We start from the raw sequence: 72,089 nt of genomic DNA, 5'->3' as shown, positions 1-72,089 counted from the left end.
ATTATTTATGAATTTAATTTTATTAGTTTGTGGATTTAATAGCGAATTCGATTACTACGTGAAATAATTTTGCTAGCTTATGGATTATTAATAACAAGAGGTACATATATATTCTTACTTCTACTTTTAATATTATTAAAGAAATGTTAGAGAAGTTTGAATATCTTAAATATTCATCCATAATGAAGTAGGTTCTGAGAAATTTGGTTGTGTGCTGCAGAGCTATAGGGAAGAAACTTATTGTATGTTGTTTGAATTGCTTGTTTTGCTATTCACATGCAGATGGTTAGGTCACAATTATAGGGGAAATGCTGCCCTTTTTGATCTTGGATGATAAACAATTAGTTTTATATAGACATCCAACTTTATCACGTGCTTATTTAGTGTTATTTCTTTTCTTTTTCATAGACATAGGAGAATATATGGATAAATAGTAGATGTCAGCGAATAGCTTATCTGTGGAATGTAGGTACGGGGTCGATTTGTTCTTAAGGTTTTGTTCGGAAAATGTGAAAGACCCAAATTTTACTTTATATTTTTTGTAACTAACAAGTACGTCATATACAGAGGCACAAATTGATGAGTTGCGATAATAGTGGGTGACATATATGTTACCGATAATCCAAAGTTACCAACCCTGTTATTAGGTTTTCTTATTTTTTACCTCTTTCTTCATACACAATGCAATATTTGTTAATTTTGAATATGTCTAACAAATATTGTGTTTCTTGTATATGTCTAACCAATTTTTTTTCTTGCTTATTTTCATTTGATTAGTTATATCAATTTCAATTTAAATTAATATTAGATTGATTTCAATTTAATTAATTATTAAATTAATATTAAATATAAATTAATTTATTTTTTTTAAACCTCGGAGACTTTCAATGTCTCCCATTGGGAGACGAGAGACATATACCTACAAATACCACGCCTACAATGTCTCACCTATTGGGAGACATTGTAGACTTTCAATGTCTCCCAAATAAAGTCATAAAACACCTATTTTGTTGTAGTGGAGGATCGTTTATTGGTAACTTGTGCTTGGACCAAAGGTAAGAAAATTAAACTCAGTATGTGATGCATGTGATTAGGGCATGACATGAATATTGAATATGGAATTGATTAGAGTTGAGTCTCTGTAAATGTGCATGATCATAATTATGCTGGAGATTGTTGAGTAAGCATGTTGAATGCCCTATATTTGGATAGTTGACAAATGATATATGCCTGGTTGCATTGCTTACTTGTGAGTGGCACTGGCTCATTTGTTAAAAACGGGATTGGTGTTAGTACTAGTCATGAAGTCTTGACTTATTAGTCATGATCGGGAATAGTACTGAGCGCTGGTCGTATGGAACTGACCTATGAGTCAAGAAAGGCATTAGCGTATTGAACACAGAGCCGAAATGATTAGATCTAATCAACATGAGCATTAAATGCTTGATCGACTCTAAGGTCGAAGAAAACTAAAGTGCTTGTCTACTCTAAAGGTTAGTTACTTAGAGCCAGGACCAAAAGGCTTAGGTGACTGAAGTGTCACATGGCTTAGAGTGCAGAGTCCCAGAGTGTGACTCATTCTTCACCTATCCAGAGTGTGACTTGTTAGTCACCTAACCAGAGTGTGACTCATTAGTCAGTTATCCAGAGTGTGACTCATTAGTCACCTACCCAAAGATAGATTCATTAGTCATCTATTTAGGGAGCACATCCCAAGAGATAGACTCATTAGTCATCTATTCAGTGAGCAGATCCCCAGAGAAAGACTCATCAGTCATTTACTCAGGGCGCAGAACCCCATCATCTTTTATTTAGACTTCCCTGCATGCATGAATAGGGCTATTACTGCTAGGCATGCTTATTATGATTTAGTTACATGTTATTACCTGTTTATGAGAATGTTGAGATTTCTTGCTGAGCCTTGGCTCACGGGTGCTATGTGGAGAAGTTAAAGGCAAAAGAAAGGTTGACCATCCTTGAGTTGGAGAGCTTTGGTGACGATGTGTACATATTCAGCTGCTCGACCACCACGGCTGAGGGTTTAAAGAGGAACTAGGGTCAAACCCTATTTTGCCGCTTAGGTTGGATGGTTATAAATCTTTTATTGTAATTGACCTTTAAAGTATATTTTGGGATCCCAATGTATACTGTAAACGTTCTAGTGAAATGTTGTATCTATGACCAAAATTTTTAATCCTAAATAGTTAATCACATTTAGTTACACAATTATGGTCAAATGATTCGGTGAGAGAGTTTAGCACTGTTTAAAATGCACAACGTAACGTTCCCTAGTTAGTATAGCGTCACAACACTAAATGCCTAAAACTTCTTAACCCTAAGAGGAAGATCTTCAAGATCTAAGTATGGTCGATTGCCTAATCCTCGAGTTGTTGGGACTCGCACTAAAAGTTTCTCCCGAGGACTATGAGCCTAGGGGACAACACTAATTTCCTAAAATCGTACAAATACTATGAGAAGTTGACTCGGCCCACTAAGACTTGAGCACAATACCAAAGTCTCTAAGACTTGAGGCCCAAAAATTGTGTACGGGTTGAAGTTTTTGACTCTCGTGGTGTCATGTTAAGTTGAGTTGTGTTAAAACCAATCCAAATCAGTAAGACTAAATTGCATATCTTCTAAGTGTTAGTAAAGAGGCAATAATGGTAAGAAATGTAGTGTAAGTTGCACAAAGGTTAAAAGTATTTACAATTGTGCTCGGGGGCTCGAGCATTAAATTTTTTATACCCCAATGAACAAAAGGAACGGAAGCCTATTCAATTAAAGGAAAGGAAAACAAAATCACTTCAACCCTCGCCTAGAGGAACTTCCACTACCACCTCGATGATGGGATCCGTCTTGGGAGCCCGACCAGCCGTCGTAGCTTCCTTTTCCTGATCTGCTTCGGCCTCCTCATCTAGAAGGCGCTCTTGAGCATCATCTGCAATTTTTTATCCTCAAAAAATTACATGTCCCTATTAATGTGCCACACCACAAAAAAGGTGTCATCTGCCATCATGTCGAGGTCCTTCTCTAACTCCTCTACTTAGAGTAGGAGGTGTTCGTTCTCCTGAGCGAGACTCTCCACATGGGCAGCGGCTTGTGCGACTTCCTCTTTGGTTTTGGTAGCCTCCTATTGGACTCTATCCAGCTCTAAAGAACGAGCAGAAGACTCCTCACAGCTCAAGCAGAGTTTCTCTCGAATAGCTATGAGGACCATCGATAGCTTGTCGTTGGCCTCCTTCACAGTTCGAGTCCCACCAACGACATCTTTTAGCATCTTCCCAGAAGTGTCCTCGAATGTTGACAACTTTGACTACTTTGTGGCCATCTGGGTTTCCAACTCTAAGGAACTATCCTTGAAGTCCTCCATTTATTTCTAGAGCCGCGAGTGCTTCACCAACGAGACCGTAGTCTACTTGAGTTATGCCATCTCTTCCCGATGCTCCTTCAGCTTGAAGGACGTCATGGTAATGATGTCCCTGAGCCGTTCATTGAAGGCCACAGTCTGCAACAAAACCATACTTGTTAGCTTGATGAAGATCTTAGAGAAAACATAGCAAATGGGAGTTAAATATTTGAGACTTACGCTCAGGGAGATGCTGCGACTGGCAACTATCAGCGAGATCTCGTTGCGACTGCCACAACGAGCAAAGCAGCAGAAGGGAATGTCCCACAAGAAACCTACCAATCCTTGGAGCAGCACTGCAGCAAGTGGAGCAATCCTTTCTCTAATTTACCACGTGATTAGAGGCTCTAGATCCTCGCGGTTGGGAGGAGTGACATGACCCTGTGGTCCCGCAGGTACTCCACGAGGATGTTGAAATCCCTGTTGCCCTCATCAATACGGTTGTTGAAGTACTCAACCACCCATCTGTGCCTTTTGAAGTCCTATCCCCCGTGGTGCTCAGTAAAGACTACAAGGCCAGTTGTCCCGACCGGAGGACACTCAGGCACTTTAGAATGGATTTCCTTTCCCTTCCGTGAAGAACCTCATCTTGAAGAGGGGAGACCTCAAGAACATTGACCTCGTTGGTGGCCACTTGCTGTGAAGTAGTGGCCAGTATAGTAGCTGCTGGAGCTGTAGGAGCCAACAGGGCTGGAGACATAGCCGCCTAGGATGGTAGCCCCACGGCCAACGCCTCTAGAGTATCTATTTGAGAGGGTCCCAACACTCTCTAGCGCTTTCTCCTGCCAAGTTAGACACGCCCTTGCTTTATGCACAAAGACAGGAAAGACACTTTGTAAAGGCAAAAAACAAGCATGCAAGACATAAAAGAGGTTTCATCGGAAGGCCCACAACAATAAAGCTCCTCTAGGAGAAGAATGGAGTGGGAAAACTCACGGATGAGTTGACCCATCTCCTATTTCATGTTGGTGTCGTATTTACTAAACCATATCGTGTGCATGGACGTCACCTCATTTAGAAGCAAGAACCCTTGGGATTGTTTCCTCCTTATTTGATGGTAGAGAAATACTTCAATAAGGTCTTGATAGTCCTATTACTCCTCATTAGTCCAAGGATGCCCCAAGATCTGCCCACACTAGAGGGGTGATGGCGAGAATAAGGAGTGGTCGTAGTAAACAACGACTGGAGATTTTCCTTGAGGCATTGAGGATGATTCAATCCCAACCTCGAGCTCCTCGTCCTCTCTCGCATACGCAATGATTTTTATTGTGAGTACTTTCTCTATGTTCTCCTCGCAAAGACATTGTTCATACTCGTATTGAGCCTTTGCTACAATGTACTCTTTGTTGAGCCTCGTCACGTGAAGAAAATTCTTCGAGTCACGAAACCTGGTGAGGACCACTGGGCTTATCCTTTACCCTTCCCAAAGTAGGCCATACCACTAAATATGAGCCTCTTTAATGAGGAAACTGAGACTCATCTATTTGTCTAGGAGGGCATTCATTTTCTTGAACCTTTCTTTGTAGACGTCAATGAAAGGTGTGCAACGGAAGGGACCTGAAAAGAAATGGTTAAGACTAAGGAGCAACTATGAGTGGAGGACTAATAAACTAAATGACGCAAAGAGTAAAACTTACCAACCCTAGTGAAGTCCAGGAGAAGATTCGGGTTGGTCCACGTGGGCAAGCCACTTGCCCAGAAGAAGTGGTCCTTGTAGTCCATCGCATGGTTCTCAATATCGCATAGAGCCTTCTACGTCATCCCTTGTTACATATGCTTCATTAAACTATAGTACTCGTCTCACTCATCCTTCTTTGGGCATTGTTGAAAGTTTTAAATCACACAATATCTCAGGTTGAGAAGGAACGAGCCAGTTCTGCCTTTTGTACATAACAAATAACATGTCTAGCACCCGATATCCATTAGGAGATAGATGGAATGGCGCTATGCCAACATACTTCAAAAAGTCGACATAGTACTAGTGCATTGGCCAGGTTGCACTAGCTTGGAGATGAGATGCGCTCTAGGCCCCAAGGCCGTGGATACTCTAATGCACTCTCTTGCCCTCTCGAGACAGGCGCACCCACTTGTCACAGGTGTCCACTCCGTAGAGGTTTATAATCCTCTCAAGAGCTCTTTGATGTTTTAGCTTGATGGGGTCACCTCCGCCTCAAATACCTCGGCGGTGTAGGTTTTGTCCATTGGTATGGGACCCACATTCACTTTTTCCTCTAAGATGCCAAGTCGAAGGGGCCTCTCCGCCCGCGGGGCGTGGTCTTTCTTTACCACGAGAGCCTGACTAATCTCTGCTGCTTGTTTTCCCATCTCAGGTAGTCTTCCTGCTTCTCGGGCCATCTCTATTATCTCAGAGTCGAATGCGTATAATCCATTTTGGTGTAGTTGTTGTATCTCATCGGACATCAAAAACAAGAAACCAAGTAGTTAGCACCTTAACCCGAAGAAAGATAGGCCAAAAATTATAACCCCTAAGACTACTGCTTGGGAAGAGGAGAAGGAAGAAAACTTCTAAGCGACTGGAGTGTCCTCGGGGCCAAAGGATGGTTGCCAGAGAACACTACCGGAAAATATGAACATCATCAAAATCTAAGAATTTTCCAGAATCCAGTCGAGTGTCCATAAATGAAAAAGTTCGCACAGAGAGCGTAATGGGCCATTTTGATCGTTTTTAACATCAAAATGTGCCTAGAAAGGTCTAAAAGTGGTCAAAATGACCTCTGAAATGTTGATAAAACCCTCAACATAATTCCAAAATAGACTCAAAGACAAACAAGAAGTAAAGAAGTAAACACTTACTCGAGATGAAGCGCTTGTATGTGATGCATTGAATCCGGACATTAAAAGGTTTCTTGCTGTCTCACCAGAAGTAGGATGATTCTTACCAACCATCCAAAGAGTTGAGAACTCAGAAAATGGGGGAGATTTGGGAAGCTTTAAGAAGAAGAGAGGTTTTGAAGGGTCTTAGGTTTTGAATTTTGAATGCTAAAGTGATTACGGAGAGGCGGTTCTCGAGTTTTATACTCGAATAGCTTGGGATGGAAGCAACTCCACCACGACTGTTGACTATATACGACATAGGCACTCGAGAGTAATGCAATGGTTAGGATAAAAAATGTGTGGATCATGATCATTAGCATGGGAAAGGGACGCCTCAGTTATGGGGCAAATGGACACCTAGGGAACAGATTAGACGTTTTTGTTGTGGAGTGGACTCCTAAACAATGGCAAAGATTGATGGGCCCAGCAATAGGGAGTGGACACGTGGAAACACCTTGTCAATAGTGTGACGTCATGAAGAGCCCAAGCCTCTCCCCCTGAAGACCTTTCGAATTACTCCTCTCATATTAAGTCTCCACTGTCCGAAGATAAGCGAAGACTTGGGTGGGAAATGTTGTCTGTGTTTTCACCAGAGGACATGTGGTAGTTATTAGATGATTAATTAAGCTCCTTGAGTGCTAATGAGGTTTTATACAACTCGCTTAGAGCTCCTCGGAGTGTAAAGTTCTCCCCAATACTATGATTTGGCCTGACACTAATGTCCCCGAGGTCTGTCCTCGAGGTGCAAACATCTCTAAGCGAGGCCACTTCCTGTGGTCTGTTTCCAAGACATTGATGTCTCTATGTAAGGCCATGCCTCGAGGACCATTCAGATGGTCCTCTTGCCTTCTTCATTCACCAATCCCCAAGTATACGATTCTTATCCTTAGACCTAGAGTAGCTAGCAGGTGTCAATCGCTGCAACTCTGGCCCACTAGAAGATCGTCTAAAAACTTTTTGTGAGCCTTGAGTAGTGGTGTAACAATCAAAATTTTCCACAACATTGCCTGACATGGGCGAACGCGCAGCCGTATGCTGACACTGTCACATACTTGTTCCTCGTAAAGTTGGTGGGAAACTTTCTACAAATTGGCTCCGTGCAATCTGCCTAGGCCCATGTTCTTTAGTAGAATCCCTATGTCATTAATTAGCATTTTACTCCCTAAATAATAGGGAATGTTGTATTAATTTTTTATTAAGGACATTATTAACCCAAGCCACTGTAAATATTGTTGGGATATCTCCTTGTAAAGAGTTCAGAACTTTGGCTAGTTAAGCATTGTAAACTCAGAGCAATATATATGCTACCTAAGACGCCATTGACGCTTGTGCAAACAAGCTTCAAACTCACTAACACCAAAGACTTGTGGACTAGGCCTCTTTGATAACTTGAACAACGTAAAACCCCTGTGTTATTTTATTCTATTTTCTGTCAAGTTCTTATAATAAGTTGACAGCGAAAAAGACATTCAATCTACAACTCTGAAATGTTTAAGGTTGCAAATTCAAGATCTATTAAACGTCAAAAGACTAATTCTGAGAGTGAAACATATCTATGGAACTTGAGATTGGGGCGTATTAGTTTGGATAGGATAAACAGATTAGTAAAGGAAAGTCCTTTAAGATAATTAAATGTTTGTTCTCTACCAGTTTGTGAATCTTGTCTAGAAGGCAAGATCACTACAAGACCTTTCTCTGCTAAAGTTTCAAGAGCTCAAGAACTAATCCAAGGTGTATACACTGACGTGTGTGGTCCACTTAATGTACAAGATATGGTTACCAATATTTAATGCAAAAGAATTATGAAAAATAATTAGGTAAATCACTAAAAGTTCTTCGATCTAAACGAAAAGGAGAGTACTTGGATTATGAATTCAAGGACCATTTGCATGTCCATGGAATTCAATCCCAAGTCACTGCACCTGGAACGCCACAGCAAAATAGTGTTTCATAAATAAGGAACATGCCTTTATTGGATATGGTAAGATCAATGATGAGCTATTCATCATTGCCACTGTCAATTTGGGGCTATGCAGTTCAATGTGCAATACACATTGAATGTTGTTCCATCCATGTCAATCTAGAAGACATTGCTAGAACTATGGAATGGTACTAAACTTAGTTTACACCATTTTCGTATTTAGGGGTGTCTAGCACACGTGCCAAAAGAAAAGACTAAAAAGTTGGACTCACGCACTAAATTGTACATCATTGTAGGGTATTCCAAAAAACTCGAGGTAGTATATTTTATAGTCCAAAACAAAACAAAACATTTGTATCAACAAATGCTACTTTTCTTGAATATGACTATATTAAGGGTTTTTTTAGCTGCAGTCCTACTTCTTTAACTTTGTATCATTTAGGCCCCTAAATTCTATTTTAATTTCATTTAAAATACATAAAAAATACAAAATAAATGGTGAATCATTCTTAAAATATTTGGACATTTAATTTATGACAATAACAAACATGACAGGAGACAAAAATATTTTTGTGGCATTTTTTAAAAATATTTAATATTTTTATAAATTAAATTAATGTTTCGTTGAAAAAATATTCTTACCTACATTGTTGTTTTATAATTAATATTAATAACTATATTATCTCAATTATCTCTATATTATCAATTTTTATTATTGATAGACAATGTTTTATGAAATAAATAATAAGATGAATTTTTTCATATAATTATTGTTTATTATTATTTTTTGAATAATATTATATGAATATTAGAAAATTCACAAAAACGTTATTGTGACTACAATCTTGTATTGGTACGAGAGGATTAAAATTGTAGGGAATAAATTTAAATAGTTCGCAATATAACAAATTTATATGGAATCTTGTATTACGAATACATGTAATCTATATCTGGATTATTGATGTAGTAGGACATCTTAGTGGATGCACTTTGTATAATGTGGTTATACATGAACTGGACCCGGTATGTTATTAATACTTAATTAAATACCATTTGTTTTATAAGTATTAAATAAACATATCAATAAGATGATCATATACAAATTGATCTGGATCATAAAGTTATTATAAACTCCCGTTTATGTCATTTGAGTCCTTTGATTAACTCTTTATGGTTTGTGAAAATGATCAGGCTCAAATTTTTTGTTTTAGGGGCTCATTGATGTAAATCGTTGGGGACATAATATACATAAATGGAATCTATACCTTTTCAAAAGGGATTGAATAAAGGTTCTCTTAAGTGTTAGCCTTTGGAACTAAAAGGTTATTGAACTCAAATTTATAAAACAGTTTATGAATTAACCTTCACTTGTAATGTTATTGGTATTCAAGAAAAAAAGGAATAATTAAAGAGGTAAAATGATATGTTAACCCTACATTAATTGTGAATCATTCATAGACGATTGACTTGTATGTAGTGATTAAATCAATTGACCCTTTTATCTTTAAAAAGTACTAAAAAAATAAATGTCTATAGTTGGAAGAGTGCAGTCTCCATATTTTTATTGGACTAATATTTAGGCTAATAAATTAAGGTTATTATATCAAAGTGATTTAATTGATGATCTAAATTTATTGGAGCATGAAATTATAGGTCCATAGGTCCATGAGATTGCTCTATCAACACTATTCAAGATTACAGTTGAACCTGGGAAAAATTAGGTAAAGAATATATTTGGAAGAAATTTGTTTTTCAAGATCAAATATTTCATTGAGATAAATTCATTAATCAACATATTTATTTTCAAAAAAAATTCTTAGACTTGAAAAATATTCCAAGATCTCATGTGTTAAGAATATCTTGTGAATCACAAAATTCCCACCATTACTCTACGTGTCCACACGCGTCTTGAGGTGTAAAGATACATCTTTGAAGAACTTGGTCTGAGTATTTTGGAGGTTGTTGATGTGTGTCGTATGTTGTATCAAATTTAAATATATTTTATGGACACTTATACTAGCTACTTCAGTACAACGGTAAATATAGGCCGAACCCACAAGAAAAATGATCAAATTATTATTCAAAATAAAAACTAAACATAAATTAGATAGTGGTTTTAATATTAAAAGCTTAAAACCTAAAATGAAATAATTATAAAAGATTAAATAACTAAGGATAAAACGATATTAAAGAAACAGTCAAGAATTACTCTCTACCTTCGACAATCAATCTATCCACAATCACAAATAATATTCCATATTCCAAATTAAACTACTAACCCCGCAGATAACACTTAAGCATTCAATTATCCTAGTTTTCCTATAATTAATTAAAGCTAAGCGCTCTCAATTAATCCTTTTTACCCAGCAATAAACCCATTAAGCATTCGATCTATTTAACCTAGTTAAAGCATTACACTCTATGGAAACAAGTTAATCTAGGCAACAAATTCAGTAAGCATGCAATTCATTTAACCTAGGTTCTGTTTTTCCTTACAAGCAAGCTACCTGTCACAATATCCTAATTTCAATTTATCACTCTACTTAGAATCTTAAACTAATAGGCGAATAGAAATCCTTAGATGATAGTTATATAATGCAAAACCCTAATTAGTTGACGACCTAATAAGATCTCAATATTCATAACATTAAATTAGAAAAATAGAAGCAACTTAATATAAGGAAAAAAAAGGAATAATTTTTTTTATTGCATTCAAGATCTCATGTCTAGGGTATTGGAATAACCCCTCAACTACAAAGAAAACTAATCCATAATCACATTCAAATTCACAAACTTAAATATTCATTGAAAATAAGAGTTTTGAGAATAAAGAAAAACTAGATTGAATATTGCAGATGATTATGTCTTTTTTCTCCTCCTCTGCTGCTCTAGCCTCTAAAATTTGCAATCCAAGGCTATATTAAAAGTTGACCCTAATCCTTTTTATGTCCCGTTAAAAATTACATTTAAAATTCAAAATTTAAGAAAAATATATCGCAGGCTGCGGCCAGTGATTGCTGGTGGCCGCAGCCACGAGATGTTTCTAGGAATACTATGCTCAGCGACCGCGGCAAGGAGATTATGGTGGTCGAGACCACTAGCCATGACCAGTGAATCCTGGTGGTCACAACCACAACCCAAATTTTGTTCTTGTGCTTTTTCTTCATAATCTTCAACTTTAAGGTTGAACCTTGGGTTTAGGGAATTTTAAAACACTTCGAAATTGTCCCAAACTTCATTTTTCTAGTCCTATCATTGTACATCAATTCCTAACCACAAAAATACATTAAATTAATCAATAATACCTAATAAAATATTTTATGGCTTAAAAATCAAAGACTCGTAAAACAAAGCTAAAAACACCTAAAAAAACACTTAAAATTAACATTACCTAAATGCGAAAGGATAATAAATATAATATCGAAAATGCGTTTATCAGCTGGTTTGACTTGGATGTTCACAGGAGATACAAAAATAAAGCGAAGAATTTTGATAGTTCTATAACTGTTAAATTCCTTATCCTTTTTTTATGTCTTTGATTAATGTACGCATATTAATGGATCTGATTAGTTATAGATTGTTTAAATAATTGTTTTTAAATCCTTGGGCACACCACCCTGTGTATTCCACTGCGTATATGGTAAACCAATTACCAACAATTTGTTCTTAAAAGATCTTTGTTTTGTTTGTAGAAAGATAGAGAATAATGAGAAGAGTTGGCACTAAGAATTCAGCCCAGGGTCAATCTCAAGAAAGTGTAAGTTTTGATCTACTTATTTCATGGTTTTCATCCTTGAACTTGTTCTCAAAGGATCCAGTATTTGATGGTGTAGAATTTAGAAGCCAAGAGAAGAAGGGGAACACTGGAGAGGTAAACCATCAAAAGGGTCAGAAAAGGTACTACATTTCTTTTCAGCAGTTGATGTTAGCTTATAAGGTTATGGATTTCTTTGATATTGAAGTTGTTCAGTTGACGATATTTTATTTGAAAGGTTAGATTTAAGATTGATGGTTGTAAACAGTAAAAATTAATGAATCTTTGAACATTGATGATAGAGTGTGGTTGACCGTGGTGTTGTGATATGGACTTGCATAAGGGGATGGATCGTGGTATTCCAGGCACCCCTACTGTGAATGTGTGAGTGTGAGTGTTAGGGCATAAGGGGACGCTAAACCCTTTATAGCTTCGGTTCATGCATGGGCGGTTTTGTAACCACTGCCAAAGGTGTTTATCATTATGGTGGTGGAGGTGGTGACCATGGTGACAACGTGGTGGTGATGATGATGATGATGATGATTGTAATGGCCCGAATTTTGCTAATAGGGATTAGGGCCTTGATTAGTGTGCCTGGAGGGCAATAAATGAACTATTATGTTAATATATGAATTAATAGGAATATGTGATAATGATGCAAGTTTAGTTGAGTTAAATGTGCATGTGGGCCCCGACTGGTTATTAGGGGTACAAATGTGATAAATGCTATATATATATGTATGTTTGTGCAGCACGATCCGAGACGGTCCTAGGGAGCTGTTGGCCAGAAAGTCACAACGGGGTTGAGAATCCAACTCTGGGCGAGTCGAGGGGTAATTTGGGCATTAGTTATTATACGGGGTTATCGGGTTAAGAAAATAAATATTTGGAGATATATTTGAGGAGAGAATGTCTAGGAGGGAATATTGGGGAAATTTACCATTTTTCCCTCGGGGACGTTTTAGTACCCCGAGCCTTGAGGTAACCACATAGACTAAGTTAAATAAAAAAAAGGAGGAATCATTTAGAAGCTTAAGAAACCGACACTTACTTTCCTTCCAGCTGAGGATAGTTCTTATCTTTTTCTCTCTTTCACTCTCTAAGACAAACTCAAGGAAAGTTCGGGTGGAATTAGTCAAGAATTGAGGATTTTGGGCTGTTAGAGTTAAGGAGCTAAAGCTGGGCACTTGAGGAAGCAGTTCTGAGATTCAATCCAGCAAAGGTATGTGCCAATCATGTTAAATTGTGTCAATTTATTAGCTGGTTTAAGGTTGAATATCTGAGTTTGCATGTTGGCTGAGGTTGTAGTTTGTTCTTGATGGTTTGGTTGAATTTTGAGCTAGACTCTGTTGGGTTTTGAAGCTGATTCTGTGTTAGAAATTATTATGATGATAAATTGGAACTGTTAGTTTAGTTTTTGGGAGGTTTGGTTTGAAGAAAACGCAAGAAAAAGGGTGAAGAAATCTGGCTTGGGAGGAGAGGGTCGCGGCCCTAGGATGGGTATTCTGCGGCCCGTGTGCGCGCGCGGCCATGGGAGGCCGAGTTGCTTGAGGCGCACCGCGACGCTTGGTGATGCGCGCTGCGGCCCGTGTGTGCTCCAGGGACATGCTTGCCTCTGTTTCGAGGCTAGCCGCAGCGCTTGAGGGTAGGGCCGCGACTCTTAGTGCCAGTTCGTGTTTTTAAGGGTGTTTAGGTTTGGGAACTCAATGGCTAAGGCTCGGGATGTATTTTATCACCCGAATTGATAGAATTCAAGGTCCCGGAGGTTAGAGATATAGCTCAAAGTTATTGAATGGATTAGAACTTAATGGATGGATATTGTTAATGTGTTGTGACTAGGGTTGCGGCAAGGCTCAAGTTGGAGGAATGTGCTCGGGGCATCGGTGCTCGGAAAGCTCGAGACTCAGGTAAGAAAACCCTTGTTCCCATAGAGCTTGTATGTAGGGCTGAGCCCAACGTGTTTTGAATTGCAGGGCGTAGCCCTTTGATTGTATTTGCTAATTTTTTGTACTTGTTTATTATGCTATGAGTGCAATTATGTGAATGATTGGCAAGAGCCGGGAACGGTGTAGGCCGAGGTCGGCAGGGGCCGGGAACGGCAAAGGGCCGAGAATGGCGTTAGGCACGTTGATTGCAAGGACGAGTACAGCAAGGGGCCAGGAGCAGCGTTGAGTACGTGGAGTGAGAGTTGCCAGGGCGAGTCCCTTAAGGATACCTGGGATATCCTCACGGTGTGGACCGCGAACCCAGGGCTGGGTAAAGCGCCTGCGACGGCTAGGCCGTATGTGTTTACCCTATTGATGGCCAGTTTATATATTTGGTGTATGTTTTGCATATGTTATCTGTTATGGGTTTTCTTGCTGAGCTTTGGCTCACAGATTCTCTGTGGTGTAGGTAAGGGCAAGGAGAAAGCCAACCAACCATGCGTGTACATGTTTGGCCAGCCTGGCTGCCACAGCCAGTGGATTTTGGGAGATGTTTGCAAATAAACCTAGATTTTGTCGTTTAGTCGACTTGGTTTCATTAATATGTTGTAAATGTTTCTAAACTGTATTTTGGGATCCCAGGTGTTAAACTTTTATGATTTTCAATGAAATGGAATTGTTTCTAAAGTTTTTCCTCTGTTTATGGCTTAATTACACTATTTGACCTAAAACCTCAATTAGCGAGTTGAATGCACATCTTAAACTCACTTAGTAATGGCTCTAAGGAAGTAGGGTGTCACAACTTGGTATCAGAGCGAGCCAAGGTTATTGGTTCTAGAGATTGACCGAACATGTACACTCATTGTCAGTGACAAGCTCGACTTAGGGTTGGTTGGTGTGATTGACTAATATGTTTGAATATGTGTTTGAATGCCCTGTCTGCTTGCTTATCTTATATAGAGCATGATGAATGAGTTAATATATGCATGATGCTAGGGCATGGCCCGTTGTGTGTTATATGTTATACGAGTTATTGCTTGTGGATGGCTAATGTGTTTGGGAGGTGGTTTTTGGATGTTGGTATCATGCCTGATGAGCGGCTTCGTTGGTTGCAGGCATATTTATTGAGATGCCTCAGCAATCAGCTAGACTCCGCAGCAGTAGGGCCAAGAGATGTTTACCGAAATGGAAGCAAGACTACAGCGAACAAAGGAAGAGTTGCGACAGTTGAGGCAGCAGGCCCCACCTCAGGTTACTGGGCTACCAGTGCAGCAGGTTCCAGCGCCAGTGCCAGTGCAGTCTGCTATGGAGAATAAGTGGGAACCTCTGTATGAGAGCTTCAGTAAGCAGCATCCTCCCACCTTCGAGGGTGGATCAAACTCATTGCGGGCAGAGTAGTGGATGAATATGACTTCCTCAATTCTAGAATTTATGAGACTTCCGGGGAATATGACCCACCTTGTGCTAGCTACATGTTTAGAGAGGATGCCCGTATCTGGTGGGACGTGGTGGTTCAGAGAAGGGATGTATCAGTTATGACCTGGGAAGAGTTCAGAAACCTATTTAATGAGAAGTATTACAGTGTGGCAGTTCGAGCTACAAAGGTTGATGAGTTTATCAACCTGATTCAGAACCGATCGACAGTGACACACTATGCTATAAAGTTTGACAGATTGGTGAAGTTTGCGCCAGATTTAGTGCCGACTGATGCGGCAAGAAGGGACAGGTTTGTGCGGGGGTTGAATGTTATGATTGCCTGCGATGTGAATATTACCTTGGATCCAGAGACTACTACTTATGGCCAGGTTGTGGGTAAAGCTCTTACAGCTGAGAGGGCCGAAGATCAGATTTGGAATGAAAGCGCTGTTAGGCGCGATGCTAGGAGGACAGTGCCTCCTTTTGTTGGATTCATTCGTGGTGTTGGTTCTAGTGAGCAGTAGAGGAAGGCCCCAGATTCCTTCGTTCCTCCCAGTACAGATAGGAGGGCACGGGGTGCTTCCACTGGCCGTCTGGGTGGCAGTGATAACTGGAGGAGTTTTCCAGTGTGTTCGTGGTGTAGGCGACGACACCAGGGTGTGTGCAGGATCAGGGCCTGCTTTGTTTGTGGAAGTGCCAGTCATCTGAAGAGGGATTTCCCTCAAGTTAAGAAGGAGGAGCAGAAGTAGAGTGACAGCCTTGCTCTTGCCAGGGTATTCACTATGACACAGACTGAGGTGGAGGCTATCCCCTCAGTTGTGATAGGTCAGATCTCTAGTGCTAGTTCTTTGTATACTGCATTGTTTGATTCAGGGGCTACTCATTCATTTTTATCTGCTAGAGTGATAGATCAACTTTGTAGACCTAATGGTGTGTATGCTAGGGGATTCCAGATTTTGTTGCCAACAGGAGAATTGGTAATCTCTAGGAAGTGGATTAGAGCATTGCCAGTAGAGGTAGATGGTAGGGAACTGTCTGTTGATTTGATTGAGTTAGAGATGGATGATTTCGATATGATTTTAGGAATGGATTGGTTATCAAAGTATGGGGCAACGATTGACTGCAAGCGCAGAATGGTGACTTTTGAATCAGAAGGGGAGGTACCCTTTGTGTTTGTGGGGACAGTTGGTGGACTGCGAGTACCAATGATTTTAGCATTGAGGGCTAGGGACCTGATGTAGGAAGGTTGCATAAGATTCCTGGCGAGCGTTGTGGATACCTCTAGGGTGGTGTCGGTTGGACCGGGTGAGACTAGGTTGGTGTGTGAGTTTCCAGATTTGTTTCCAGTGGATTTGCCAGGGTTGCTGCCTCAGCGGGAGAATGACTTTGTTATAGAATTGGTACCAAGAGCGGAGCCAGTATCTAGGACACCATATAGAATGGCTCCAGTGGAGTTGAAGGAGTTGAAGATTCAATTGCAGGAGTTACTTGATTTGGGGTTCATCAGACTGAGTTTCTTGCCATGGGGTGCTCCAGTGTTGTTCGTTAAGAAGAAGGATGGGTCCCTTAGGATGTGTATTGATTACAGGGAGCTAAACAAGTTAACCATTAAGAACAAGTATCCACTACCTAGGATCGAAGATTTATTTGATCAGCTATAGGGAAGAACAATGTTTTCCAAGATAGATCTCCGATTAGCTTACCATCAGTTAAGGATTAAAGAGGAGGACATACCAAAGATTGCTTTCCGAACGAGGTATGGACATTATGAATTCCTGGTTATGTCCTTTGGATTAACCAATGCCCCAGCAGCCTTCATGGACATGATGAATAGGGTTTTCAAGGATTATCTGGACAAGTTTGTGATTGTGTTCATCGACGACATCCTAGTGTACTCTCAGTTAGAGACAGAGCACGAGCAACATCTACTGTTGGTTCTACAGCGGTTGAGAGAGCATAAGTTATATGCTAAGTTCAGTAAGTGTGAGTTCTGGTTATCACAAGTTACATTTCTGGGCCATATTGTCAGTAAGGAGGAGATTCTGGTTGACCCAAGTAAGATTGAGGCGGTCAGAGATTGGCCTAGACCGAGCAATGTTCATGAAGTGAGAAGCTTTCTAGGTTTAGTAGGGTATTATCGGCGGTTTGCTGAGGGGTTCTCCAGAATAGCTATGCCATTGACAGAACTGACAAAGAAGAAGACAAGGTATGTCAGGACAGACAGATGTGAGATCAGTTTTAAGGAGTTGAAGCAGCGACTGATCACTGGGCCAGTGTTAAGCTTGCCGACAGAGAATGAAAAGTTTGTGGTTTACTGTGATGCATCCAGATAGGGTTTAGGGTGCATGCTGATGCAAGCTGGTAAGGTAATAGCCTATGCATCGAGGTAGCTAAAGGAGTATGAGAAGAGATATCCCACACATATTGGGAATTGGCAGCGGTGGTTTTTGCACTTAAGATTTGGAGACATTATCTTTATGGTGAGAAGTGCGAGATATACACTGAGCATAAGAGCTTAAAGTACTTCTTTACTCAAAAGGTCCTGAATATGCGCCATAGGTGGTGGCTGGAGTTGGTTAAGGATTATGATTGCGATATCCTATAGCATCCTGGGAAGGCTAATGTAGTGGCTGATGCATTGAGTCGGAAAGGCCCAGGACAGTTGTTTAGTTTGAGGTAGATATCTAACAAGTTAGCTGAGGAGATGACCAGAGCGGGTATAGAGTTGGTGGTTAGACAGTTGGCCAACATCACTCTTCAGTCTACACTCCTTGTGAGGATCAAGGAGGCGTAGGGGAAAGTTTCCCAGTTGAGAGGACATAGGGAGAGTGTCTTAGTCGGAGCGACTAAGGACTTTTCTATATCAGAGATGGGATTACTGAAGTACAAGGGTCAGATCTGCGTTCTAATGGATTCTGATATCCGGTGAGAGATCTTAGATGAATCGCATACCACTCCCTATTCTTTGCACCCTGGTACGACGAAGATGTACCTAGACTTGAGAGCTCTGTATTGGTGGTCGGGTATGAAGAGGGAAGTGGTGGATTATGTGGCCAAGTGCTTAACTTGCCAGCAGGTTAAGGCTGAGCATCAGAGGCCAGCAGGGTTGCTGCAGCCTTTGGGGATTCCAGAATGGAAGTGGGAAGATATTACTATGGACTTTGCAGTTGTTTACCGAGGACTGTGGGATAGCTTGACTCGGTGTGGGTGATTTTGGATAGGTATACCAAGTCCGCCCACTTTTTCCCTGTTAGGACAACTTATACCGTGGAACAGTACGCTGAGTTGTATGTGAAGGAAATTGTTCGACTTCATGGGGCTCCGAGGTCGATAGTATCCGACAGAGACCCCACCTTCACTTCCATGTTTTGGGAGAGTCTGCAGAAGGCTATGGGCACACAGTTTCGATTTAGTACCGCTTATCATCCTTAGACGGATGGACAGTTTGAGAGGACGATTCAGATATGGGAGGATATGTTGCGAGCTTGTGTGCTAGATTTTGGGGGATCGTGGAATAAGTATCTTCCCTTGATCGAGTTCTCGTACAACAACAGTTATCAGGCGACCATCGGAGTGGCTCCGTACGAGATGCTTTATGGAAGAGAGTGTAGATCACCTGTTCATTGGGATGAGACAGGTGAGAGGAGATATCTGGGTCCAAAGATGGTTCAGAGGACCAATGAGGCGATTGAGAAGATTAGAGCGCGTATGCTCGCCTCCCAGAGTCGATAGAAAAGTTATTCAGACCTGTAACGCAGGAGCATGGAATTTCAGGTTGGTGATCATGTGTTCCTTAGGGTTTCACCCATGAAGGGTGTGAAACGGTTTGGTGTTCGGGGCAAGTTGAGCCCTAGGTTTGTTGGCCCCTTCGAGATTCTGGAGCGAGTTGGTGAGGTAGCTTATAGACTAGCGATGCCTCCAGCTTTATCAGGGGTTCATGATGTTTTCCATGTATCCATGCTCCAGAAGTATATGTCAGATTCAATGCATGTTCTAAGTTTTGAGAATCTGGAGCTTGATCAAGATTTGTCCTATGAGGAGAAGCCTGTTCAAATTCTTGACCGAAAAGATAAAGTCTTGCGGAGCAAGACCATCGCCTTGGTGAAAGTTCTGTGGAGAAACAACAAGGTTGAGGAGGTGACATGGGAATTTGAGTCAGAGATGAGGGAGCAGTATCCCGAGTTGTTCAGGTAATTTCGAGGACGAAATTTCTGTAAGGAGGGGATAGTTGTAACGACCCGAATTTGCTGATAGGGCTTAGGGCCTTGATTAGTGTGCCTGGAGGGCAATAAATGAACTATTATGTTAATATATGAATTAATATGAATATGAGATAATGATGCATGTTTAGTTGAGTTAAATGTGCATGTGGGCCCCGACTGGATATTAGGGGTATAAATGTGGTAAATGCTATATATATGTGATATGTTTGTGCAGCACGATCTGAGACGGTCCTGGGGAGCGGTTGGCCAGAAAGTCACAACGGGGTTGAGAATCCGACTCGGGGCGAGTCGAGGGGTAATTTGGGCATTAGTTATTATACGGGGTTATCGGGTTAAGAAAATAAATATTTGGAGATATATTTGAGGATAGAATGTCTAGGAGGGAATATTGGGGAAATTTACCATTTTTCCCTCGAGGACGTTTTGGTACCCCGAGCCTTAAGGTAACCACATAGACTAAGTTAAATAAAACAAAAAGGAGGAATCATTTAGAAGCTTAAGAAACCGACACTTACATTCCCTCCAGCTGAGGATAGTTCTTATCTTTTTCTCTCTTTCACTCTCTAAGACAAACTCAAAGAAAATTCTGGTGGAATTAGTCAAGAATTGAGGATTTTGGGCTAGTAGAGTTAAGGAGCTAAAGTTGGGCACTTGAGGAAGCAGTTCTGAGATTCAATCCAGCAAAGGTAAGTGCCTATCATGTTAAATTGTGTCAATTTATTAGCTGGTTTAAGGTTGAATATCTGAGTTTGCATGTTGGCTGAGGTTGTAGTTTGTTCTTGATGGTTTGGCTGAATTTGGAGCTAGACTCTGTTGGGTTTTGAAGCTGATTCTGTGTTAGAAATTATTATGGTGATAAACTGGAACTGTTAGTTTAGTTTTTGGGAGGTTTGGTTTGAAGAAAACGCAAGAAAAAGGGTGAAGAAATATGGGTTTGGAGGAGAGGGTCGCGGCCCATGTGCGCACACGGCCCATGGGAGGCCGAGTTGCTTGAGGCGTGCTGCGGCGCTTGGTGATGCGCACCGCGTCCCGTGTGTGCTCCAGGGAGATGCTAGCCTCTGTTTCGAGGCTAGCCGCGACGCTTGAGGGTAGGGCCGCAGCTCTTAGTGCCAGTTCGTATTTTTAAGGGTGTTTAGGTTTGGGAACTCAATGGCTAAGGCTCGGGATGGATTTTATCACACGTATTGATAGAATTCAAAGTCCCGGAGGTTAGAGATATAACTTAAAGTTATTGAATGGATTAGAACTTAATGGATGGATATTGTTAATGTTTTGTGCCTAGGGTTGCGGCGAGGCTCAAGTTGGAGGACTGTGCTCGGGGCATCGGTGCCCGGATTGCTCGAGACTCAGGTAAGTAAACCCTTGTTCCCATAGAGCTTGTATGTAAGGCTGAGCCCAACGTGTTTGAATTGCAGGGATAGCCATTTGATTGAATTTTCTAGTGTTTTGTACTTGTTTATTATGCTATGAGTGCAATTATGTGAATGATTGGCAAGAGCCGGGAACGGTGTAGGCCGAGGTTGGCAGGGGCCGAGAACGGCAAAGGGCCGGGAACGGCGTTAGGCACGTTGAGTGTAAGGCCGAGTACGGCAAGGGGCCAGGAGCAGCATTGAGCACGTGGAGTGCGAGTTTCCAGGGCAAGTCCCTTAAGGATACCTGGGATATCCTCACGGTGTGGACCGCGAATAACAGTGCCAGGTAAAGCGCCTGGGATGGCTAGGCCATATGTGTTTACCCTATTGATGGCAAGTTTATATATTTGGTGTATGTTTTGCATATGTTATCTGTTATGGGTTTTCTTGCTGAGCTTGGGCTTACAGATGCTCTATGGTGCAACTAAGGCATGAGGCGACGTGTAAATGTTTGGCCAGCCTGGCTGCCACAGCCAGTGGATTTTGGGAGATGTTTGTAAATAAATCTAGATTTTGTCGTTTTGTCGACTTGGTTTCATTCATATGTTGTAAATGTTTCTAAACTGTATTTTGGGATCCCAGGTGTTAAACTTTTATGATTTTCAATGAAATGGAATTGTTTGTAAACTTTTTCCTCTGTTTATGGCTTAATTACACTATTCTACCTAAAACCTCGATTAGGGAGTTGAATGCACGTCTTAAACTCACTTAGTAACGACTCTAAGGAAGTAGGGCGTTACAATGATGATTGATAACTCTAAGATTTAGAGTTATTTTCATATCTTTAAACTTAATTTTCAAACCAAACAAAAGAGTAATTAATTGTAAGTAGTGTAATTGTGTCCATTTAGTGTATATTTGTATCAAGGGACTGTGTATCTATATTATCATATTTTTCTTAGTGATTTATGTAGTTTCGTGTTTATGTTAATCAGGAAAGGAGGCTAAAACAGGTGATTGGGAACTTTGGATCAAGAAGAGGAACAATTCTGGAAAGAGCATGTTGCTGTACTCTTAATGCTGTAGCAAACCTATCGTAGCAATCGGCAGGGACTAGCGAAGAAACGTGACAAATTCCAACTGGACTTAATGAGTGAAATCAGTGCCTATGTGGCTAGAATTTTAATAACTTAAGTCAGCTGGGTGATGTGGCACTTGGAGGACAAAGTGAGAATTGACTTTCCTATTAGGGTAAAGGAAAGTACCCTAAAAAAAAGAGTACCAGCCGAAATAGACACAGACCTATCATTTTTGAGAATTCTGCATATTTTCACTAAGAAAAGGACAGAGAGAAGCAGAAAGAAAGAAGAAGAAGGGAGTACGAAATAGGAGAGAAAAAGAAGGCAGACGCCTAAGGGAGACTAGAGCTCAACACTCAATTCTCTCTAATCTCTATTTCTCTTTAATTTTGTATTATTTTCTCATCTCAATTTCTGTTCAACCTTCATGAAAATATTCTGTACTGGTTTTATGTTTAAAATTTCAGCCATAAACTAACATCCTAAAGATTTGGGTGGTTATGAACCCTTATGTATGAACTAAATTTCTAAATGCATGGTTAAGTTGTTTATGTCATAGTTCAATTGAATGTGCTGTAATGTTAATTGAATGTTAATTACTGGCCATATTTAGCATTTATTAAGTTAGATCTAACTTGGAAAAGGGAAGTCTAGCTGAACCCATTCAATTGATGCAAGAAACTTACCTAGTTTTAGGTGATTTTTAGTAGTGGAATAGGACTATTTTACTGCCTTGCATAACCTAAAGATTTGGTGCTTGATTGGATTGTTTATAGTCTGTTTCAATACAGGAATGTATTGAGGGGGGTTATAGACAATAGATATTAATTTTTGGGAAAAACTTACTGGGTTTTACGAAATCTGTTAACTGTGACATAAATTGCTGACCCATTGCTGTAGCAACTAGAACGAACCAAGGGGAATTAATCACCCAAATCTATTTTTCTCATATCTGAAATCCACCCAGAATTCTTTCATTTTAATCTCTGATTTTTAGTTTAATTAATTTGCTCATTTACATTTATTTTCAGAATTAATTACATAACTTTTCTCTTGATTTGGTTACTGAATTGTAAATTGTTATTAGTTGATATTGCATTTATTTAGTTTAAAAGTCCCTGTGGAGACGAACTTTGATACTGTATCACTGTATTACTTGTTGTCGACTGTGTATACTTGCGCATATTTTAATCGTTAGAATTTCCACAACAATGATGATGGTGATGATGATGATGATGATGACGACGATGACGATGTCAACGATGATGATGATGATGATGATGATGATGATGATGATGATGATGATGATGATGGCGATGATGATGATGATGATGGCGATGATGATGATGGCGATGATGCCGTTGCCGGGGACTTTAAAATTAAATTCTGTTTTATCAACTATTTTACAGTTTATTTTCATTGTTTTTAACCTTGTTGGTTCGGGTTGTGCAAACTCAGGTACCTACAGTGTATGAACCAGCAAGAGGACAGTGAACTTGCTCCTATTGACCCCGAGATCGAACGAACTTTCAGAAAAAGGAGAAAGGATCAAAAGGCTAAAAGCCGAGGCACTATGGCTGAACGTGTTGATGATGAGGGGGATGGTCAGCAAGTTACTAATCCCATTGTTTTGGCGGATGACAGAGCCAGAGCAATACGGGAATACGCTGCCCCCATGTTTAATGAGCTAAATCCAGGCATTGTGAGGCCAGAAATACAAGCAGCTCAATTCGAGCTCAAGTCAGTGATGTTTCAAATGCTCCAGACCGTGGGGCAGTTCAGCGGGATGCCTACGGAGGATCCTCATCTCCATCTTCGTTCATTTTTGGAGGTGAGCGATTCTTTCAAGCTACAAGGAGTGAGTGAAGAAGCATTGAGGCTGAAGCTATTTCCGTTCTCTTTAAGGGACCGAGCTAGATCATGGCTCAACACCCTTCCTCCCGATTCGGTTACAAATTGGAATGACTTGGCTGAGAAATTTCTAAGAAAATACTTCCCTCCCACCAGAAATGAAAAGTTTAGAAGTGAGATTATGTCGTTTCAGCAGCTGGAAGATGAGTCCACTAGTGACGCATGGGAAAGATTCAAAGAGCTTTTAAGAAAATGTCCACACCACGATATCCCACATTGTATACAAATGGAGACATTCTACAATGGTCTCAATGCAGCCTCTCGAATGGTCTTGGACGCTTCAGCCAATGGAGCCATTCTTTCCAAGTCTTACAACGAAGCATTTGAGATTTTGGAAAGGATTGCAAGTAATAACTATCAATGGTCAAACACTAGAGCTCCTACAAGTAGAAAGGTGGCGGGAGTTCTTGAAGTAGATGCATTAACGGCTCTAACATCTCAAATGTCCTCAATGACCAACATTTTAAAGAACATGAGTATGAGAGGAAATGTACAGCCAGCTGCTGCCATTCAAAGTGCAGAAGTATCATGTGTGTATTGTGGGGACGGGCATACTTTTGAGAATTGCCCTTCAAATCCAGCTTCGGTCTTCTGTATGGGTAATCAGAATTTCAACCGCAACAACAACCCATATTCTAACACTTACAATCCAGCTTGGAGGCATCATCCAAATCTGTCATGGGGGGGTCAAGGAGCAAGTTCAAGTGGAGCACCAACACAAGAATAACAGTCATATCCACCGGGATTTTCTCAACAACCAAGACCTCAACAACCACACCAACCTCAAGGCTCTCAAACAAGTTCTTTGGAGAATTTAATGAGAGATTATATGGCCAAGAATGACGCTGTAATTCAAAGCCAGGCAACGTCTCTTCGAAATTTGGAAATTCAATTGGGGCATTTAGCTAATGATTTGAAAAATCGACCCCAAGGTTCCTTGCCTAGTGACACCGAGAATCCAAGGAGGGATGGCAAAGAACAATGCAAGGCAATCACGCTACGGAGTGGAAAAATTCTGGAAAATTCTGAGGAGAAAATAAAGGGCAGTGGGGAGCCCACTTCAATCCAAACTGAAGGAGAATCTAGTAAAAAACCAACGAAAGAAGTTACTGAAACTGGCCCAGTTGATACAGCATCGGGTCAGCAATCTATTCCAGTGGAATCTGTACCAAAGTCGCCCCTGCCATTTCCTCAGCGATTTCGCAAACAGCAGCAAGATGGGCAGTTCAGGAAGTTTCTGGATGTGTTAAAAAAGCTCCACATCAATATTCCCTTAGTGGAAGCATTGGAACAAATGCCAAACTACGTCAAGTTTTTAAAAGATATTTTGACGAAAAAAAGAAGACTGGGAGAGTTTGAGACTGTTGCTCTTACAGAAGGTTGCAGCGCCATGTTGAAGAGTAAAATCCCTCCGAAATTGAAGGATCCTGGTAGTTTTACAATCCCTTGTTCAATTGGTGGAAGAGATGTGGGAAGAGCTCTATGTGACTTAGGTGCTAGTATTAATCTAATGCCTATGTCAATTTTCAAAAAGCTAGGCATTGGGGAAGCTAGGCCAACCACAGTTACTTTGCAATTGGCGGATCTTTCTATGGTGCACCCAGAAGGAAAAATTGAAGATGTTCTAGTGCAAGTTGATAAGTTCATTTTTCCGGCCGATTTCATCATTCTTGATTATGAAGTGGATAGAGATGTTCCAATTATCTTGGGTAGGCCATTTCTAGCTACTGGGAGGACCTTGATTGATGTGGAAAAAGGGGAGCTCACAATGAGAGCTCAAGAAGAACAGGTAACTTTCAAGGTATTTAATCATATACGTTCTCCAGATGAAGTAGGAGATTGTTTGGCCATCACTATCAAGAACTCTAATATGGAGGAAAAGGTACCCAAAAGGTATAGCAAGAAAGTGAGGATGAGGCTATCTCTTAAAGAATTTGAGAGCAACAATGAGCTAGGGGCAAGTATAAACAAGGCATCGTCTCATTTGGAAGAGCCACGTAGAAAGAAGAAAAAGAAGTGTGGTAGGAAAGCTCATTCCCAAAGGTTTGAAGTGGGGCAGCGAGTGTATTTCTCTAATTCTAAAATAAAAGCAAGTTCCAGACAGCTAGCATCAAGTTTCTCTGATTCATTCTTGATAATTAAAGTCTTTCCTTGTGGTGCATTGGACTTGCGTGATGAAATTTCAGGGAGAGAGTTTAAAGTGAATGGCCAGCAACTTAAGCACTATCTTGGAGGGGAGGTCGATAGAGAAAAGACCTCCATCAGTTTGAAGGATGCTTGAAGGAGAGGAATTATGGGTTGCCGTGTATTTAATGTAACACATTTGGGCAACCCAGGAGTAAAAGGCAGATTGTAAATATACAATAAATGTGTGCGGGAAGGCTTTAAAGCTGGGGAGTTAGATGAAGAAGGGCGAGAAGGAAGCGAAGTTTTTCTGGAATGGTGGGGCATTGCCCAGTTGTTACAACATTCATTTAGCATTCTGGGCAGCAATCACAAGAGGACTCCGAGTAACAGGGGGTTTCCCTTTCCTATTAACTATTTTTAGTTTCTGTACTGTGTTTTGCATTTTTGTTCTGTCTGTTAGTTGTTAGTTATCTAGTGTCCAGTCACTGTTTTTTTTGTGGTTCTGTTTGTGTGTGTTGTCCAATGTGTCTTTGAGAGATTTGATGATTTAGTCTGGCTTAGTGTACTGCTCGATGATGAATTTTTTCCGCTCACTCCATTTGTGTTGCTGCCTGGATTTTATATGTTGTTTATGCTTGATGATTTGCTAGGTATCATTGATGCTTCCTCTTAGTCTCTAATCAATAGTGATGTACTTTTGTTATCCCACCTTGTTTTGAGTTTTTCAAATGACTACTGTTTGTGAAATTTTAAGCATCTAGAATTGGTTAGTGCACCCCTTGAGGCGAAATCCTAGCTAATCTTATCCCTTAGAAATGATCTAGGCCATTTTTGGACGCTTGAGCCTTTCTAGCCTCCCTTATATAACAAGTTCCCTTAGTGACCCCGTCTTTGAGCCTATAAGCCTATTTTTCTTGTTTATCCCGATCCTGCATGCTACTTATCCCCTCCTAAACATGAACCTTCCACACACCTCCCAACCTAGTTGCTTTCACTTGTCAAGAATTAATTCTTCCCACTAAGTTTGGGGTGAGTGAGGTGAGTGTAGCTTTGTGGTGAGCTAATCCAAAATTTCAATATCAGCCACATTGGGGACAATGTTGGGATGTAAGTTTGGGGTGGGGGAATTAGCTCACAAGACAAACACATATATACAATCAAACCAATTCTCTTGCTATATGTTATACAGTTTATTTTACTTTTCTTTAGTGTTTTAATGCATATAAAAAAAAAAGAAAATAGAAGCATAAAGAAAAAAAGAGAAAGAAAAAACAACAACAAAAATATAGTAGAAAAGTTCAGAAATAATAGCAAGAGAAGTACATTAGAGCAATATGTCTTTGTGAGTATAAAGAAATGTTGGGGAAGTGAGTGTGAGAGATATGAATCATAATAAGGAGGCTCGGTTCTTGACAAGTGAGGAGGTTAGGTTATGAGCTAGTTAAATGACATCCTTTACCGTACCCTAACCCAAGCCTTACATTACAAGCTTAATAAAGTCCTTTTGATCGAGGGGATAAGATTAGACTACATTAGTGGAGAGGAGCGCACTAATCCAACTTATGGGAGCAATAGTTAATTTTGAGGATCAAGGGGCAGTTGTTAGAGGAATTCAAGTTGTAGGTGGGAAGCATTTGTACATACTATTGGCTAGGTGACTTTAGGGAGGTATTACTGATATCCTGGGTACTGAATTTGAGAAAAACAGCATATAAAGTCAAGGCATAAACACTGCATCATTTCATTCCATTCCACTTTTCTGAGAGCAACTTGTTCACTAAGACATATTGAATTATTTAGATCTCTCTCTCATGTTTTATGGCATTTGTGTGTGTGTTTGGTTTTGTGTGTGTGTTTTTATTTATTTCTTTTTTATCATTACTCGAGGACGAGCAATAGGCTAAGTTTGGGGTGTTGATAACTCTAAGATTTAGAGTTATTTTCATATCTTTAAACTTAATTTTCAAACCAAACAAAAGAGTAATGAATTGTAAGTAGTGTAATTGTGTCCATTTAGTGTATATTTGTATCAAGGGACTGTGTATCTGTATTATCAGATTTTTCTTAGTGATTTATGTAGTTTCGTGTTTATGTTAATCAGGAAAGGAGGCTAAAACAGGTGATTGGGAACTTTGGATCATGAAGAGGAACAATTCTGGAAAGAGCATGTTGCTGTACTCTAAATGCTGTAGCAAACCTATCGTAGCAATCGGCAGAGACTAGTGAAGAAACGTGACAAATTCCAGCTGGACTTAATGAGTGAAATCAGTGCCTATGTGGCTAGAATTTTAATAACTTAAGTCAGCTGGGTGATGTGGCACTTGGAGGACAAAGTGAGAATTGACTTTCCTATTAGGGTAAAGGAAAGTACCCTCAAAAAAAGAGTACCAGCCGAAATAGACACAGACCTATCATTTTTGAGAATTCTGCATATTTTCACTAAGAAAAGGACAGAGAGAAGCAGAAAGAAAGAAGAAGAAGGGAGTACGAAATAGGAGAGAAAAAGAAGGCAGACGCCTAAGGGGGACTAGAGCTCAACACTGAATTCTCTCTAATCTCTATTTCTCTTTAATTTTGTATTATTTTCTCATCTCAATTTCTGTTCAAACTTCATGAAAATATTCTGTACTGGTTTTATGTTTAAGATTTCAGCCATAAACTAACATCCTAAAGATTTGGGTGGTTATGAACCCTTATGTATGAACTAAATTTCTAAATGCATGGTTAAGTTGTTTATGTCATAGTTCAATTGAATGTGTTGTAATGTTAATTGAATGTTAATTACTGGCCATATTTAGCATTTATTAAGTTAGATCTAACTTGGAAAAGGGAAGTCTAGTTGAACCCAGTCAATTGATGCAAGAAACTTACCTAGTTTTTGGTGATTTTTAGTAGTGGAATAGGACTATTTTACTGCCTTGCATAACCTAAAGATTTGGTGCTTGATTGGATTGTTTATAGTCTGTTTCAATACAGGAATGTATTGAGGGGGGTTATAGACAATAGATATTAATTTTTGGGAAAAACTTACTGGGTTTTACGAAATCTATTAACTGTGACATAAATTGCTGACCCATTGCTGTAGCAACTGGAACGAACCAAGGGGAATTAATCACCCAAATCTATTTTTCTCATATCTGAAATCCACCCAGAATTCTTTCATTTTAATCTCTGAATTTTAGTTTAATTAATTTGCTCATTTACATTTATTTTCAGAATTAATTACATAACTTTTCTCTTGATTTGGTTACTGAATTGTAAATTGTTATTAGTTGATATTGCATTTATTTAGTTTAAAAGTCCCTGTGGAGACGAACTTTGATACTGTATCACTGTATTACTTGTTGTCGACTGTGTATACTTGCGCATATTTTAATCGTTAGAATTTCCACAACAATGATGATGGTGATGATGATGATGATGACGATGACGATGACGATGTCAATGATGATGATGATGCTGATGATGATGATGATGATGATGATGATGATGGCGATGATGATGATGATTATAAGAGAGATATAGGCTCGGGTGACCCTAGGAGAGACCCTGTGGCTGAGCCATGCATAGGCCATGCTCGTATGGCTTATGGATACCTTAAAGAACAAAAATTGTACGAGTCCCAAGGCTCCATAAATTAGTTAGGGCTCAATCTTTGAAACTTCAAACTCGGGAATATTTTCAAAGGTTAGAAAATATCTTAAGACTAAGAACATTATATCCAAAGAAGCTAGGGCTTGGGATTTAGATTCCTAGCTCGAGATTTGGGCTCGGGGCTCAAGAATTCAATTTTGGGAAATACTTGGAGTTTAGACTCGAGATTTTATACTTATATCAATAATGAATTATTATTGAGGAGAATAATTATCTAATTTTGGTTTGAGTTTCCAAGTGGAGTATTTTTGTCATTTTATTCTGGGCTCGGATTTAAGCCAAATGTCAGGAATAGGATTTTAGGATAGGAATACCTTAAATTCTTTTCTTAAGAGACTTAGTAAGAGAAAAAACTAAGATAATGTATCCAGTCATGAATTATAGGACCTACAAGCGATCATCGCTCGAAAAGGAAAGTTGTTGTTCAAAGGAATCGAGGTGAGGAAGTCTGCACTTGAGTAACTTAGGATAGGTGGAAAGTAACTATTTCATATGTTATGTATGCTGTTAGAATTGTTTATAATATTGTATACTTGAGATATATAATATGTGATGCATGATCTGGGAATGTATGCTGATAGTGTTGATTATTAGGGCTATATGTGCGTTATTCAGTCTGAAAGTTAAATGCTCTGGATCCGTGCTTGTTAAGACATAATGCAATGCAATTAATGCTTGAATAATGTAACTAAATGCTTATATGTTTGTTTGGTTGAAACATAGTGCAATGCCTTCACTCTTGCTATGAATGAGTGCAATGCCCTCACGCTTGCTTATAGGTTCTGTATTTGGGGGTTATCCATATAGCCATACTTTGGTATGCCCACTTTATAGAGCTGTCGTCTAGGAGATCAGAATTTATCACCCTGTACAAACAATTGTATTACTCTTGACTGCGAAGGTCTCGAGACTGATCATCTCAATGAAAGGAATCCCAATGACTATATGTATGATGCTATAAATGATGTAAAGTATGATTTACAATTTATGAAGTGTTGCAAATGCTTGAATAACTAAGGTAATGTCTATAGGAATTTGATAACATAAGAATGAAAAGTTATGTTTGAGAATACTAGCTATGATTAAAATAATATGTTATTTTATTGATGAGATTTCTTGTTATATGTTTGCTTCCTCACTAGGCTTTATAACTCACTCAGTTACCAAGTGCGATGGTAAGAATAAACCCTAGATGTCTTGGTGTAGGTGGCCTGCAAGGGATCTTGTCTGTGAATGCATACCATGATCAATTGACTTGTAGGGTTAGCGATGTTTCCAATGTGTTTTGCAATGAGTCATTTTACTAAGTTTAAGTTTATGTTTTTTTTCTTTCTAAAATATATGAGATGAGTAGATAGTCAAGCATTACTCTTTTATGCATATAAACTACTTTATTTTCAGCTTTTAACTATTTGGGATTTCAAGACATTTCATCAATGATTTATTACACTTTAAACCATTAAATAATTATTATTGCTTACAAAGTAGTCCTTTAACGACCATTTTTTAAATATTGACTTTTCATAAAGGCGTTGACTCCTAGAAAACATTGTCCTTTTCTGGAAAGTTGGATCAATACATTACGATATGCCAATTGTTAATAAAATATAAAACAAAGAAGTGTTAATATATATATATATATTAAAATATATGAATAAATTTGGTCCACACAATTTACTTCAACTAAAGTTTAACCTCTCTTTGGAGTAGAGTGTTGCCATAATAGTTATTCTATATGCGCCATAAATTGAATATTAGAAAAATGATATAAGAGTTAGAAGAAGTATTGGAGTAATAAATTAAGTAAAGGGTATATAATAAGTATCGATTTTGTCTATTTTAATTCATTATTCTTCTATGATTATGTACTTGATTATTTATTTATATATGTTTAATTAGTTTATTTTGTGTTTTTAGGATTTCCAAGACATTTGGGTTAAAAATAAAGAATTTGGGATGTTTTACAAGCATTGGTTAACCTTGGCATTGCAAGTTTGAAACTTTACACTTGGTTTTGAAACTTTTCTAATAATGGTTTCCAAATTTTCTAAAAATATACATGTTTTAAAAAATTTTCATAGCTTTTCATAGCTTTTTGAATAGTCTAACTCGGAGCTTTATCGATGAAGTTATGGTTAAAATACAATGAGTGGCTATAGCTGAAGAAAAATAAAAAAAGGGACAAAGTTCTATGGACGCGGCGATTGACATTTATGGCCGCGACTATAATGCCCTACTAATCTAGGACCCTTACATCGTGTGTTAAAAATAGTGTTGTACTCGTTAAGCGAGTCATTTTGACTTAAAAGTGTAATTAAGGTTAAACAATAGTTTCAGTATTAGACATTTTTGTAAATGAAGTTAAGCTTTTCATCAACAAGTTTTGACTAAATACAAGGGATCCCAAACGTTTTAAATCAAAAATAAAGTTACAGCAAAATTACAGAACTAGTTGACCTAAGCAGCAAAATCAAGCCAATAACCCAAGTTCCTCAAAAATATGTTGACCGTCGCCCTTACAACTCGCCAACTTATGGTTGGTCCATCTTTCATTTACCCTTACCTGTACCATAAAGCACCCGTGAGTCGAGGCCAAGCAAGAGAACTATCACGACATTTTAAAATCATAATAAGCATGACAACATTGATACGACTTGTGCCAAACCAATGGGTTCGTAACCCTTTAAGTTGCCCTGCCATCTCGACCTGCATTACACATGCAATTTCCAAATACGGCCAGTGTCGATCACTCACAAATAACCATGCAACAATAAGATGCAATAGATAAAAACAAATAGAATCACACAACCATTATTCACAATTTAGATACAATCATAATTGTTTCAAAATAATAGGGCCAGTGCCCAACACATGGTGCAAGTGTCAATTTTCTTACCTTAAAATCCTGAGCAAATTAGTGAAGCGACCCTGAGTACGATCCCTTTCACCCGAGCCATGTAGAAAACCCTTGTCACAACACCAATAGTACATGTATCAGGAATAATTCAAATAATGGGCTCCAAGACCAAGCCTTAGCTCTCGGGACCTCATATTCCACTAAACTGGATCGCAGAATTGTCCCGGTGTAACGACCCAACTATTCTTGACTTTGGACCATTGATAAACTACTATACACAGACACTAATCTTAAGAAAACATACATAAGGAATAACCATAACTTTATTTAAAAACTATAAAGTAAAATTTTAACATACATAAAAATGCGGTTAGGGTATGGGATCCCATTGTTTAAAAATAAAATAGAACATAACTTAAATCTTAAAATTCGTTACAAAACAAAGTGCGGAAAATACATGTAAAGCATAATTTTAAATAGCTAGAAACAACTTCATCCTCGAACCGTTCACGCATTCCACCGATTCCATTCTCCCTCAATACACATTCCCAAGCTACCAAGAACCTTCCCGCCGCCATAACTATTTTCCTGCACATATAAAACATAAAAGAATGAGCATAATGCCCAGCAAGGAAAATCTACTGCAAGCATGAAACATAATCATACACATAAACTATGAACATATATCATATACTATAACACATATATCATAATTCTAACCCATGTACATGGTGACTATTGGGGTTTCCTAACTAAGCAACTATAAGGCTCAAACTACAATGAGGTTTGCTAGTTAAGCAACTATAAGCCCCAAAAACATAAAAATGTTGGGGTTTGCTATATAAAACTATAATCCCCAAAACATAAAAATGTTAGGGTTTGCTATATAACAACTATAAGCCCCAAAACATGCATATATCATAACACATAAAATCATACTATAACAATTTTATATAAACATAGCACATATCACATAAGAACTATCCTATTTTCCTTACCAAAATACCGAGATGATGAGAACAAGGTCGGGATTTTGGAACACTCCTAAAAACCATTAATAGAGAGATAAGTATTCTAAAAGAAAATAGATGAAAAGTGTTGACGGTGAAATCTCGTCAACGAAATTAGATCGGAAAACTCAAAGGTAAGTGTGGTGATATATAGACAAGAACTTATAATGAACTTATGGAAGGGTAAACGCAGATCAACAATAGAGTAAAAAATGTATATTGCTTAATAGCCTCTGCATACAATGAATTTTCCAACCCCCTATTCTGAGGGTTCAAGCTCTATTTATAGCTGGGCTCTAATGGCCCCTTATACATGGTGGTCCCTCAGGATAGAATAGTACATGAGTACATTGTCAGGGTAATAGCACAGGTGGTAGTGGTGTTGGAGGAGTGGTGGTCTGCTCTAGTACATGTCAGGGGTCTGAAAAAGTACTCCCGTCTTGGTACCATACTATGCCTCCACTACTTGTCGAGTACGAACCTCATAAGCGTGTTGAGGGAGTCCTGACCACGTACCATTCTTGTACTGCCACTACCAGTTTGGCGTGGACACTGTACGCCCTGATTTTCCCATAGGCTGATTAGCGAGTTGAGCTGCGGCCTAATCATGATTATCTTGTGGACATCCCCAAAACCGGAGCTGCCGTCATAAGATCATACCTCCTTAGCTTGAGTTAACCTAAGGGATCGCCAAGATTGCCTAAGAACTGAGTCCGGACTCTGTAGGCCGAAGGTCGAGTTAAGTATCCAGCTCGTGGTACGAGCTAGAGTTGGAGGCTATGACACTTTGTAAAGTCAACACATGCAAGGTAAACGTGCATATATCAGACATCACATGTCTGATATGCCCCTGACTTCTCGGACACGCAGCAGGAACATGTGGATTCAGACACCCACGACTAGGTTGGGCCGTGCGGCCCATTATCTCCTTACCTATAGATTTGACCACACTTATGTGTCAGGTTTAGGAATTAATCATGAATGTCACATAGTTGATACGATAGGTAAGAAGGTCACGGGATGACCTTCTTACCAACTCCCAGGTGCCTTGTCCTATAAATATGGAGACCATGGGAGTAAATAGGGGTTGGATTCTCTCTTGTAAGAAATACCCTGTAATCAAATATCCAGTATATAGCAATAATACTGACTAGTGGAGTAGAAGGATTTTTTTAACCTTCGAACCACTTGAAAAACGTGTCTTGAGTCACCTTTTCATTTCTAAGATCATATATCTGTTTCGGTTCAACATTAGCACTAATCCCTTTCTCTTCTTTTCTTAATTACCTATTGGCGAAGAACCGCGTCAACAAACACCGTATCTATACTCTAACTCTTCTTGGTCTGTAGGCTCATTCCGTATACGTACAGGTACCTTGTACCTGACGGTTATTGTCACATCTCCAAGATATGTATCTGCTCAAAGCTATCCCATATTCTACTAAGTGTACGGAAGCTTGTGAGTTAACATGAATGATATATTCAGGTCTCTACGCCACTATTAGCTTGACACCAAATAGTTTTGTGTCTCTCTTATTGCTCCTCGTACGTCCCTTCAAGAGTTCTTAGACTCCATAGAGGCATGCGAGGCACTGGCATCACTGCATGGGGGCACCTTGGCGAGAAGAAATGCTGGCACGCAGCCCAGGTATGGGACACCTTGGCATAGCTGAGTGTGGTGTGGTGCGAGGCGCGAGGCGCCCTCTAGGGGAGCTAGTGGTCCGAGGCGCGAAGAAAGGAGTGGATCACCGTGTGAGACCCTTCTTGCGACATGGACCCATGTGCACGAGGTGCCTAGGTGAGGCCATGCCTCACGAGACGCGCGCGGGTGAGGCGAGGTGCGCGACAACCTCTTGGCACGAGGCGAGGTGGGCCGCGAGACGTCTTGGGGGTGCGAGGCGCCCTCTAGGGGAGCTGTTGGTCCAAGCCGCGACGCACCTAGGCGAGGTGTGTTGCAACATCTAGGTGCGAGGCGAGATAGGGGCCTCGCGTGGGAAGCTCGGGTGCGCACGGCTGAGGTGAGACGGGGGGCCTCGCGTGGGAGACTCGTGTGCGCTTGGCCAAGGCGAGACGAAGGGCCTCGTGTGGGAGGCTCGTGTGCGCATGGCCGAGGCGAAACGGGGGCCTCGTGTGTGCATGGCCGAGGCGAGATAGTGTATCGTGTGCGAGGCCCGGGTGTGCAGTGCGAGACGCGCACGGGTCGTGGGCAGCCTCGCATAGTGAGGCCCTCATTGCCTTGGCGGGTATTTGGGCATGTCGGGCAGCCTCGTAGGGGAAGGCCCTCGGGTCTCTAGGGGCATCTTCGCGAAGTCCTCCTATGAGACATGGGTCCCGCATGGGGCAAAATATTGGGTTGCTTGGTTTGAGGCTAGCGAGGGTAAACCTCAATTTTTTCTCTTTGGTGGATTTTTCGCATCCACAAAAAGAATAAACTAAACCATTGAGAAGATACTTACCAACAAGAACCTCAAGTTCAAAGAACTTAGATACCTAATCAAAAATAAAGAATACTGGGTTAGGATTTGAGTAGAGAAAAACTATAAGAACTTAATGAAATAATACAGAAAGGAATAAAGAATAGGGATACCTTTGAAAATGTTATACCCGAACTACACCTCAAAACCGAAATACACTATGAACCTTACTTCCCAAGTGTTTAATAAGCTTATAATGATAAAGCTTATAACCCCAGCCCAAGTGTTTAACACTCTAAAGTAATCCTAGCAACTTGAAGGCTCTGAACTCAGCTTGAAGAATGAAGAAATGGCTGGGTACTAGGTCCAATTTATAGAGTTCAAGAATGAAAAGATCTTCATTTAGCTTGAATAAAATAATGGTTTTTTAATTGAAAAACATTTGAATAATCGTTCAGCAGAGGCTAAAGACTAGATCAAAAAGATTATGGACTTATCAAGAGGTTAAGGATTAAAATGAGCTCGATTTCAAAATCATTTGAAAATGCATCCCTAGAGCCGATATATTGCCTACCTTAGGCGATATATCGCATGGGCTCATATTCCCGAGGCTCGTCGAGGTGGTCATGCAAAGTTACGTATTTTTTGTATCCCCGTGTGGCGATATATCGCCCCCTAGAGCTGCGATATATCGGCATACGCTAAAATATTATACACGTAATTACACTTTTTCAGCCTAATTTGAATTGAGTAAACAGCCTTGACTATGTCCTTTAACGATTTCAAAGCTGTCGGCAGACTCTAGGATTTTCAAATATTACTCTTAATAAACTATTCCTCAAAAATACTTAATTTCTCATTAAACATACATATGACAAGTGTTATTATCTTTTTGGGTCTATCTAAACCTTATAGTATAATAAATATCATCTCCATAATCAGTCATATTAATCAAATCTTAGGTTAAATTAATATTCTTAAACTTTAGGTTAAACTTATAAAATCTACAAGTGTTACTACGAGTGTCCAAATAAGTCCCTGCTTGAACCAAAATCCACAGTAATGAACAAACTACATCTACTACTAACTATTACTATTACTACTACTATCAAACTAGCTAAGTAAAGTTCTTGGACTCTACACTCGGAGCACTTCAATTTGGTTTCCCTAAAAACCTAAGCAAAGGTACCTTGAAAATGTATTAGCGTTGCGGCACCTGCTACAGCGTCGTAGCTCTATAGAAAGCCGAGAAACCCTTATGCAAAACTTGTGCATTTTGAGCTGCGACGCCCTTCTAAAAAGCTATGATGCTCCAACAAATAAAGTGCTTTTCCTATCCATAAATCCTACATTAACGCTGTGACGCTCTCTGGATGGTTTGCGACCCCACGACAGTCAGAGGGCAAACCCTGCCCTCAAGGAAACTCAAGCGAGACACGGTGCTCGACGTAAGAGTCACGACGCTACCGCAAGAAAACCCAAAACTGTGAATTACACCTGCAATTTTAACACCAAAACTGAATCTAACTCCATTCCTAGTCAATTTTCCACAACTATTCGTTCACTAACTATCTTAATGACTTTAAAACATCAACAAAACTCACTTAAAACAACCAAATACACTCAGTTGCCAAAATTACCATTTGAGCTTAAACATTGAAAACTTACCCAAAAATCTGAAAATTCAAGTTCAATTCCAAGTTGAAGAGTAATTAGGACTCGTGCATCTACCACCAATCACGACACAAAAGTCCCCTAGACACAATAAAGTTCAAAATTTACTTTAATCCTTCATACTTGTCTAGAAGACAAAGAAACTTCAAACTAGGCTACCATACCTCTAAAATTTAAAAATTCCTAAATACAACTATCTCTTGAGTAGCTCCTACTTCCTAAATTGCTCAACTTCTCTTCAGAATTTCCTTGTCCAAGTCCTTAGCTAGGCCTTGAGAATGTCCTCTTGAGAGGATTCTTGAAACAAAGACCTAAGAGGAGAGGGGAAGTGCGGGAATCATTAGTGTGATACTGCCACTTGACCCTTATCCAATATTCAATAGTCACATGGTCAAAAGATCATTATACGCTTCACCTATACTTCTCATCAAAGTGCTCCCAATGGCAAAATAGTCATTTAGCCAAATTTCCCACTAAACCTCAAAGTATACCTCTAATGTCTAAATTTAATCAATCAACTCATCAAATAAAATATATTCCCCATCAAATAATCTTATACAACAACAAATCCCAAAAAGTGTAAAATTACCAAAATACCCCTTGGCTCACCCCTAGCCAGGCATTAATCCTCGTTGTGACTTTCCGCTAAACTTCTCAAACTCATGCTCAATATCACAAATATATCCCCATAATAATGTCGTCTCAAGCACATACCATATAAAATTACAAATATACTCTCCACAGATCAAAATTACTAAAATGCCCCTTCTAAACCAAAACGGGCCTATAAGCACATTTAATACACATAAACATGCATAGAAAGTCATATCATAATATAACTCATGTAATTCTCATATTCACATATATATATTAAATTAAAATCACAAAATTCACAAATAATTCAAATTATGTCCTCCTGGAACACTAAGGTACTAAACCTCATTAGGATTTTGTGACGCTACATCGGCCATACAGGCAGAAGCTAACGACCACTACCTGGGCTGTTGCTAGCCGCAGCCTAAGCTCGTGGCTTTGGATTTTCAACTGCTATGGTCGCGGCAGTGCACATTTATGGCCACGGCCTGCGATACATCTCCAGCCTTAAATATTACTTTTTAAATGTAATTTCAAGGGGACTATAAAAGGGTTTAGGTCAAACTTTTAAAATAACTTTGGATTACAGATTTTGGAAATTAGAGCGGGAGAGGAGAAGAAAAGACATCATTATTTTCAACATCCAATCTAGTTTTTCTTCCTCTCTAAAACATCTTTATTTTCAATTCATGTTTATCTTTGCGAACATGTTTGTTATTAGGGAGTACTTTTCTTTTCGATTAATGGTTATTTCAAAACTCTAGACATGAAATCTTGAATGCAATGATGAATATTATTTCTTCTATTCACTTATATTAAATTGCTTCTATTCTTATAATTGAATGCTATGAATCTTGTGAGGTGGTCAACTAATTAGGGTTTTACATTGTTCTATTATTGTCTTAAGATTGCAATTCACTTAATAGTTTAGGGTTCTAAGTAGAGTAATAAATTGTAATGAAGTATTGTGATGGGTATTTTAATTGTGATGAAGAATAGAACCTAGGTTAAATGAATTGCATCCTTAATGAATTTCTTGCCTAAATTAACTTGTTTCCATTGAGTGTAATGCTTTGTCAAAGTTAAATAGATCGCATTCTTAATGGGTTTATTTCTTGGTAAAAATGATTAATTAATGAGTGCTAAACATTACTTAATTATAATAGGGAAACTGGGATAATTGACCGCTTAACTGTTATCTATGAGGTTAATAGTCTATGTTGGAGTAGGGAATAATGTTTGTCATTGATGATTGATTGATTGTTGAAGGTGGAGAATAATTCTTAACTGATCTTTAAAGTCGTAGTTATCAATTGTTATTTGTTTATTACTTTATTTTTTGTTGTTAAATCTTGAAACAAAATCCCCTTTATAATTTTCATTTTATTTTGAATGATAAGCTAACTAATAGTCCTTCGGGGTTCAACCTATATTTACAATTATACTAATTATTTGGTAATACTTAAAATAAACTCTATAATAAATTTAATACAACATACGACAAGCATCATTATTACTAAAGAAAAATCTCTTTGTAAAGCTCTAATATCATTGTAATGTCCTAAATTACCTAATAAGGCTTAGGGCCTTGATTAGGGCTCCATGATGACAAATTATGGAAATTATGTGTTATGTAATATGTATATGTGTATCATTATATGATTATGTGAGTTATATTATAACATGACTTGATACGCATGTTTAGGTGTATTAAATATGCATGTGGGCCCATTTCTGATTAAAAGGGAAATTTTCGTAATTAGGCCCGTTATGGGTATATTTAGCATATATGTGATATATGTGTGGGACCACATCATTATGTGGATATATTTGGGTTACTTAGCACGAGGCAATCCTAGGGAGCAGGCAATTGGGAAACTCACAACGGGACCAATACTTTACTCGTGGTGAGTCAAGGGGTATATAGGTATTTAGTACATTACTGGGATATTGGGTAATGGGAATAAATATTTGAGGATGTATTTGGAGTTAGTGAGATCAGGAGGGAATTCTGAGGATTTTGATTATTTTACCCACGGGGGTGTTTTGGGACCCCAAGCTTTGGGATTTGCTTAAGGTTACTTAAGCATGAAATAACGTGACAGAAATAAATTACGTTCAATATTCTCTCTCTCTCTCTCTCTCTCTCTCATTCATTCATTTGATGACCGTTAGCATTTTTTAAGGAAACTCGAGTTTTAGAGCTCAGGTTCAAGCAAGGTTAGAGACATATTGATTCTAGGGAAGATGAGAAGCTTGATAGCCGAAGGATTCTATCGGAAAATGACTTAATCAGAGGTAATCCAAGCATTAAGTTCTTAGTTTTGAGTTTCTTAAGTTTGATTGGATTTTTTAGTTTTGATGAGTTTTTGATTGGATTGTAACTTTGGTTTTGATGTTTTTGGGTTGCTGAGTTGTTTAGGAACTATTGTTTTGGGATTTCGCTATGTTTGTATAGGTTTATTGAGGGATTTGGCATGGGAAAAACGAGGAAGAAACTGAGTTTGCAAGTCGAGCCGCAAGCCTGTTCTTGGGCGGCCGTGGCTGGAAATGAGCAAAGGAGAAGCAGGTGTCTATGGCCTAATGGCGCCGCGGCGCCTGTTAGGTCACGCTACCACGTTGGTTCAGGTAGGGAAGAGGCTCGAGTCTTTGACTTGAGCGGGTCACGGCTCAAATGTTTGTAGGCTGTGATTTATCCAGGGATTGAATTTCGAGATAGCTCAGGGCATTAGAATCACCCCAATTCATGAGATCTCTACCTACGCTCAGGTGGTATGGGGGGCCCTTGTTGTTGAGGGCATAGGAAATGATATCTGGAGGCAGAGTGTCAGAGAGCATGGAGCTCAGGCAGTGATACCTCTATTTATTGGATTGGGCAGGAGCAGAGGCCCCAGTGCTTAGAAAATAATAGCTATCAACATATTCGGTACCACTACACTAGAAAAGGGTTTGTATGTGCTTAGATGGGACATCAGGCTGAGGACGTGATTGGAAAGTCTACCCGAAATGTACTTGGTCCAAGAGGCGCCATCTGGGAGGATGCAGAGCAAAGGCATGTTTCTTATCTGGGATGGTTGGCTACCCCAATACATGAGATCTCTACCTACGCTCAGGTGGTATGGGGGGCCCTTGTTGTTGAGGGCATAGGAAATGATATCTGGAGGCAGAGTGTCAGAGAGCATGGAGCTCAGGCAGTGATACCTCTATTTATTAGATTGGGCAGGAGCAGAGGCCCCAGTGATTAGAAAATAATAGCTATCAACATATTCGGTACCACTACACTAGAAAAGGGTTTGTATGTGCTTAGATGGGACATCAGGCTGAGGACGTGATTGGAAAGTCTACCCGAAATGTACTTGGTCCAAGAGGCGCCATCTGGGAGGATGCAGAGCAAAGGCATGTTTCTTATCTGGGATGGTTGGCTACCCCAATACATGAGATCTCTACCTACGCTCAGGTGGTATGGGGGGCCCTTGTTGTTGAGGGCATAGGAAATGATATCTGGAGGCAGAGTGTCAGAGAGCATGGAGCTCAGGCAGTGATACCTCTATTTATTAGATTGGGCAGGAGCAGAGGCCCCAGTGATTAGAAAATAATAGCTATCAACATATTCGGTACCACTACACTAGAAAAGGGTTTGTATGTGCTTAGATGGGACATCAGGCTGAGGACGTGATTGGAAAGTCTACCCGAAATGTACTTGGTCCAGGAGGCGCCATCTGGGAGGATGCAGAGCAAAGGCATGTTTCTTATCTGGGATGGTTGGCTACCTCAAGAGGGATTGCCCAGGACTAAGGAAGGATGAACGAAAGGGGGAGGATTGCTCGAGTGTTTGCTCTGATGAAGTCAGAATCAAAGACTAAGACTGAGGCTGGTTCCATAGTAGTGGCAGGATAGCTTCCTAGTTCTAATTCTTGTATTTTACTGATTGGTTCTGGTTACATGTTGTTCTTTGTTTTGTTGCATTTAGTAGAGGCACAAACTTGGTATGTGGATTACACGGTTATGTTGTGATGAGAGTGTGGTACCCTATTCGTAATTTTAAGAGACAGATTAGCTTATTGCAGGAAAATATTCATTAGTTGATTTGATAGAGTTAGTTATGACCGACTTTGATATGATCCTGGATATGGATTGGTTAACCAAGTATGCGACAATGATAGATTGCAAGGAAAAGATTGTAACCCTTGGGCTTGATGGTGAGAAACCCTTGAATTTTTTTGCACTCTGCATGGACCCAATATACTTATGATATCTGTACTTTGAGCTATAAACCTATTGCAAGGAGGATGCATAGTATTCTTAGCTAGTGTGGTGGATACCACTCAGGTCAAGCCAATGGGACCAGGACAGACTACAATAGCCTGTGAGTTTCTAGATGTGTTTCCAGAGTATCTATCAAGGTTACCTATACCCTGAAAGATAGAATTGGGATTATGTTGGTGCCAGGGATGGAATTAGCGTCTAGGGCACCGTATTGAACAGCTCCAGCAGAGCTGAAGGAACTAAATGTTCAGTTACCAGGACAAAACGATATTCTTCGAGATGGATCTTAGATCTGGTTATTACCAGCTGAGGATCAGGGAGAAGGATATGCAGAAGACTGCTTTTTGTATCAAATTTGAGCATTATGAGCTCTTAGTCATATCTTCTTGATTGACTAATGCCTCAGCAGCACTTATGAATAGATGAATAGGATGTTCAAAGCTTATTTGGACTGGTTCGCGATCGTCTTTATCAACGATATTGTGGTATACTCTCAAATAGAGATTGAACAAGGCCAAGGAATGCCTCAGTGGTCAAGAGTTTCCTTGGATTGGCAGGGTATTACTTGTGTTTTGTTGAAGAGTTCTCAAGGATTGTTACCTCATTGACAGAACAGACACGCAAAATCAAAAGTTTGCATGGTCAGATAAATGTGAGAACAACTTCCAGGAATTGAGACAATGATTGATGATGGCTCCATTTCTGAGTCTTCCTACAGATTAGAACAAGTTCATGGTTTATTGTGATGCCTTGAGACATGATTTGGATTGTGTTCTTATCCAGACAGAAAAAGGTGATTGCTTATGCATCACGTTAGTTGAAGGATATGACCAAAACTAGAGTAGAGTTACTGGTGGGCCAGTTGGCAAACATTATGCTTAAGCATACAGTTTTGGAGAGAATCAAAGGAAAAATAGTTGACTGACTCACAGATGGGAAGGATTGGGGGGATGTCTTAGCTAAGGACTATAAAGTGTCAAGCTTGGGATTATTGAAATATAAGGATCATAATTGTGTTCCGATGGACATTTTGATCAGATGGGAGATTCTGGATGAATCTCATACCACCATTATTCTCTACATCCAGGCACCATGAAGATGTACTAGGATCTGAAAGCTTTATATTGGTGGCCTGGAATGAAGAAGGACATAATTGAGTGCATTGTAAAGTACTTCACCTGTTAGTAGGACAAGGCAGTGTATAAAAAACTAGTAAGGCCCTTATAGCCTTTGGGTATTCCATAATGGAAATAAGAGGACATCACGATGGATTTCATGGTCGGATTGCCCTGGATAGTGGGCCAGCATAATTCAATCTGGGTCATTATGGATCGGTATATGAAGTCAGATCACTGTTTATCAATGAGGTAGAATAAGACAGTTGACTATTATGTATATCTTGATGTGAGAGAGACAGTGCGTCTTCTTGGGACTTTGAGGTCTATCCTGATGGATAGGGACCCTATCCTTACTTCCAAGTTTTGGGGAAGGTTACAAAAGGCGATGGGTATACAATGGGAGTTCAGTACAATTATTATCCTCAAAATGATGGTAAATAAGGGAGGATTATTTGGATATTAGAGGACAACTAGGACTATTGAAAAGAATAGAGCTCGGATGCTCGCTTCTCAGAATAGATAGAAAATTTAAGTTAATTTGAAATGCAGGAACATGGAGTTCCAAGTGGAAGACTATTTTTTCCTTAGGGTATCACCATGAAAAGAGGTGAGGAGATAAGGGCAAGTTGGGCCCTAGATTTGTAGGACCGTTTGAGATCCTGGAGAGGAACGGTCAGGTGGCCAATATATTGGCCTTACCGACGGCACTATCGGTCGTACACAATGTATTTCATATTTCTATGTTGAGAAAACATGTATTAGATGAGACTCTTGTGTTGAGTTATGAGGTTCTAGAAATGGAGGCAGAGTTTTCCTATGAGGAATAACCAATTGAGATTTTAACAGAAAGGATAAGGTTCCGAGGAACAAAACTATACATTTGGTTAAGGTATTATACAGAAACAATAAGGTCGAGGGAGCGTCCTGAGAACTGGAATCAGATATGCGGGATCTATATCCTGAGTTATTGAGGTAAAATTTCAAGGATGAGATTCCTGTAAGGAGGGGATAGTTGTAATGTCACGAATTACCTAATAAGACTTAAGACATTGACTAAGGGCCAGGATGGAAAATTATGGAAATTATGTGTTATGTGATATATATATATATATTTATGTGCATCATTATATGATTATGTGAGTTATATTATATTATGACTTGATATGCATGTTTAGGTGTATTAAATATGCATGTGGCCCCATTTCTAATTAAAATGTAAATTTTCTTTATTAGGCCCGTTATGGGTATATTTGGCATATATGTGATATATGTGTAGGACCACATCATTATGTGGATATATTTGGGTTACTTGGCATGAGGCAATCCTAGGGAGCAAGCTAGTGGGAAATTCAGAACGGGACCAATACTTGACTCAGGGTGAGTCAATGGCTATTTTGGGTATTTAGTACATTATTAGGATATTGGGTAATGGGAATAAATATTTGAGGATATTTTTGGAATTGGTGAGATCAGGAGGGAATTCTGGGGATTTTGATTATTTTACCCTCAAGGGTGTTTTTGGGACCCCAAGATTTGGGATTTGCTTAAGGTTACTTAAGCTCAAAGTAACCTGACAGAAACAAAATGCATTCTATATTCTCTTTCTCTCTCTCTCTCTCTCTCTCTCTCCCTCTCCCGTTCGTTCATTTGACGCCTGTTAGCATTTTCGAAGGAAACTCGAGTATTAGAGCTTGGATTCAAGAAAGGTTAGAGTCATAACGATTCTAGGGAAGATTAGAAGCTTGATCACCAAAGGATTTTACCGAAAAACAACTTAATCAAAGGTGATCCAAGCTTTAATTTCTGAGTTTTAATTTTCTTAAGTTTGATTGGAGTTTTGTGTTTGATGAGTTTTTGATTGGATTGTAACTTGGGTTTTGAAGGTTTTGGGATGCTGAGTTGTTTGGGAACCATGTTTATGGGATTTGGCAATGTTTGAGTAGGCTTATGGAGGGATTTGGCATGGGAAAAACAACGAAAAATTTAGTTTGCAAGTTGAGCCGCGGCCTTGTTCTTGGGGCACAGCGGCTCTAATTGAGCGAAAGACAAGCAAGTGACTCTTTCCTAATGGCACCGCAACTCCTATTAGGGTGCACCACGACACTGGTACAGGCAGGGAAGAGGCTCGAGCTTTTGACTTGAGCGGGCCGCTGCTCAAATGTTTGGGGGTTGTGGCGCATAAGGAGTTTTTGGCCTTGGGGAGGTTTTGAGTGCGGGAACTCAAATCTAAGGGCTCGAGATCGATCCTACTTCCAATTTTAGTAGGATTCCATGTCCCAGAGGCTAGAGCTCGGTCCGGAAGCCTTTATTTACTCATTTTTGGCAGGATTCTATACTTGGTTATGACAAGGTTATCGCTAGGGGCTTAGAACCAGGATCGTGCTCGAGGGTCATTCATTTGTAACCAGTACTTGGACCAAAGGTAAGAAAACTGCACCTGGTATGTGATACATATGATTATGGCATGGCCCAAACATGAATAGGGAATGAACGCCTATGAATGTGCATGATTATGATTATGCTTTTGATTAGTAATTTAGGATGTTGAATGCTTTGTATTTGGATATGTGATATACGATATATGTTGGTCTGCATTCTCTATTTGAGAAATGCTTGACTTATTAGTCAAGGATGACATTAGCGCTGAGCGCTGATCATAAAGCCCTGACTTATCAGTCAAGTTCGGAAATAGCTGTTGAGTGTTGGTCGTTATGGTTATGCTTAACCAGGAGCACATCATATGCTTGACCGACCTATTGGTTGTGGAAAACTCAGCGCCAGGTACACTGGGCCAAGTCCAAGGCTGGTTATACAGCGGATAGGGCAACGGGCCCCGGGTGACATATTAGTCCCATATCCTAGGGCTGGGCCCCAACATTGACTTATTAGTCAAGGACGGTCTTAGAATGCTAAGTGCTGGTCATAAAGCATTTATTTATTAGAGAAGGACCGCCTTAGCACGTTGAGTAATAGTCATAAAGAATTTACTTATCAGTCAAGGATGGGCTTAGCATGCTAAGTGCTGGTCGTAAAGCATTGACTTATCAGTCAAGGACAGCCTAAGCAAGCTGAGTGCTGGTCATAAGGCATTGACTTATCAGTCAAGGTCGTCCTTAGCACGCTGAGTGATGGGCGTAAAGCATTGACTTATCAGTCAAGGATGGCCTTAGCATGATGAGTGCTGGTCGTAAAGCATTGACTTATTAGTCAGGGGTGACATTAGTGGCTGAGTGCTGGTCGTAAAACATTGTCTTATTAGTCAAGGATGACAATAGTGCACTGAGTGCTGGTTGATATCGTTATGCCTAACCAGGAGCGCATCATACACTGATCGACCTATTTGTCGTGAGAAAAATAGAGCGCCGAGTACGCTGAGCTAGCTCCAAGGCTGGTGATACAGAGGAGAGGGCAATGGTCCCTAGGGTGACTCATTATTCCCATATCCTAGGATGCTAAACGCCAATATGATTCCATAATCATGTATTTTGGGCATTGGACCCCAGTATGATTCATAGATCGTTTATCTTGGGCTATTTGCCCATATGACACTGTAGTCATTTATATGAATGGTATGCATGCATGAGTAGGGTTATTACTGCTAGGCATGCTTGTTATGATATGGCAACATGTTATTAATTCCTTATGAGCATGTTCAAGTTTTCTTGCTTAGCCTTGGCTCATGGGTGCTTTGTGGTGCAGGTAAAGGAAAAAGAATGTTGGACCATCCTTGAGTTGGAGAGCTTACGTGACGATGTGTACATATGTGGCTGATCGACCTCCACGGCCGAGGGTTTAAGGAGGAACTAGGGTTAAATCCTATTTTGTAGCTTAGGTCGGCAGGTTGTAACTTTTTCATTGTAATTAACATTTTAAAAGTATTTTGGGATCCCATGTACGAAGTAAACATTTTAATGAATTGATGGTACCTTTGACCAAAAATTTTAACCCTAAACTGTTAATGACATTTAGTTACATGGTTATGGCCAAATGATTCGTTTAGCGAGTTTAGCACTATTTAAAATACATTGTGTTACGGTCCCTGAGTAGTAGGGCATTACATTCTTAGAGCATCAAGTCCATGCTTTTTTACAATCATTAAAGAATAAAACGTGTCTTTGATACTCAATAAAATAATCCTTATTGAAAATAAATTAACTAACAACCTTAAAAAAAAAACTCTAGAGTCTCATCATTTTGCAAATTAAATAAGTAACTCAAATCCTGATTTTCAAAACCCTACAAAAAACTGAATAAAACATCTCACATACTTTAAAAAAAAAAAACTAAAACTATAAAGCAATCCCAATAGGCCTAACCCCAAATGGCCGTTAAATCCTGAACATGTATTCCCTCCACCAAAGCTCTCAAACTTATTACTGTGTAGCCAACTGTTTACCTTTACCTGAAACACATAATACTTGTGTTACAGAATACCTGTAAGAAGATTTGTGTAGGATACAACTCTCTAGCACAAACTAAACATGCATCATATTATCATAAACAATATAATCATAACCAACATAATAACATATGCATAACGATAATATTACTACATATCATAACATAACTATGACATAAACATAACCACAACATAGAATACCATAATCATTCTAACCACAAACTAGTGTTGATCTGGTCCAATGTGCAACAGAGAACGAAATAATGTAAGCATGCATTTAATCATAACGTAAGCATGTAATTTATCGTAATATGAATATGAAATTTATAATATTGTAAGCATGTCACCTAAATATAAAAGATCTTCATACATATCATAATTACACAGATCATGAAACACTTATAACATAAATCATACTTATGACATACAAATTCTACCATACTTAACTAGGTCGAGTGTACACCTTGCGTGTAGGTGTCCACTCTTCTTACCTAAGGTCCAAGCATCAACAACAATCCTCGCTTCCTTCAAGTTTCGTTACCGAGCCCTAAGGCACAACATTCAATACCAAATTCTTAGTTCCATGTCAACCTAATAACATGTGTATGGATTCACCCATGCTATTCCTATGATAGATTCACACTCAAATATTCATAAGAAGGTCCTAAAACTGTTATACACAAAATCGATAACTTGAAACACCAAAACCACAATCGAAACAATGAAACATTAAAAATTTCCCGTTTCTGGGTAAGTGGCACAGTCGCGCCAAATGCTAAACCCAGAAATAGCGGTGGGATCTCAGCTCGGGTTTTTCCCATGAATATGAACCCAAACATACTTAAACTAAAATTTCGCCATAGTCAACTTCAAATTGAAAATATAGCATCCATAAAAATAATTAATCACAAATACTTCATTGATTCATCACTGATCCAAGCATTCATTCAAAATGCCCATAAATGCATGGAGGGTTCAAGAACCCTAACTTCATCTTCAACTTTTATACAACCCTTTTAAAATATAACATAACCTTAATCAATTACTACAAACCAATTCTCAACATGTTTGTAACATCAAATTTATAATCGTAAACATCCTATCATGCAATTGTAACAACTAATTCATAACATCTACCCCTAAACCAAAAGAACAAACATAAACCTGACCTATGTTCTCTAATCCTCCAAGCTCGTCTAGATCTGAATGAGTGAGAAGAAAAAATAATGAGATGTGCTTAACCCTAATCCCATCTTGACTTATTTATACTAATCCTTAAATCTAAAAGACTAATTTGCCCTAAACCCTAGCTTTCTCATTATTAGAATCAAGTCCTTTTAGTAATTTTGCACTAACCTAATAGTTTTCAAATCCCTTAATTTACTCATGGCCCAAAAATCTTCTAATTTATACAATTCCCCCTAAATACATAATTTTTTACACTAATACCTTTAGTACTTGAAGGAATTATTATTGTTGCTCATAAACGTACTCAAATTCAAAAAATGCTCACATAAATATTTATTAATTATAAACATATTCAAATGGACACGTAAACATGTAATCACATAAAATTACAAATATACCCATTATTATGGAAACAAATATTGCACTCTTGTTGTTTGTTTATGAAAGATGGGAAGGGGTAATTCAACTCTAGTCTTTCTAATATTCTCATCAATCATCAAATATTCAGATTACAGAATAAGGTCATCTAAGAAAGCAAGTAAATGCTTTGAGGTAACCAAATGATCTCCCAAGCCTGAGACAACTTCTTTAATTCAATGAAAGGTCAGTGTTACAACGATAGGTTCAATGTAAGATCTGGTGCATAAGCAACAAATAGGGACAGGAGTTGTATAGTAGTGTCCAGGAGAGATGATGGTTGGCATGTATGGAGGAAAAAGGGACAGAAAGTAAGGTTCAAATTGTGTTGATAAATACTGGGAATCCTAAAGAGCATTAACAAGTGTATTTTACATAGGAAATGGGTCGAATAGACTAGCTTCACCTATAAGGTCACTAGGAAAAAAAAATTGGATGGAGAAAGATGACCCCAATAGGTTCAAAAAATCAAAAGGGGAATGTGTATCCACAAGATTATATGGAAATGAAGAAGGTTTTATACATGAAGGAGGAGTAATAACAACAATGGAAGAAGAGGAGAAGAGAAGTAGGGTCTTCTAGCATGGAAGAGAATGAATTATTTTTATCTTCATAATTAAGAAGAAGTTGATCAATTGATCTAGGCTTTGAGGAAAGGACTAGAAGTTTAACTCTTTTTTTTTTTTGCTTATAGGGGATTTTTTTAATGATGGATTTGATATTGTTGAGGGTTTACGAAATTTCCTCTTTTGAGAAGAATGCGGAATGGGTAACAAAGGACCCTAAGATGGTTTAAGAGAATAACTGGTGGATCTATTAGAGACAAAGGTAAGGTAGTCATTTTTTTGTTCAGTCTTTTCTTATTGGTAAGTTAGGATGATGAAGGATGATTAGTAAAGTTGGAAGATTTTTGGCTACCTAACTTGTTACAATGCGTACCAACACAATGATGATGTGTATCCAGAACAAAATTCCAATGTTTTTGAAGTTGATCCTCTCTGACTAGGGTAGTAATGGGGGAATATGGATGAGTAAATAAGGTTTTAAACCGTTCTACACACTGGTTCTTGATAGCACACTCTTGCTCATTTTCATCCATGGTTTAGATATATGTAGTAGTAATATCCACAATTTTATTGAATGTTAGTTGGGGCATGTGCTTGATCACGTCCCTCTTGCATAGTGCCTTGATGGTGATGTCATTTTATTTTATTTGTGAAGCATTTCTTTGTTATACACAGCATGAACCTTAGACCTAGGGAATATTTGTAGTGTCCCAAAACTCCTAAAAAGGTTTTGTACCTTGATTAGCAAGCCAGGAGGACACGTGGAGAAATTATGTGAATTATATTATTATATAATTGAGTATGCATGATTATTTGTACTAAATGTGTTTAATGACTCACTTTTTTTAAAAGGGAACATTTTCGTAACATTGACCCGTTGAGGGTATAATTGTAATTATTATGTTCTTTGTGCTTGAGACAACATTATTATGTTGGTATATGTGATTTTTGGAATGAGTGGATCATTTCGAGCAGTTTTAGAAGAAAAGTCACAATAGGGACAAATACTTGGCTCGGGTCAAGCCTAGGGGTATTTTGTGAATTTTTCTAATTTTGAGAATATTTGTGGAATAATTATGTTTGGTGGATATTAGTTGACAAATTTGGAAACTATTGGTATGATTACAAATTTAAGGCTAATGTCTAAAATGCCATTGAGTTTTGTTAATGGGTTAATAAGTGGGAAAGGGAAAAATGGTCCTTTGACCACATAATTAGAGAAACAAGAAACCTTGTGCTGAAGTCTTCCTCAAGAACATTCAAGACTTCTCTCTCTCCTTGTTTCTTCTTTGTTTATACCCAAAGGTTCACCCAAGTTCTAGGAGGCCAAATCATGAGTTTTGAGGATTTTTAAAGGAGATTGAGCATCAAGCAAAAGATTAGCATCTGCTAGGAATTGATTTTGGCATAGAGAATCTTGAATTCCATTTCAGAGGTATGCTTCTCTTTGATGTTCTTCACTTTGTTCTTAGCGTTCTTGAGTTGAATTGGAGCTTTTGGATAATTTTGGAAAATTAAGTCTTTTAGAATGTTTGGATGTATATGTTGGTGATAGGAATTTGTAGAGCAACTGTCCTTTGGCTCTAATTCATATTAGAATAATGATTTGGGATTCAATATTTGGATTGAGGCAAGATTTGGGTTTAGAACCCTAGAATTTCAATTCTTGCTTAGCACTTTAAATTTGATATTTAAATGGTGCCTAAGTGATGTATTTGGTATTGTGTATCTGTTTTGGGGTCGAAATTATGCTTGGATTTGGTTGGAAATAAGTTTGGGGTCGAATTGGTTGAGATTGGATTTCTAAAAAAAACACAGAAAAAGATCTCTGACTTGAGTCAGTCGACCGGCCTAGGGCACCCGGCAACCGGCTTGCATTTTGCTCAAGCGGTCGACCGACCTATGCTGACAGCTTGGTTTCTTTGTTTTAAATGGGTTTTGATGAGTAACCTTAGGGGATAATAAGCTAAGGTTACTAGGACATAATTGGACATGTTTGAAGAATATTTGGAGCCTAGTGAGGTTTATAGAAATTTTATGGTAGGTTGTGGTTGAAGGGAAACAAAACCTACGCTATATTGTTGTGATTGTTAGGATTAATGCCCTAAAAGCATGTGAAGAAATTTTAGTGACTAAATAAAATAACAATTTTGTTAGAGTTGAATGTTATAATTATTATTTGAATAATTCATATGAATATCAAGAAATTTCAATATTCATTTATGAGAATATGATCTTGTTTTAGTACGAGAGAATGAAGATAATATATAACGAATAAAATAGTGAGTAATATATTAAAGTAAGGAATCTTTAATGAATGGTTACTAGTACAGTTTACTAAATATACGGGATGCAAGTGATTTAGATTCGGATTACTGATGTGGATAGATATCTTTGTAAAGGTGAAGTATATAATAGAGATTATATATGACAGGACTGATGAGAATTAATTATCTCTATAAACTCACTGTTTTACATAAAGATTTAATTCTTATAAAATTAGATTATCATTTGTATATTAGTCCAAATCATGGGTATTCATGAACTCCTATTGGTGTTATTGGATCTTTTGATTCACTTGTTAAGGTTTCTAAGAATAATGAAGCTAATGACTTTTGGTTTGGAGATTCAACAACATTTATGGTTGGGAATAAGAATTACAATAATGGAATCTATACTTTCCTAACGAATCGAATATTGGTTCCCCTAAGGGCTAATTCTTGAATTGAATAGTTATTGAGCTCAAATCTATAATTTGATTATAGATTAATTATTCACTAGTGAATTAATGGTACTTAAGGATCAAGAGGTAATTAGAAGGGTAAGATATTAAACTTGACCAGCTCTAATTAACGAACCAATAAATGGAGGACAGAACTACATTTATTGATTATATCAATGGACTACAAGAGAAAACTCTATAAATAGTGGAGTAATCATGGAATTAATAAATAAGATTATTAGATTAAAGAGTTTAATTAATAATCTGGTTTATTGGAGATTCGTATTATAGGTCAATGGTCCCCAGATAACCTTTGTCCTAAATTGTCAAGGGTAAGGATGTCAAAAGAAAGATTTGTAGAGAGAAGGACTTAAATGCAAATTGTTTTATTATATAGGCCAAGGAAATAATTATGTGATAGTTATGGGCAATTGATTAAATATGAATGAATTAATTATTTAACTATATTATTTTTATTTTGTAAAACTATATGTTACAATAAATATTAATCATGTTTGTATTAATATAAAGTGATATTAATAATTATCTTATTTATAAAAGATATTTATTTATTTGTTTATTTAAAATTGATATTTTAAGATAAAGTTTATTTTGAATTAACTTATATTTATTTTGGGATAAATATATTGTCTTAAATATTAATTAAACAAAAAAAATTTATGTTATCGCTGGAAAATCGGGTAGCTCTCTTCCATGGCGAAGAGGAAGAAACTGATTCGAAAGCCTGTCATTCCACTAGAGGATCGATCTGAACGTGTTCTTCAAGAGACTCAACAGTTGAACTTGAATGGCTTGGACGGAGAAGTTGTGCCCGACGTAGAGCAGAACCAAAGTTTGGATGGAAGGAATAGGTCTGAGTTTATGCAAAATGCAGCGATGGGTTCCCAGTCGACGAATGGCTTGTTGGATGGAACGAATATGGAGATGCCCTCAGATGCTTGGGTGGATAGATACGAAGAAGGTATTAGGGGCACGGATGAGGATTTCCAGTCGGATTCGAAGATCCATTGGCAGCAATTCCGATCTAGCAATCTCTCTTTTTCTGAGCCAAAATTAGAGTACACAGAACCTATCTTTAGGAACGGTCAGAAGCTGGCACAAGTGGATGCTGAAGAGGTGAGAATTCAGTCTGCTGATTGGAGTTCTGCAGTGGTTTGCATGGTTCTTGGTGCTAACCCTCCAATGGATGTATTTGAGGGTTTCAATAAAAGGGTTTCGGGCCATCTTGGTATTGCCCAGATTTCTAGAATGACCTTGGGGCTCACCTTGGTTAAATTCAATGATGAAGCAACTAGAGACCACGTCCTAGAGAATGGAGTTCTTCAATTTGATCGAAAACCTGTTATTGTGAGGCCTTGGACAGTTGATCTTAGTGCGATTCGCTTGGTTCGTTCGGTTCCACTGTGGATTCTTCTTCAAGATCTTGGGCTCCAGTATTGGGGGAGTAAATGTCTCAGTGCGTTGGCTAGTACGATCGGCAAACCGCTATTAGTGGATAAATTTACTAAGGAACGTTCTTGAGTCCAATTTTCTAGGGTGTTAGTTGAAATGGAAATTCCAGATAATCCCCCTCGTAGTTTTCAGTTTATTAATGAACATGGTCAGGTGGTTGAACAAAGTGTAGAGTATGAGTGGCTGCCTACTAAATGTAAAAGCTGCTCTGGTTTTGGACATTCTATGGCAGAGTGTAGGAAGGACCTTAAGGCAGTTTGGGTAGAAAAAGTTCCCCCCCCCCCCCCCGCCCCGCCGACTGAGGAGAACCAATTAGAAAGGACGGACAAGCCAGATGGAACTAAGGGAGGACCTTTGAATACACAAGAGGAGGGGTCTCAAGCTACTGAAGAAGCTAAATCTGATGAAGGTGTAACGTCTACTACAGAGAGAAGTACTTCTGGGCAGGCTATAGAAAGGAGCAAGGAAGGACAGTGGCTCACCCCTAGACGAGTCAGTACTCAAAAAACAGGCCCTTTTACTGGTGTCCATAAACAGGCTGGGTCGGCTCAGAATAAAGGTAACCAGTTTGGAATATTGCAGGATCAGGAAAGGGGAGGTAAGGTTGGGAAGTTTGTTTCAAGCACCTCTAATGGATAGTTGTCCTATATTAAGTTGGAATATTAGGGGACTGAATAGGGTAAATAAACAAATATCAGTCTAAGATTTATTTAGGAAGAATAAGGTTGGTATAGGTGGTTTGTTGGAAACCAAATTGCGTGGTAAGAAAATTGAGGAGTTTATGGAACATAGATTTCCTAATTGGGACTATTTCACTAGCCCGAGAACTGAAGGAAGGTTGCTGATTCTTTGGAGAAAAGGTATAGCTAATTTGAGCATCTTGGAAGATTCTCCCCAATTGGTTCACTGCCTAATTAGGTTGGTCGGTCACGAGACAAGTTTCTTTGTTACATTTGTTTATGGTTTCCATTCAATTGATACTAGGAGGAGTCTTTGGCATGATCTATCTCGGCTATTTCTTTCTGTCAAAGCTTGGTTGGTTCTTGGTGATTTTAATGCACCATTTTTCTGTTGGTGATAGAACTGGTGGAAGCTCTTTGGCTAGTTCTGAGTTGGTGGATTCAGTTGGCTGGAAAAATGTTGCCAAAGTTGAGGCTATCAAGAGTATGGGTTCCTACTTTACATGGACGAATAACCAAGATGGTTTAGCTAGAATTTATTCCAAAATAGATCATGCTCTTATAGATGAGGATTGGCTGGATTTATTTCCTCAAAGTGTGGCTGTTTTTCAATGGGAGGCGGTTTCAGATCACTGCTCATGTATTGTGTCTAATATCTCTTTGAATTCTATGGGAACCAAGCTTTTCAGATACTATAATTTTTGGTCCAACCACCCTGATTTTAAGCAAATAGTCTTGAAGAGCTGGGAAGCTCCTGTGAAGTCATCTGGGCTGAAGGCCATTTTTACTAGATTGATTCGTCTTAAACATCAACTGAAAAAGATAAACAGGGACTGGTTTGGGGATGTGGGATTAGGCTACCATCTGGCTTTGGAAGAGCTACAAACAGCCCGTTTTCAAGCTCAAGAGAAGCCTATTGACTTTCAATTACAAGAGGTAGTTAAAGTGAAGGCAACAGAATTTAATTATCATGAAAAAATCTACCATAGTTTCTTAGTGCAGCGCAGCAAGATCAATTGGTTAAGGCATGGGGACATGAATTCTTCTTTTTTCCATGCGTTCTTGAAGAGGAGAAAAACTAAGAATTCTATTGTTTCTTATACTAACGATAATGGGGTTCTAGTTGATGATTTCAAGGAGGTTGTTAGCCATTTTTCAGAGCACTTTAAGAGTCATTTGGGCACTCCTAGTTCGGCTTCAGGGATGGTTGATCAGAATTATATGGATTTAGGCTCTAAGCTCTCAGTGGAGCAACAACTGTATCTGTTAAAACCCTTCTCTCCTAAGGAAATAAAGGCTGCCTTGTTTAGTATTCCCAATACTAAATCGCCTGGCCCTGGTGGCTATGGATCTGGTTTCTTCAAGTCAATGTGGAAGGATATTGGTCAGGATATTTGCTCCGCCATATCTCATGGTTTCTCAATGGGTCAGTTTCCTAAAGAGCTTCATGAAACAACTTTGTCCTTAATTCCTAAAGTTGTGAATCCAGCTAGGGCCTCAGATTATAGACCGATTGCTTGTTGCTCAACTCTGTATAAAGTTATGGCTAAATTGCTGTGTTCCCGTCTGGTAGTGGTGCTTCATTATCTTGTTCAATCGAATCAACGTGCGTTTGTTCGGGGTAGATCTATAGCTCACAATATCATGATTCTTCAAGATTTAATTAAGAATTATGGTAGAGCGATTACTTCTCCTCGGTGTGCGATAAAGATAGACATTAGCAAGGCGTATGATACGGTGGATTGGCTTTTTTTGGTTAACTTGTTAAAGGCCTTTTGTTTTCCTTCCAAGTTCATTAACTGGGTCATGATATGCATTAGGAGTACTACTTACTCTTTGCTGATAAATGGGCGGGTTCAGTGTACTTTCAAAGGGGGCAAAGGTTTGAGGCAAGGGGACCCAATGTCCCCTCTTCTCTTTATTTTAATCATGGAGTACTTGACTAGAGGTTTGCAATCTGATGCCAAGTCCTCCTCCTTTCGGTATCACCCGATGTGTAAGGACTTGAAGTTGATAAATCTTTGTTTCGCAGATGATGTCATTTTATTTTGTAAAGGAACTGTTGCGGCTGTTTCTGTTCTGAAAGACTCTCTTCAGAAATTTAGCGAAGCTACTGGTTTGTCTATCAATTCCAAAAAGTCCCAGGTGTATTTTGGAGGAGTTGCAGCAGGAATTAGGATTGAGATTTTACATGGGTTGAACCTTTCAGCTGGATCCTTTCCTATGCACTATCTTGGAGTGCCTTTGAGGCCTACAAAATGGAAACACACGGACTGTGAACTCATTATCCAAAAGATGCGTGTTAAATTGTTTTCCAAACACTTATCCTATGCAGGTCGTTTACTACTCATACAAACGGTGCTGTCTGGTTTAAGGAATTATTGGATGTCTATTTTCACTTTACCTCAAAGCATCATCAAGGAAGTGGAGAAGTTGTGTAGGCAGTTTCTTTGGGGGGCCTCGGGTACTCGCTGTAAGTTTCATTTGGCTTCTTGGAACCAAGTTTGCTTGCCTAAGGCCTATGGGGGTCTTGGTCTTAGGGATGGTACTAGTTGGAATAGGGCCCTTCTTGCCAGGTATATTTGGGCTGTTTCGACTAAACAAGACTCGCTTTGGGTGAAATGGATTCAGCATGTCTACTTAAAAGGAGTGAACTTCTTGGATTATGATTTGAAACATGACAGTAGTTGGTACTGGCGCAAGCTTTGTCTCCTCAGAACTCGATTCAATGAAAAAGAAATTCTTGCTGCTGGTGTCTCAGGAGCGTTCAGACCTTCAAAGCTTTATTTTAGCTCCATAAACCAGCACATAGTGGCCTATAAAGAAGGCATCTGGTGTCGTACCATTCTTCCCAAACATAGATTCCTGTTATGGATGGTTATTAATTCTTTTCTTCTCACTAGAGACAACTTGGCCAAATGCACCATTCCCATTGACAGCCATCTCTGCCCTGTGTGTGAAGATCAAGTGGAGAGTCACATCCATCTCTTTTTCGACTGCTACCTATCTCAGAAGATCTTGCATTGCATAATTTCATGGCTGGGTTTTCATGCCTGGGCTTCCAGCTTCTCGGCATGGACTGTGGGTCTCAACCTTAGCCAGCATAACAGAATGAGCATGACTATCAATATGATCCTGGCAACTGCTGTTTATCAAATTTGGAGGAATAGAAATAGATGTATATATGATGGATTCTCCCTGTCAGCTAATTGTATAGCTAAAGAGATTGTTACTTTAGTCCAGTATAGAATTTACAGTGTCCATAGTAGGAAGTCTCTTCCGAATTTTAACATTTTCTTAAGGAAACTAGCTAGTATGTAAGTGGTTTTTTGGTTTGTCTGGCTGTTTTGGTTCAGTTCTGGGCTTTTTCTTGGTTGTATATGTCTGTTTGATCAATGAAGCTTTTTTCTTCTTGACCAAAAAAAAAATAATAATTAATTAAACGAACAAATGTGAAAATTAGGGAAAACCCTAATGTGGCTCACACTACTCGGTGTATTGTACAGTGAATGGCGCCACATAGAGATATTTCCTATCCCTGAGATTTGAATTTTAAATTTCAAATAAAATCTTTATATAATTATATATATTTAATTATTTTTAAATAATAATTAAATAGGGTATAACTGATTAGTTTTATTTAAATAAAATAAAAACTGATTAAATTAGTTAATTATCCTTATAAACCTAAAAAATAAGCGATACTTTTAAAGAAGTTGTTTTCCAAAAGTTTTTAGTGTAAGACTCCCTCTCTAAAAAAGAAAGTGATAGATTTTTCTAAACCTGAAATTCTATTCACAACATCCTCTCTCTCTGTCAAACCTCACTATATCTCATGTGTTGAGTAGATCTAGTGAGTTTTAAATCAACCTTTTGAATCCTACGTGCTCACACACATCCTTGTGTATCTGACAATTAGTTTGGAAGATCAAGGTGTGAGCTTTCATAATAAGGATAGGAAGATCGTTGATTTATACAAAAAGATTCGCGGACTTTTGATAGGCTGCAAGAGATAATCTCTAATCTACCTGTGTTTGATTTAATATATCTATATATGAATGATCTAGCCAGGTATTAATAATTATTTTTAAAGAACATATTCTACTGCGAAATTTGGTTTTTATATTTAATACTAGTAGTGACTAGGGTTTCGGAGACACTCGGGAGAGGATCGCACTCAAGGTCGACTTATTAGCATTAATCCTTTTGACCAAGTTTAATCAATGATGTACTTATTAGCGTTAATTACACTTTTGAGTGCAAATGAGTCACTTAATGAGTTAAGCAATATTTTAAACACGCGGTATAACGACCCTGAATTAGAAGGGCTTTACAATTTCAATGGGAGTATTTTCGCCCCATGTGAAATCTTATAAAAAGAATATGTAAAATCCTAAATTCGCATCTTCTTTAGCATTGACAATTTCTGCCAAAAGTGATGATTTATATTTCGTTTTTCAGAACTGGAAATCTAATGAATCAGATTAGGTTTCTGAGACTTGTGTCTTTTGCATTTTTATTATTTATAAATTATATCATGTGACTAATAAAATGCAGGCACATTTTTTTTAAAAGAGTAATTAATTATTAAAAAGGATTTTTACTCATTTATGAAATTAATGTCTTAGTTTCATTTCATTTAAACGTTATTTTTTGTATGTGCACATAAAAGGAAATTTTGTTACCTTATTAGTTTCAAGTAGATCACATTGAGACCCTTAAGGATAATATCCTTGCGTGATCTCGGTCAGCTAGTAAAAAAAACAAGATAATTCAATTATTTAAGTTATATTTTGTAATTATTTTATAATTTGTTTATTCTCTTTTTCTATTTTCACTTATATGAATATGATTAATTTATGATTGATTTTATTCTTTCTTTTATTCTATTTATCAATCTCATTTTTTGGACACAATTGTGTACTAAATTCTTCATCAATATATACAGAAAGGTGTAATTTCTGATCTGTAAGGATTTGTAACGTCTTGAATAGTCAAAACCGTTACATTGTGTGTTACAAATAGTGCTTAACTCGTTAAGTGAGTTTTTTGGACTTGAAAGTGTAATTAGGGTTAAACGACGGTTTAAGTATAAAAAGTTTTGGTCCAAAGTTGGACTTTTCATTTAAAAAGTTAAGTAATTCCAAGGGATCCCAAGTGTTTCAAATAAATACAAGTTTATCCAACAATAAATACAGACTTAGCCGACCTAAGCGGCAAATTTACAACTAAAGACTCCTGTTCCCAAAAATATCTCGACCGTGGATGCTGAGCATGATGAGTATGTACACGCCGCCATAGATCTCCAACTCATGGTAGGCCCAACTTCCTTTTGCCCTTACCTACACCCTGAAGCACCCGTGAGCCAAGGCCTAGCAAGAAAACCCAACAATCATATATATAATCACATAACATTATGATATATATTGCATACATTATAACTACATCCTACTCATATAGACCTTCGAACAATAGATTTTCCAAACATTATACGACTCCTGCCAAGTGGATGGACATTCCATCTTCATAATGGCCCCACCTTTTAGCGGTTACCATATCCACATTATGGCCTCGCCACTACGGCATACATTACAAATGTAATGTCGTTAACGATCTCCCGACCAAGTAATTAATACAAACAAATAGGATAGCATAAATTCAACCACAGTAGATATTAAACTATAACAATATCACGCCACAGTCCCTTCCCTGCCCTAAAATTGGCGCACACGCCTTACATTGGGTTCGAGAAATGATTTTCTTACCTCGAGTCCTCTATGATAGGGTAAGGTGACAATGAGCACGATCCTTTCTTTCCTGAGCCTTGCGGTACCCCTAGTCATGACATAATAATGGATATCCATCAAGAATTAAACTAATTCAAAGCTTAAAGGTTGATTCCTATCCTCCAGGACCTCGAATTCTACTAAACAGGGTAGTAGAATACCTCCTGAGCCTTTATGTTTGAGTTTCTGTACTCAAAAATCCTATTTTGTCAATATCTCCAATTTGAGCCGCAGTGCCCCTCACAAGTGCCCTAACCCTGCTCAAGTTAGAGAGCCCAACCTTCATTCTTCTGGACACTGACCGCAGTGGCGCCATGGCAGTTCAAGGACCTACCCTGGCCTCTAAGTTCGTGAAGGCCGCGGAGTGGCCCTATGAACTCAAGAAAGTTGTGATTTTCAGAAATTGCAAGTCTCCTAAATCTGCCCCAACCAACAATCAAGCCTATACTATAGTCCCATAACATTACAAATACACTATATGCAGAAAAATCCCAGCGCTAAGCTTAACAAACCATCTACCAAATGCACAGTTCAAGCCTTGGTTCTAAAACCCACAAATACTCTACAACCCAACCATAAATCAATCAAAATAGGGTTTAAAGCCTACCTCTAGTGAGTGATTACGTTTCAAAGCTACATTAACTCGACCTATGCTCTTTCAAATCCTCAAATGCAAGCAAACTTCTCCAAGAATGCAAAGACTCCCATGCTCTTCAAGAGGGAAAAGGGAGATATGGGAGAAGGAGTGAGTTCAGCTGCTGAGGTACTTTGTTTTTTGGTTTCCTTCTGTTGAAGCAAACTAGTGACTAAGTCCCTCTTTGTAATGAAAAGACCAAAATGCCCCTACCCATTTCCTTGCTTTCTAATGCCCTCAAAAGCAATTTAGACTTTTGCTTCATTTCATGCTAAACCTAAAATTCCGTCAAAAATACCTCATTAATCCCGCTAGTCTTCCAAACATTAGTATTTTCCCCCAACTATAATCCATACTCTAACATCCTCAGTAACTCACCAAATTACTAAAATACCCCTAGGCTCACCCCAAGCCGGGTATAAATCCCTGATACGACTTAATATTCAAATTGCTCACTAGGATCATCTCATGCCACATATCTCGAAGATATCCACATAATAATGTGGTCCCACTCACAAAGCACATATAATTTACATTTATACCCTCAGCGGGTAAAAATTGCATAAATGCCATTTTTAACAGAAGCAGGCCTATAAGCACATTTAATACTCTTAAACATGCAGAAATAATCATATCATCATAAAACTCATATATTTCACATAATCTCACATATATTCAATTAAATTCACATAATAATCCATTTATGCGCTCCCGACACGTTAATCAAGGCACTTAACCTTATTAGCAAATTTGGGAAGTTAGAACTGTCCCCTCCTACTGAAAATTTCATCCTCGAAATTTACTAGAACAACTCTTGATACTGATCTGGCATTTCTAAATCGAATTCATGGTAGACTCCTTGACCTTGTTGTTCCACCATAACCCTTTAACCAAGGGTATAGTATTATTCCTCAAGATTTTATCATTTCCATCTAATGTTTGTATTGGATGCTCGTCATAGAACAAGTCTGTCTATTGCTCCAGATCCTCATAACACAATACATGAGTTGCATCTGATACATACCTCCGGAGCATTGATATATGAAACACATTGTAAACTCCAGACAATGCCGGTGATAAAGCCAACCTGTAGGCTACTAGACCAATCCTCTACAGGATCTCAAATGGTCCTACAAATCTATGGCTCAGCTTGCCCTTCTTCCAAAACCTTTTCACCCCTCTCAGTAGGGAAAATCTAAGGAAGACATAGTCTCCAACTTGTAATTCCATGTCTCTGCACCTCGGATCTGAATAACTTTTTTGTCTACTCTATGATGCGAGCATGCGAGCTCTAATCTTTTCTATTCCCTCATTGGTCCTTTGAACTGCTTCAAGATCCAAGTATTTGCTTTCACCCATCTCCTTCCAGTGAATGGGCGACCTACACCTGCTATAATACAACATCTCGTAAGGAGCCAGTCCAATGGTTAACTGGTAGCAGTTATTGTAGGAAAATTCTATCAGAGGCATGTCTTCCAGTATTTGAATCGTCATCCTCGTCTGACCATCTTTATGAGAATAGTAAGTTGTACTAAATTTGAATTGGGTTCCCATAGCCTTCTGCGGACTTCCCCAAAACTTGGAAATAAAGATGTGGTCTCGATTTAATACGATAGACCTAGGAGCCCCATGGGGACGTACTATTTCTTTCTTAAAAAGATCAACTTACATATACATTGTATAGTTCATCCTTACTAGCAAGAAGCGGGCTGATTTGGTATACCGATCCACAATCACCCACATTGAATCATGCTGACCCACTGTTTGTGGTAACCCAACGAGGAAGTCCATAGTGAACTAGGAAGTCCATAGTGATGTTCTCCCATTTCCATTCAGGGATACCCAAAGGTTGTAATAACCCTACCGATCTCTGATATTTAACCTTGAATTCCTGACATGTCAGGCACTTAGCCACATACTTAGTCACATCTTTCTTCATCTTAGGCCACCAATATAAGGTTTTCATATCTAGGTTCATCTTTGTGGTGCTTGGATGTAATGAATACGGTGTCGTGTGAGATTCTTCTAGAATCTCTCGTCTGATAGTAGAGTCCACCGGCACACAAATCTGCTCCTTGTATCTCAACATACCCATCTACGAAACTGCATAGTCCTTAGCCACTCCAGCTAGGACGTCCCCTCTATTCCTCATAAACTAAGGATCGCTCAACTCACCCTCCCTTATTCTCTCAAAAAGAGTGGGCTACACGGTGATGTTGGCTAATCGACCCACCACAAACTCAGTCCATTCTCTAGTCATATCTTCTGCCAACTCTTTTCATATCTACTTCAGTCTTAATAACTGTCCTGGACCCCTCCAACTCAAGGCATCTGCCACCACGTTGGCTTTCCCTGGGTGGAAAAGAATCTCACAATCATAATCTTTCACGAACTCCAGCCAATGCCTTTGTATCATGTTTAGATCCTCTTGGGTAAAGAAATACTTTAAGCTCTTATGGTCAATGTATATCTCACTCTTCTCCCCATAAGGGTATTGCTGCCATATCTTCAATGCAAAAACCAAAGCTTCTAACTTGTAAACATGCGTAGGGTATCGCTGTTCATATTCTTTCAACTGTCGTGATGCATAAACGATCACCTTCCTGCCTGCATAAGGACATAGCCTAATCCCTGGCTTGACACATCACAGTAAACCACAAACTTCTCCTGATCTGATGGAAGACTTAATATTGGAGCTGTAATTAATCGTCGCTTGAACTAATGGAAGTCATTCTCATATTTGTCTGACCATACAAACATCTGATTCTTACGTGTCAATTCTGTCAGTGGTGTAGCAATCCTTGAGAACCCTTCCACAAAGCGTCAGTAATATCCTGCCAATCCAAGGAAGCTCTTGATCTCTGAGGCACTTTTGGGCCTTGGCCAATCTCTCAATGCCTCAATCTTAGACGGATTACCTTTAATTACATCTATGCTAACAATATGACCAAGGAAGGTCACCTGATGAAACCAGAACTCACACTTTTTAAAGTTGGCATACAATCTATGTTCCCTCAACCTCTGAAGTACCAATCAGAGATGTTGCTCGTGTTCTACCTCTGTCTAAGAGTAGACTAGGATATCGTCGATGAAGAAATCACAAAATTGTCGAGGTAGCCTTGAACACCTTCTTCATGAAATCCATAAAAGCTGCAAGGGCATTGGTCAGTTCAAACGACATGACAAGAAACTCATAGTGTTAATATCTTGTGTGGAAGGTCGTGTTTGGAATGTCCTCATCTTTGATCATCATCTGTTGATAACCTGATCGATGATCGATCCTTGAGAATATTGTCCTACCCTGCAACTAATCAAACAAGTCATTAATCCTTGGAAGCGGGTACCTGCTCTTGATAGTCAGCTTGTTCAATTCTTTGTATTCCATACACATCCTCAATGTCCCAGCTTTCTTCTTAACAAACAAGATTGGCGCACCCAACGGTGAGAAGTTAGTATAATGAATCCCAAATCCAGTAACTCTTGTAAATGTACCTTCAACTCCTTCAACTCTACCAGTGCCATTCTGTATGGTGCTCTGGATACTGGTTCTGTCTCTTGTGCCATCTCTATGACAAACTCCATCTCATGATGCGTTGGTAATCCCGGTAGGTCTTTTGGAAATCCCAAATGGCACATCCCTAGTGGTATCCACTACACTAGCTAGGAATCCTATGCAACCTCCCTGCAATAGGTCTCTAGCCTTCAGTGCTGAGATCATCATAATATGAGGCCTGTTCACAACACCCACAAATCCAAACGGGTTCTATCCCTCGAGCACAAAGGTCACCATCCTCCTTTTAAAATCTATGGTTGCCCCATACTTTGCTAACCAATCCATGCCTAGAATCATATTAAAATCCTCCATAGCTAGCTTAATAAGGTCTACTGAGAACTCTCTTCCATCCACCTCTATGTGCAAGGATCCAATCCTTCTCCTAGAAACTACTAGTTCCCCAGTAGGCAATGAGGTCCCAAACCCCACAGTAAAGAAATCATGAAGCCTACACAGTATATCAACCACTCTATTAGAGACAAACGAAGGCGTAGCACAAGAATCAATAAATACACTGTAAATAGACCTAGTGCTAGAAATCTATCCTATAACCACCGAGGGACTAGGCTTAGCCTCTGACTGGGTCAGTGTGAAAATATAGGCTAGTGCCAAACTATCAACCTCTTATGTTGCGGGAAATATCTCTGAAAATTTCCCACTACCCCGCAAAGGAAGCATGCCTTAGCACGACATGCTCCCACATGGCATCTCCGATACTTGGTGTAAACTAGATAACTCCACCAGGCTTCATTGTCGCCATGGCGACTACACTGAGTACCCCATCCTCTCCTATCAAGATCATGAGTAGTAGAATTTTCAGGGGACTTTCTCTTCTGGTCACGGGAAGCTCTGCCCATACGAGACTCAGTAAATGGATGTACCATCCTCCTAGTATCACGTCTCGCAGAACTCTCACGCAAAATCCTATCATCTGCACCATCAACAGTAAGGGCCTTCTCAACTACCTGAGCATATGTGGTAACCCCAAGCACTGACGTGATCCAAACATCCTATGCTACCATGGGGTTTAATCCCCAAAGAAACCTGTCTCTCCTAGAAGCATCAGTTGGCACCAACCAGTCAAACTTTAGGGCATACTCAGTCGCAGTCATGTTGCCCTGAACTAGTTTGGTGAACTCATCGGCCTTCGCAGCTCAAACTGCATCATTGTAAAATTTCTTGTTGAACAAATCCAAAACTCATCTTAACTCAAAGCTACAACGTTCCAGGTCTGAAATACAACCTCCCACCAGATGCAGGCATCTTCCCGAAACATGTAAGTGGCACAGGTCATACTCATCCACTGCTCTCCTCGCAGTGGGTCTAGCCCTCCCTCAAAAGTAGGAGGGTGTAACTTCCTGAACCACTCATATGAGGGTTCCCATCAGTTCGATACTTCTGGCTGTTGCTGTACAACTTATACTAGGGCAGCGAGTGATATTACTGGCACATTGTTGTTGTCATAACTGACGGATTTCTTCTTCCTGTCTTTTCAGTCTAGCTTGCATTTCAGCAAGCATCTGGTGCCAATTCTCAGGGCCTGGCGAAGGGTTCTTACCCTAATTATCATCTCTAACCTTGATCTCAGTGCTGGCTATTTGAAATGATCCTCTTGGAGGCATAACTTTCCCAGTATAACTGCAATCAATGACTCAGCTCATCAGGCAATGATAAAAATTTTTACAACTGTCCCACAATTCACAATCAAGACAACTATACAACATTCACAAACATCATGCTACTTGGCATTCCACATGCATCAATAGTATAACAAGAGTACATTCTCATATTCAATTAAAAGTCAAGGGCCAGACCTTATAAGTATAGCTCATGCTCCTAATCAAGCATGCAGAGTAGTGATGCACACGGGGCGGGGAATTGGCGGGGAGTGCTCCCCTCGTCCCCGTCCCCATTTATATTTTTAATCCCCGTCCCCGCCCCATCCCCGCTTATTCCCCATCGGGGACGGGGTGGGGAATCCCCTATTGGGGCGGGGAATCCCCACGGAGAACCCAATTATTTAAAAAATAAATTTTAAATTAAAATTTTAAAATAAAAATCATAAATTATATGTAAATTAAAATATTGCACAATATTTATTATTTAAAATATTAGACACTATCCTAAATAAAATTTAAACTATTAAAAAAGTTACTACTATACTACAAAAACACATAAAGAAAGATATCAAATACATATAAAATATTACAAAAATATATAAAAATTTAAACAGGGCCTCGTCGGGGCGGGGAGTGCTATCCCCATCCTCGCCCCATTTAACATTCGGGGATTGAAAGTTATCCCCGTTCCCGCGCCGTTCTCCATTTACATGGGGATTCCCCGCCCCATTACAGGCGGGTCCCCGCGGGGCCTGTCCCTATGGGGAAAATGTGCATCCCTAATGCAGAGATGACACATATATTTCATTTAAAAAATTAAGCACATAATTATATCATTTGTTACCAAACCCTGAGTCGAGCTTATCTTTAGCAGTAAGTGTACATGCCGAGCCAATCTCTAGGAACTAATAAACTTTGGCAGCTTTGATACCAAGTTGTAACGCCCTCAATAGTCAGAACAATTCCACAGTGTGTTAAAAATAGTACTTAACTAGTTAAGCAAGACGTTTGGACTTAAAAGTGTAATTAGGGTTAAACGACGGTTCAAGTATCAAAAGTTTTTGTCAAAATTTGGAGTTTTCATTAAAAGTTTAAGTAATTGCAAGGGATTTCAAAAGTTTGAATAAATACAAGTTCAACCAAAAATAAATACAGACTTAGCCGACCTAAGTGGAAAATTTTCAACTAAAGACTCTTGTTCCCCAAAATATCTCGACCGTGGCAGCTGAGCAAGCTAAGTATGTACCCTTCGCCCCTATAGCTATACATTTGATGGCTGGTCCAACTTTCCTTTACCCTTACCTGTTCCACGAAGCACCCGTGAGCTGAGGCCCAGCAAGAAAACCTTACAATCATAAATATAATCAAATAACATTATGATATATTGCATACTTCATAACCACATCCTACTCATATAGACTTTCCAACAATATATTTTCCAAACATTATACGACTCCTACAGAGTGGATGGACATTCCATCTTCATAATGGCTCCGCCACAGTGGTAGTTACCATATCCGTGATATGGCCTCGCCACTACGGCATACATTACACATGTAATGTACTTAACGATATTTGAGCCAAACATTCAGTACCAACAAATATGACAACATAAATTCATACACAGTAGACATTCAACTATAACGATATCATGGAAAACTCCATTCTGCGCCCTACAATTGGGGCGCACGCTCTACACTGGGTGCAAGAAACAATTTTCTTACCTTGAGTCCTCTTTGATAGGGTAAGGCGATAACGAGCGCCATCCTTTCTTTCCCTGACCTTGTGGTAGCCCGTGTCCCAACATAATAATGGATATCCATCAAGAACCAAAGACATTAACAGCTTCAAGATTGATTCCTAGCCTCTGAGTCCTCGAATCTACTAAACTGGGTAGTATAATCCTTCCCAAGCCTTTAGGTTTGAGTTCCCGTACTTGAAAACCCTACTTGCCCAATATCTCTAAATTGAGTCGCAGCGCCCCTCACAAGCGTCGCATCCCTCCTCAAGTTAGAGGGCCCAGCCTTCATTTTTCCTGGACACAGGCCTATGCGCAGCCCACCGAGTGCCATTGCGGTACAGGGAACTACCCTGGCCCTTGAGTTCGTGAGGGTCGCTGCGCCCCAAGAGCAGGGCCCCGGCCAACCCTGCAAACTCAGAAAAGTTGCGATTTTTAGAAATCGCAAGTCTCCCAAATCTGCCCGATACAAGAATCAAATCTATACTCGAGTCCCAAAACATCACAAATACACTATAAGCTTAAAACATCCAGCCTTAAACTTAACAAACCATCTACCAAATACACAGTTCAAGCCTTGAGTTCTAAAATCCACAAATACTCTACAACCCAACTAGAAGTCAATCAAAACAGGTTTTAAAGCTTACCTGTAGTGAGTGATTACGTATCCAAGTTGAACCAACCCGACATATGCTCTTTCAAATCCTGAAATTCAAGCAAACTCCTCCAAGAATTCATAGACCCCCAAGCTCTTCAAGAGGGAAAGGGAGGTACGGGAGAGGGAATGAGTTTAGTGTCTGAGGTACTTTGTATTTTGGGCTTCTTTCTAGTGAAGCGAACTAGTGACTAAGTCACTCTTTGGAATGAAAAGACCAAAATGGTCCTACACATTTCCTTGCTTTCTAATGCCCTCAATGTCAATTCAGTCTTTTGCCGCATTTCCTGCTAAACCTTAAATTCCATCTAAAATCCCTAATTAATCTAGGTAGTCTTCCAAACACTAGTATTTTCCCCCAACTTTAATCCATACACTAACATCCCCGGTAACTCACCAAATTACTAAAATAACCCTAAGCTCGCCCCGTGCCAGGTATTAATCCCCGATACGACTTTTCTGCCAAATGTCTCACTAAGATCGTCTCATGCCACATATCTCGAATATATCCACATAATAATGTGGTCCAACTCTCAGAGCACATATAATTTACATTTATACATTCAACGTGTCAAAATTACGAAAATGCCATTTTCAACAGAAAGGAGCCTATAAGCACATTTAATACACTTAAACATGCATAAATAGTCACACCATCATAAAACTCATATATTTCAAATAATCTCACATATATTCAATTAAATTCACATAATAATCCATTTATGTCCTCCCCACACGATAAACAATGCACTAAGCCTTATTAGCAAATTTGGAGAGTTACAAGATTGATTTTCGTAGCTGGCTAAATCCTCCTTTTACTAATGGAAGGTATGTTATTTTGATCTTTAGTGTCCAGCATCTCCACCCTTAGTTGGTTGATATCTAAAACTATAAAGTGAGAACTCTCAATCATTCAAAAAACTACTCTTCAACATTGAATTGTAGTTTCATCATAAACTAAAGAGTGTTTTATTTTAGAGTAATTTATGTATGTGAGACTTAGTGTAGCATATTAGTCTACTGGTTAGTCAAGTTGTTTTGCACTTTCTGCATTTTCTTACAAGAGTTCTTCAAGATGAGAATTTAAAGACTGGTTTCAGGAGGATTCAAGCAACAAAGTTCAACAGATTTTTAGTCACCACAACATTGTAAGGAGTTCAAGTGTTAAAGGTGCAGAAATGGTGATTAGAAGATGGTACTAAACCTTGTGGAAATATAAAATGGAGTCTTTCTTTGCATAATGCAATCGTCTTTTGTACCATTCATCTCTTACTAATCATGTTTCATCCCTGGTTGTGGCCTCATGGACTATGGAAACCAAACCATGTAAAAATCTCATGTGTCAATTAATTTTCAATACTGAAAGAAATCAAATTGATTCTATATTACAATTAGGTGGAGGAACTTTACAACATCCATAGGAAAATGCACCTTGTTGACACAAGATTTCATCAACTGAGTATATAGAAATCTAGAAACTAAAATAAGACAGGGGTTTTACGAGGTTTGATTGTTAATGAAGCCTAGTCCACGAGCCACTCTATTACTTAAGAACTTGCAAGGATTCAAGTTCTCTTTAATGTTCTATAATTGTTGTGTGTTTACAAATGGCTCATATTGGTCTATTTATAGAGAGTAGTGGGTACTTAGTAAGACTACACAAACTTTTTCTCACTAAGATCATGGGTTACAAGGGATTTCATATGATTACACTAGGGTGGCAACATAGACACACCCTAAAATATATTAAAATGGCTTAAGCATCATGAATAAAGATTAATCAATATCATATAAAACTTTTTAGATGATAAAAGGGTTACAACCATGCATGCGAAATGACAAGATGAGGAAGGTGTTGTCCCACTACTTCGTAGGCGCGATCTAGTTTGACAAGCAATACTTCTGTCAAGCCACTACCTGCTTGTGGCTTCATTTGGTGTTAGGAGTTGGTGGGTATGCATACTGTGTAGTTAGGTTATATGTTCCACTCATCCATGATTTCTAAGGCACGTGTTCCTAGCTCGAGTAGCTATACTATGAGTGACTGCTCAGGGTACGCCAAGATAAATGCTCTATTCACAATGTGTGTCATAAAGATACATGTGCGGAGCATAGTTCTTCACGCGCTCTTACTCTAGGAAAATAGGTGTAACACACCCATCTTGGGGCCTTTTATGAATTATCAATAAATCAATGGAGTAAGAGTTTCTTGTTGAAAATTGTAATTATAAAGTGTTGGGAACTTATAGCTTACACTTTCTAAATCAACAAAGAATAAATTCAATAATACAAACCATAGAGACTAATCAACAGTCACATGCACAGTATAAAGGTAACTCTTGAAAGTTCAAAGATTATAGAAGGAACTTGAAAATGATAAAATGGAGAGTGAAATTACACCTCCTAGATAAATGGAATCCTCACATGAAATAATATACAAATATCACAAGTTTGATAGCAAAATATAATGGAAAACGCAAAAACGAAATGAAAATATTATGTCTCAGATAGTAAGGAATTAGAGAAATACATCCTTTGAATTGAACTGTTTAATCTTCAAACTTGGGGAACAACTAAAGACTTATACACAAGGAGTATCGATGTTAAAAACATCTATTCCAAGCCTTCCCATAGTTGCTTGAAGCTTCACAAAGACAAAATGAGATGTGGGATTTAAATAGCCTTAAAAGCTCATACAAGTCAAGCAATTCTTGGTGAGTTTCTTGGAGAAAATTTATGATCTTTGCAAGCTAGAGAGCGAGAGAGAGGTCTTAGTGAGAGCGTTGAAAAGTGTGATAAAAGCTTTACAACTCTAATAACCCTTATTTATATTGCAGGCATTGTCATTAAGTCTAAAGAATAGGATTAGACGATTTGAATACATAATTTGAAGCTATAAAATGTAATTGTACAGACCTGTTAGGTGATGCATTGCCTACTAGCAGTCGATGCATATCCTACAATGTCTAGTCTAAGTTTCAAGATGTAGGCAATGCATCACCTAAAAGGAGGCGATGCAACAACATATATGTAGGTCTAAAATTTCACAAAAGTGACCTTAAACACCTCCAAATGCTCCCAAAGTTTTTCGGCATGTTTAGATACCTCATTGTATCACTTTAG

At 38.9% G+C, this 72,089-nt stretch overlaps 1 protein-coding gene and 1 non-coding gene across 2 annotated transcripts; one reads left to right on the top strand and one right to left on the bottom strand.

The window, feature by feature from the left end:
* Positions 1–23,925: 23,925 nt before the first annotated feature.
* LOC133781038 (small nucleolar RNA R71) lies at positions 23,926–24,032 on the bottom strand. The gene has a single exon (XR_009869836.1). It is a non-coding gene; the product is annotated as a small nucleolar RNA R71 (small nucleolar RNA).
* A 30,365-nt stretch (positions 24,033–54,397) lies between these two features.
* Positions 54,398–58,302, top strand: LOC133779387 (uncharacterized). Its single transcript, XM_062219356.1, has 3 exons — positions 54,398–54,899; positions 55,036–55,161; positions 55,286–58,302. Exons 1-3 carry the CDS (start codon positions 54,398–54,400, stop codon positions 58,300–58,302), a joined length of 3,645 nt encoding a protein of 1,214 aa, XP_062075340.1.
* The last annotated feature ends 13,787 nt before the right edge of the window (positions 58,303–72,089 follow it).

The sequence above is a fragment of the Humulus lupulus genome, chromosome 5 (assembly GCF_963169125.1).
Source record: "Humulus lupulus chromosome 5, drHumLupu1.1, whole genome shotgun sequence".
Classification (NCBI taxonomy): Eukaryota; Viridiplantae; Streptophyta; class Magnoliopsida; order Rosales; family Cannabaceae; genus Humulus; species Humulus lupulus.
Note: the sequence above shows the minus strand (reverse complement) of the source record. Positions and strands in the feature narration are given on the sequence as shown.

Coding starts and splice junctions, on each gene's coding strand:
- LOC133779387 (XM_062219356.1), top strand. CDS start 54,398: ATGGAAATTCCAGATAATCCCCCTCGTAGTTTTCAGTTTATTAATGAA. Junction 54,900..55,035: donor GCAGGATCAGGAAAGGGGAG/GTAAGGTTGGGA, acceptor AGGTTGGTATAG/GTGGTTTGTTGGAAACCAAA. Junction 55,162..55,285: donor GCTGATTCTTTGGAGAAAAG/GTATAGCTAATT, acceptor AATTGATACTAG/GAGGAGTCTTTGGCATGATC.